A 72,089-nucleotide genomic window follows, 5' to 3' on the forward strand; every position below is an offset into this window, starting at 1 on the left:
TATCAATTATTGTTCTTAGGAACAACACACTAAGATCCAAGACTATCTAAATGTCGTCAGATTGTCCGAGGAAAAATATACTTATTAATGCTGAAACATGGAAGAATTGAAATCTTAGATCAAAACACTATGTATGGATAATATGAACTAGCCAAACAAGAATTTGGAACAGGAATAACTAGAGCTAGTACTCACTACATCAAAAAATTTCCATTAATGAAATATGTAAATCCGTTAGAAAATAAAAAATATGCATGTCGAATGAAATAGTTGTTGCTATTTGTTACAATAACGAATCATTGGTTTAATTAAATAACTAAAAAATAGATAGACCTTTCTCTCTCTTTTTTAGAGAGTTTTAATCTATATAGACCTCTCTTAATGATAACTCCTTATCGTTAAATCAAGACATCAATAAGTTTTTTATGTAGGTGGAGATTGAACCCCAAATCTCCTATTCAATTATCAAATACACATTTCTCTTAGTTTCTTAGGTTGACAGATCTTCTCAACTGAAAAATAGCTTATGTGGATAATACATTCTAGTTGACCATGAGCCTAATTCTAATTTGAGACACGAGTGTTTTAATCAAATCAACACACGAGTGTCACGTGAGCTTTGCATCAATATGTAACTTATCGTACGCATGTCTGTAAATGATTAGTAAAGTAGTTTGTAGACGTTAGAATCTGTTTTGAGTTTGTTAGAGATTGATTAAGCAATTATGCTATGTTTTAGATATAAATAGCAAAGCTGATCTTAATTATAACTATACTTTCATTTTCTTTTGATCAATAAAATCATGCAGTTCTTTTTATAGAGAGAGAGTTCCTTCTTGAGTGAGAAAGTGAGAAATTTAATATGTTTAATTTAAATCTTTCCATCACATTTTTTCTGTTAACCCCATTAAACATCATTTGATAATAAATAAATAAAAATGAAATTTATTTTAAACTTTGCGGTTTAAAGAAGTTTAAAGAAAACTTATCCAAAACTCTAAGGTTTATATAAAACTATAGGTCTTCTCAAAAAAAAAAAATATATATATATATATATATATGAAATTATAANATCAAAACACTATGTATGGATAATATGAACTAGCCAAACAAGAATTCTGGAACAGGAATAACTAGAGCTAGTACTCACTACATCAAAAAATTTCCATTAATGAAATATGTAAATCCGTTAGAAAATAAAAAATATGCATGTCGAATGAAATAGTTGTTGCTATTTGTTACAATAACGAATCATTGGTTTAATTAAATAACTAAAAAATAGATAGACCTTTCTCTCTCTTTTTAGAGAGTTTTAATCTATATAGACCTCTCTTAATGATAACTCCTTATCGTTAAATCAAGACATCAATAAGTTTTTTATGTAGGTGGAGATTGAACCCCAAATCTCCTATTCAATTATCAAATACACATTTCTCTTAGTTTCTTAGGTTGACAGATCTTCTCAACTGAAAAATAGCTTATGTGGATAATACATTCTAGTTGACCATGAGCCTAATTCTAATTTGAGACACGAGTGTTTTAATCAAATCAACACACGAGTGTCACGTGAGCTTTGCATCAATATGTAACTTATCGTACGCATGTCTGTAAATGATTAGTAAAGTAGTTTGTAGACGTTAGAATCTGTTTTGAGTTTGTTAGAGATTGATTAAGCAATTATGCTATGTTTTAGATATAAATAGCAAAGCTGATCTTAATTATAACTATACTTTCATTTTCTTTTGATCAATAAAATCATGCAGTTCTTTTTATAGAGAGAGAGTTCCTTCTTGAGTGAGAAAGTGAGAAATTTAATATGTTTAATTTAAATCTTTCCATCACATTTTTTCTGTTAACCCCATTAAACATCATTTGATAAATAAATATATATATATATGAAATTATAAAGTTTAAATGAAATGTTTTTAGAAATTGTAAGATTTAAGTAAAATATTTTGAAATTTAAAGTTTAGATAATACACACCCAAAATTATGAGGTTTAAAAAATAATTTACCTTTTTTTTGAAAAAATATGTTTTTGCCGGGAGCTGTTATTTACTTGGGGGAAAATTTATGTGTTATAAAATTAAAGTTTTGTTTCGTAGGCATGACGGGAAATAAAAAATAGCGAAGATGTAAAAAAATATTTAAAAAATAAAATATTAAATATATTTTATTATAAATTTTTGGTAGGAGAGATGTAAAATAGAAAACTAGAAATACACTATATATTAAATTATTATATTTTACTAGAGAGAACATTTTTTTTTTAATTACGTAGTGTCAGATATTAATATTTCTCTTATGTTTTTCTCCGTATTAGAATGATTAAAAAATTTGGACCTTGATAAAAAATAATCATCCCTCCATTTCATCTCAAGCCTATTTTCGTTGTCTAATGACAATTTATCCATCCTATTCATGGTGTCACTAGAAAGAAAGTTAAGTGATTCTAAGTTTAGGTAATTATGGTCACCACAACCATTTTAGGAAAATTTGATACTATTTTTATGGGAAATAGAAAAGATATCAAAAAAAATTAATTGCTTATTTTTCTTTTCTATAAAATTTTTCTTAAAATAATTTATTGACAAATACTTTTATCGCATCCTTTAACAAAATCCTTATTTTGTGGTTTCTTCACATTTTGCTTATTGAGCACTCGATCATGGCCCAAGTTGTTATGAAGACATGTAATAACTAGGAAGGATTTAAGTTTTTAAGTTACTCTGCTATTGAATTCCTATTTTGTTCTTTTATTTTAAAATAGGTTAGATTAGATTTTATCATATTATTTCATAATCGATACTAAATTTATTTTAATTAATCCTTGTTTAAATGTCGATAACCTACTAAAATTAAATCCACCAATTTCACAATGGAGAAATAAAATTTTAAGAATATCTAAACGGAGTTAAATTCCATTTCGCATCTTCCTTGGAGACTCAAAATATTTTCAGTCTTATTCCTCTAGAGAGGACTAACGAACGTTTTTTTGTCATTCTTTTTCCAAAAAGGTAGTATAAAATTAAAGGATAATATTTTCGTCCGAAATTTTTTAAGAGATCCATTAGTCTAATGATGAAACTAAAAATGGTATTTTATATATAATCTTTATTCTTTACTCCTCTGGAGAATCAAATAAAATATACGTAATAACCTACTAATGAAACTGTATATTAAATTACGATAGAACTTAATTTGTACCTACTAATGAAACTGTTAGTACATTTTAAATTAATTTATGTTAGAACTTAATTTGTAATTAGCTGAAGCTTAAAAAAGAGATAAGTTATTTAATAAGGTGAGGTTAATTAAACAAAGAGTAACTTTATGTAAGTTAAATTAAATTAATAAAGAGGAGTTATCTAAACTAATAAATATTATGTAGGTTAAAGAGGTTCTTCAAGACTATATATATAGCTATGCTACAGGCATTTTCAAATAAAGAATGAAGCAAGAGAAATAGTTAAAGCAAAGAGCTCTCTCTTCTTTTTCTAAAGTATTTGTGAGTAATGTGTGAGAGTGAGTGAATTCAACAATATTGCTAAACACTTGAGAGATTATAGGCCAAAGAAAGGTGTTTCTTTTGGTGAAGCTTTGAGCTCAACCACTTATGCAGAGTTGGTCTGAGCTATACAACGAATTGTTGAGTTATTGTATCCTCGACGGGATAAGTCAAAAAGAGAAATTTTGTTACATTGGTTTTTGGGCCTTGCCAACCTCAAAGGGCTTGAATCTCCTTAAAAAGAGAAAGATTTATGTGCCTCAATCAGACATTGTTTATTTAAATTTCTAATTTTATTGTAATCAAAATATCATTTTATTGGTAATTTTATTGTAACCAAAATATTATTGTTGGAGAAATTACCAATAATATGATATTTTGGTTACAATAAAATTAGGAATTTAAACGAACAATGTCGAGACATGGAAATCTTGCTCTCTTTAAGGAAATTCAAGCCCTCTGCAGTTGGCCAAGCCCAGAAATCGATGCAGCAAAATTTCTCTTTTTGATTTGTCCCCTCCAGGATACAATAACCCAATAATTCAGTGTATAGCTCGGACCAACTTTGCATAAGTGGTTGAGCTCAAAGCTGCACCAAAAGAAACATATTTCTTTGGCCCGAAATCTCTTAAATGTTTAGGAGTATAATTGAATGCACTCACTTTTACACACTACTCACAATTACTATAGAAAAACAAGAGAGGGCTCTTTGCTTTAACAATTTCTCTTCTTTCACTCTTGATCTGAAAATGGTCGTAGCATTATATATATATATATATATATTCTTCAAGAACCTCTTATAACCTACCTAATGTTCATTACTTTAGATAACTCCTCTTTTTCAATTTAATTTAACTTACATAAATTTACTCTTTATTTAATTAACTTCACCTTATTAAACAACTCATCTCTTTTATAAGCTTTAGTTAATTACAAATTAAGATTTAACTTAATTTAATTTAAAATGCATTGACATTATTTAAATTAAATTAGGTTAAAACTAAATTTGTAATTAATTGAAGCTTATAAAAGAGATTAGTTGTTTAATAAGGTGAAGTAAATTAAACAAAGAGTAACTCTATGTAAGTTAAATTAAATTAATGAAGAAGAGTTATCTAAACTAATAAATATTATGTAGGTTATTAGAGGTTCTTGAAGACTATATATACAGCTATGCTATAGGCATTTTCAAATAAAGAGTGAAGGAAGAGAAATAGTTAAAGCAAAGAGTCGTCTTTTCTTTTTCTAAAGTATTTGTGAGTAATGTGTAAGAGTGAGTAAATTTAACAATATTCCTAAACACTTGAAAGATTTCGGGCCAAAGAAAAGTGTTTCTTTTGATGAAGCTTTGAGCTCAATCACTTATGCAGAGTTGGTCCGAGCTATTGAATGAATTGTTGGGTGGTTATATCCTAGAGGGGACAAGTCAAAAAGAAAAACTTTGCTGCATTGATTTCTTGGCTTTGCTAACCTCAGAGGGCTTGAATTTCCTTAAAAAGAGCGAAATTTTCGTGCCTCAGTCCGACATTATTTGTTTAAATTTCAAATTTTATTGTAACCAAAATATCATTTTATTGGTAATTGTATTGTAACCAAAATATGATTGTTGGAGAAATTACCAATAATATAATATTTTGGTTACAATAAAATTAGGAATTTAAACTAACAATGTCAGACTGAGATACGGAAATCTCACTCTCTTTAAGGAGATTCAAGCCTTCTACAGTTGGCAAAGCCTAGAAACCGATGCAGCAAAATTTCTCTTTTTGACTTGTCCCCTCTAAGATACAACAACCCAACAATTTGTTGTATAGCTCGGACTAACTCTGCATAAGTGGTTGAGCTCAAATCTCCACCAAAAGAAACGCCTTTCTTTGGCCCGAAATCTCTTAAGTGTTTAAGAGTAATAATTGAATTCACTCACTCTCACACACTACTCACAATTACTATAGAAAAAGAAGAGAAAGCTCTTTGCTTTAACAATTTCTCTTCCTTCACTCTTGATCTGAAAATGGCCCTAGCATTATATACATACATATATATATATATATATATTCTTCAAGAACCTCTTATAACCTACCTAATATTCATTAGTTTAGATAACTGCTCCTTTTCAATTTAATTTAACTTACATAGAGTTACTCTTTGTTCAATTAACTTCACCTTATTAAACAACTCATCTCTTTTATCAGATTCAGTTAATTACAAGTTAAGTTTTAACGTAGTTTAATATAAAATGTACTAACATTATTTAAATTAAATTACGTTAAAACCTAATTCGTAATTAACTAGAGCTTATGAAAGAGATTAGTTGTTTAATAAGGTGAAGTAAATTGAACAAAGAGTAACTCTATGTAAGTTAAATTAAATTAATAAAGAGGAGTTATCTAAACTAATAAATATTATGTAGGTTATAAGAGGTTCTTGAAGACTATATATACAACTACGCTACAGGAATTTTCTAATAAAGAGTGAAGGAAGAGAAATAGTTAAAGCAAATAGCCCTCTCTTCTTTTAATGAAGTATTTGTGAGTAACATGTGAGAGTGAGTTAATTCAACAATATTTCTAAACACTTGAGAGATTCCGGAAGAAAGGTGTTTCTTTTGGTGGAGTTTTGGGCTTCACCAACTGCAGAGGGTTTGAATCTCCTAAAAGAGAGCAAAATTTCCGTGCCTTAGTCCGACATTGTTTGTTTAAATTCCTAATTTTATTGTAACCAAAATATCATATTATTGGTAACTTAACTGAAATTTTCTTCTCCTATAATACTTGGTCAGAGGATGAGTATAGTTATATTAGTATATTAGTCAACCTATAAACACTCCTTCTCACACCCAAACTCACACACTACTTATGTGTTAACTTGTGATTAAATTTTAACACTTTCAAGTAAGTTCAGCACATGTACTTAAGCATATTGTGGCTATTTATGCATTAGAATATTTGCTCAGTAATAAGCTTTGTTTATTGACATTATCTGATTTTTTTTTTATATAGGGAAAGAACACAGGGCTCTCTCCACTTATTGTTTCCCCTTTATATATTATAAAAAATTCTCAAGATCTGAAAAATATTAGATGAGCATGATACTCATACAATTTGGAGCATGTTTCACATGCGTAAAAACAAAAACAGAATAGCTTCTCGTACTTTTTTAACTTATTTTGACAGGACTCACACGAAAAAATAATTTTTAAAAATAAATAAACTCCCCTCCTTTTCTGTATCACTTACAACAAATAAGAAATTAGTAAAGCATATCTAAACGCACTCTTAAAATCTCAAATTATAATGACTCAACAACATAATTAGGAAAAAAAATGTGATTTTAAATTACATAACCTCGTTTAACTTTTAGCCCTTTTTTTCATTTTTTTAGCCCTTGCATGTAAGAACCCTTCATTGGAAAATCATCTTTTGACAAAATCGTTGAGCAGAATATACTTATGTATCATTGAAATGTGAGAAGACAATTTCAAGTCTAGTTTCCCAATTATTAGTCCCATAGAGGAACGTGTGCCAATGGTTATGGGATAGATTTGAGTTCAAACCTTTTAGAGACAATAGCATAACAATAATTTCTTGTTGTCCATCACTTGAAGTTATTGCCACTTGAGTAAAGTTGAGGTCAGATTATGGCTCAACCCACTTAAAGGATCCCTTACAAATCTTGATGGAATGTTGGAGCGTAATATAAAATAGATCCTAAGTTCGAACCTCTAAGGACAATGGCATGGCAAATTTGGTTCAAGATTATTATTGTTCATCACTTAACAGCTATTGTTTACCTTAGTGGAGTTGGAAGTTCAACTATGAATCAACCCACCTAAAGGAACACCTAATTATCCCATCCCCCACTTAGCTCATTTGCTCGTCAATAGCTAGGGTTAGGGACTACGATTAGAGTATGTATGTGGCACGATGAATCAAAGAATATGAGACAAATCGTTGTCAATCAAGAATAAATTAACACTAAGTGAGTGCTTGGATCACTTGAACGTTTTGCGCTTCCTACGTTTTTTTTTTTTTTTGTTTTTAATAACCGGCGCCTATTGCACTATTCATGTCCCATGAACAGTACAAATAGGCAAATGAACAATTTTTTTGGTGTGAACAGTAATTCAAAAATTATTTTTTTTATTGTTTTCAACAAAATAAGCAATATTCAAATGCACTTTAAGTTTATTTTAGCTTTTGCTCATCTTTAGCATTTCAGCTTTGTCTATTCTTTTCCATTCACAAGAACCGTAACTAGAGATTTTCAATTCAATAAATGTAGTCTCACAGAATTTTCACAGAAAAATTCACACCCCCTATATCTTCGTGTGTTGTGGCAGGCCCAAGTGAGATTCCGTGTGAGTGAAGGTATGAATTTTTTGGTCCTAGAATGAGACATTAAAAATACATTTAAAAAATAAAAAAACCATCGAAGTTGAAGATCCAACCCCAAATCAATGAAAATTTGTTCCTAATACATGTGCATACAGTGATGAGGATGACAGATGGCATACAATTGAATATCCCATCTCAATTAGAAAAATAGGAAGAGAAATATTAGGATATAAATCTTTTGATTGATCAAGACCTTTGAATAAAATTGGAACGATCAATATCTTTGCTTTCTTCTCCCACTCCCCTTTTTTTTTAATTTTTCCCCTTTGTTTCAAGGATATGTTCTCTCTTCAGCGCAATTGAAGTGGATATTCATATGAGATAAACAACAATAAGTTCCATTTTCCCTTCTTTCTTTTACTGCTTAGGGTTCAAGGACGAGAGGAAAGAAATGTCTCATGAAAATTTGATGTAATACGAAATCGACCACGTGTGCATGTAGGCTCGAAGACATTGATAACATCCTTAAAAAACCAGAGCGATTCTGTATAATATATTCATAAATAGGTCATTATATAAATCAATTTACAAACACATACTAGTTTCTACAATAGAAGAGGTCTCTCTCTTGTTTATTTATTTCAGATTATATATTAATCGCCCAGTGCTCTTTTCACATGTAAAAGGATAAGCAGTGTCTTCTCAAAAAACAAAAAAGGATAAGCAGTGGCCTGAAGAGGATGTCTAAGCATCATATCCACAGCATGCCATATCTAGGAAAGGGAAGATCCACCTGATATCAAAGAAGCATCTCTCATTAAACTTACAATTCTCACCAGAAATTGGCTATCATAAGTCTACAGGAGTAAAAATAGGATTTAAGCAGTGAAAGTAGGATTATAACAATTAATAAACCTATTAAATAAAAGTAGGCTTTGAATCACTGGGTCTAGGCAATCAGGACATCCACATGCACACTAGTTATTAAGAAGATTTACAAGATTGCTTTCCTTGAGGAAAGGGAAAATGTGTGTTTGTCATCAAGCATTAGCTCAAATGGCACTTCCTCTTCTTTCAAGGACAAGATGGAAGATCACTAGGTTTAGACTCCCTGAATGCACATGTAATTTATCAATCAAAAGGACAGAAAAGTAAAGATGCACATAACTATCACAAGGGTAACCAAATTTCAACAACAATATGGCTATAACATCACACCAACAAGTTAAGGACAAATTATCAAGCCAACCACAACTTGAACCTAACCTAGGTATCAACCCTTTCTAAAGGCTAGATTCCAACCTCAATAAAACCTCTACATGGAAACAGCAAATAAATAGAGAAACGTAAAAACATTTCAAATATTTTAAATGTTGCTTAAAAGTGAGAACCAACACATTCCATAAGCCCTAGAATACCAAGCTTACACTAGATTATGAATCAAGCCATCACCTTATTCCTGTTTTAGTCGGAGCTGGAAGGGCAGGCTACTTGATGACATATACCTAAACCTAATACCAAATAGGAGTGACCTGAAGCAACTCACATATTAATCATATTTTTAATGATAACACTATTCTTATGTATAGAGATATTATACCTTTTTTTAATGATGTGTAACCAAGGCAGGGCCCTTTAAACCCACCCCTGGGAAGTAAACCACAGACGCATGATATAGCTATATTATACCATAAAACCAAACGCCTGAAGAACTATAGCTGAGAATTGTACCTAGTGCACAGAGCTCCCACTTTCTGTGGGGTCTAGGAGAGGTGATTGATAAGCAGCCTTACCCCCATCTTTTTGGAAAGGTTGATTCCCAGACTCTACCCCCAACTTGCGTATTGGCATAAGGCACTTGCCATCACACTAAGAACTGTAGCTCAAGGAAACATATAAATTTTCAGGGCCACATTATGGTGTTTTAACACATTTTGAATTCCTAACTACCATTTTATGTTAGGTCCCACTTGCTTCCTCTCCTACCTCTCTCCTAACTTCTCTATGATGAGCTTTTGTTCCTCTGTACATTGGCACCTATTTGGTTCTTAATATCATGGAGAAGCTCTATCTCTAGGTCACACACTCAAAGCTTTCCTATTCAACTTAATGGTATCTTCTAGTCTTGCAAACTTCTTCTAAAGAGGATAACTAGGGAAGCAAGCATCTGAACAAGCTGCTACATCTTTGGCTTGGCTACCATGTGCTTGAAGTACTCAATATATATAATATAAAAAAATTTCATCTCAATGGCAGACTTCATGTCCTACATATTCACAAGCCACAACCAGTACCTTTTAGTTCAATGCAAGCCAGGCACTTGATTAGGTCACAGGTGAGGCAACAAATATAATTTTTAGACCCTTAAGGCAATGTGACTTTAATGAGGTGCTCACCTTTTGAGTATACTTATGTGACTCAAAGGTGAAAATGAGAACCCCATAAAAAAGGTCATACTCAGTACACAAAACTCCAATTTTTTTTTTTTTTTTGGAGAGGCTGATTCCTAGACTCAATCAAACCCACTACATGCCGCTTTGGGCAAAATGCACTTGCACCGAGGCCTGACCTCATTAAACTAATAGCTAAATTATATAACATACTTCCATAACAATCTATTCTCATATACTTTTAAAAGTAAGGATCCTAGGTCTAAAGGCTGATGAGATTTAGCTCAAATGGAACCTCCTCCCCTTATAAAAGAAATATGGGGTAAAATTGTGGATTCAAAAACCATCAAGTGCATATCTAACTTACCAATCAAAAAAAAAAAAATCCTAGGCCTCATGAAAAATAGACCCTAAATTGAAACTTAAGTTAAACATCTTCAAAGAGATTTTCTTTAGGGTGGAATGAGTGAGGAGTTTAAATTTCACTTTGACAATTGGAACGTGGTTTGCACATCGATTTGGGATGGTGGTTTGGGGATTAAGAATAGATAATCTCCCCTGGGAGTTACACAGGCAACACCAATCAGCAATTATAATACCCTATTTCCTCAAATTCTCTGTAAAAATTTTGCCCATTGTGGCTGTCCAAGCAAAAATTGCAACTTCTAGTTGAACTCTAACCTACCATATACCACTCCATGGGAATTTGCTGTCCTGCCCTTCCTCCAAAACCAAAAGCCACGACTCTTTCAAGAGAGCAGACCAGCTTCCCACCAAAATACCATCCCCCCCCCCCCCCATCAAATACCCCCCACCAAATCCCCCCTCTCCTTCTTTATGATTTACCATAGCAGCATATCAATCATCCGAGAATAACTTCATAGAATCTAATTCCCAATCCTATACTGCAAGTAAAAGTGAAGGGCTCCACTGAATGCTATCCCTTGAACAACCCAAGTGTAATATGCTCTAGTAATGAAGGGTTCCACTGAATGCTACCCTTCAAACAATCCATGTAATATGCCACTAAGGCATCTTTGTTACTGACTATCCAAAGTAACTTCAAGTATCTATTCTTCAAGGTATAATCCCCACACCAACGGTTGTGCCTAATCAGACCTTTTGCTATCCCCTACCTCATAACAAAAAAATCTAGCAAAGCTAGGCCATCTATTTCTGATATTCTTCCACAGGCTTATTGATGTAGGAGAATTTAAGCCCAAAGGGAAGAAAATAAAAATTAAAAAAGGGCACATGAGTCCATTGTCTTTTATTTCTCCATGCCATGCTTAATTTATTATTATGTCTCGAGTATTTTAAAAGGTCATGTGACTTTATTGAAGTATCCAGTTAGGATTTGATTGTTAAATGTAAGATGAAAGATTAGGAATCTAGGGTTGCTAAAGGCTATTATAAATTGTTTCTTTTGAGTCATTGTACACAGCCTCCTTTTCATATTTAACCTACGGAATTTCAAATTTGAATGTTTTTTTAATCTCTTTAAGCCTAGAGATTGATGTTTGGGTATTCCACTTCAATCCTATTTTCTTCTCCTAGCTGTAATCTTGTTTTATTGCTAAAATTTTCTTCTTAACCATTCTTATACTCCAATTCTAAGTTCTCCTCACTGCATCACTTACTAAATAGGGACACCTGCTAACATCCAAGCAACACTCTCTCCAAGAGTTCCCTTTTTTCTTTTTTTTTTCTTTTTTTGTTACTAGCCTCCAAATGAAATCCATCTCAACAACATAAAGCCATAACCATTAACCAAGTAAAGCTCGATTAAATACTAAAAAATTTCTAATCCCTAAACCTCCAAGTTGGATAGGATTGCAAACAATATTCCAATTGACTCAACAGAATTTAAATTACTCCCAATGCCAAGAGCCTTATAACTAAACTGATTGGCACCTCCTGATGATTCCAATGAGACATCCAGGGTTCAAGTCCCTCAATCCCCAAACAACGAATCATCAAAAAATTTAAATTCCTCCCATTTTCCATTCAAAAAAAAAAATTTATTTTAATTTTATTCATTCTATTGCTGCTCACCTGTAGGTCTAAATGAGAACATCATTTTAAAAAACCTAGGGTTTTATCTATTATCTCTATGATTCTTATTGTTGGCATTTTTTTTATATATAACTTATCAAATAAACTGATGCTTATAGTGTGACGGTAGTGATACGGTTGGCCTTGTTTCAGTCATAACAAGTACCCAGGACCCCATCTTTATAATATGCTTATTATTTTAAATTCCATTACATAATAAAATACTATCATTTACTATATAATTTTCGTTGTTGATCACTTACTTCTACATTGTGATATTGCTAGAGAATTATGATCTCCAATGTTATGTTTATTTGGGATGCAGCAGGTTATGCCAAATAGGGTAGTTGATTTGTTGGCCTGTTGGATAGAGAGGTTTACTAGACAATGTAGCAGCAATATTTGGAGTCCAAACCCATTTGTGCATAATGTGGACTATTTGAAAAGAATATTACACCAAACATTTGAAGGAATTGAACAAGCTACAATGGATCTAAAGATGAATAGATGATCTTTTCACCTTCCTGGATGATTGGATCACGCTTTTAAGTGGTCATTCACTCTCAGATTTGCTAGAGTTTCTTGAATGTTGTAAATAGTTTGGGTAAAAACTAGATGCATTGATTTTTATTATTTTTTTTTTTTTGATAAGAAATGAAATTGTATTAATAAAAAATAAAAAATAAAAAAGGAGAGAAAACCCAGGTACAAGATGCACTGAATTTAATCATCCCTGGAGAAGAAAATACTGTTTCATTGGTCAATGAAACATGTGTTTGAATTTAATTGGGAAACCTAATGTACTGAACCTAAGAAACTGTAACTAAGTTTTGCCCTTTTAGTTTATTTTTTTCTCAAACAAAATCAAGAACTATATTGCCAAAGATTGAATGAGAATAAAGCTGAAAATTAATCATTCACCAAATATGATTACAAGATGCCATTAAAATGAAAGACTAAAGATAGAGAACCATGTCATAAGCATGGAAAACTGGTACAAAATAATTAAATACCAATCAACAGACAGAATGAGAAACATGCAACAAAATAACACAAGCATATAGATGATTCAAATGGTTGAAGGAAGTTGGGATAATAACTATAAGCACCCACAAATGCAATTTTTAATTTATTGGTAAGTTACATAGACACCCAATGGGTCTTGAACCCACAAACTCACGCTCCTCCTAAAACCTATGTGGGGAGGAGCCAAGAAGGTGCCAATTGAGCTAGAGCTCATTGGCTTGACACATGCAATTACTCGGTGCAGCAAAATTCAATTTTGAAGCTTACCTTTTCTAAAGGAAATGATTTGAGTGATGCAATTGCAGAAATAATGCTTATGTCGAACTGGAACCAGCAGCACATGCAGCTGGCTTATTTGTGTCTCCCAACGAAATGTCACCACTTGTCTCTGATGTGCGCTGGTTGTCTGATTCTGTAACTGAACTATTCTCTATACTAGTTGATTCAGATGCAGAACTTGTTCTCCCAGTTTCTTTGGTCTCCAGACGCTCCATCATGCGTGATACAGTTGCAATCCCTGCATTTACCTCTCTTCTAACTTCAGAACCAATGTCTGACATCGAAGTGTTACGAGAGAATAATCTCTCCCTCCATCCTTTTGTGCTTTTCGAAATGGATTCTTTGTATCTAAAAAGAAAATTAATCATAAATATAGACCAAGTTGTAGAAGGCGAAGAAGTCATCAAGTTTATCACCCCCATACAAAACATGAAATGGTCGCATAAAGTAATACCTCATAGACACTGCATTTAATCGAGACTTTATTGATTCTGAAAGTGATTGGATTTCTGAAGGTCCTGCTCTATCTGGACCACTGGGTAACAATTGACTAGGAGACCTCCTGGATGGAAAATTTATGTAAATATAGTAGTACATGGCAAAAAAAATTCATGATTTTATATAATATAAACAAACTTAGAATAATGTAGAAGAATTGTAATGATGTAGCCTCAAAGGGATACCTATCCAATCCATGTTGATTGGCAGCAAGAACAGTTGAGCCTGATGTTGAGGCTGAAACCTGGTCAGCTTGGGGAGAATTTACTGAAGAAGTCAGTTGTGAAGGTTCTTCTCCCACAGTTGTATGAGGTGAAGATAGAGCAGCTACTGCAATTGCAGGAGCTGGTTCGCCTTCCCCCCTATGGACTGGAGCAGAAGTAGCAGGAGGTGAATTAGGATGAGTTGAGAATACCAAGAACTGAGGACGACCTTGAGCTGATGACCTATTCCTTTGGCCTTCCCTTCTAGCAATGTGGCGAGCTCGTCCCATTGCAGCAGCAGCAGCTAAGTGCTGGATTATACGCTCTTCAAGTTCAGCATCATTTGCACCCACCGGTAACTGCATTAAAACACAAAAGCAATGATTAGTACATGACCCTTCCCAGGTAAATTTAGCTTATATGTGACTTATTAACAAGAGAAAAGAAGCACAATAGCATAGGCAGAGTACAAACATGTTGTAACTCAAAATCCCCCAGGGTTGGATGATGAAATATTGTGGCATTTCTAGAAGGATTAAACCTAAAACTCCTCTCTCGTTCTACTGCCTCGAGCAATTCCTGGCTGAAAGAAAAATAAAAAAACAAACATATAAATTGACATATATACCTTTCATGTGACAACCAGTAAGAAAATCAAAACAAAAGTAGAGAGCAGCAAAAACCCGGTTGGATCCTTCAGGCTGATGGGTTGCCAGCACATGGGGCACTGGGAACTTCTTTGGCACCTACAAGATTAAAATAAAGTTATTTTAATGAATTCTTCTAATCAATATAACATCTGTGCCCAGATATGGAAATTTGATCAGACACTGCCAAATATCAGGACGTTCAGGGAAGTTAGGATTCAACGGACAGTATGAAATTAAAAGAGCTAGTACAAAAAGCAACACATTGAAATATTAACTGTACAGATTGAGAGAAGGAAGAATCACTGTTTCCTCGTTCCTCCAGCACATGATACACCAATTTACTTGGAAGAACTTCCATATTTACAAGATAATTGACAGTCAGGATCCGTTCTAACTTCTAAGGCAACATCCAAGCAAAGAAAGAAAATTTGAAGACAGATTTTTCTTTTATAAGCAAATTTGAGTACAGACCACAGATGAAAAAAGTTACTACGATTTAGAAGGCCTAAGCCCAAGGCACCAAGCTATTTACACCTAAATCTTTACACAATAAACATTTCAATGTTAGAACTTCTTTTCATTAAAGATTTTTTAGGATACAATATAAAAATAAAATCCCTAAGCCCATGTCTAATTCTCTATGTTAATACAATTTTTTTATTATATAAAAGAAATGATTTTCTACAATAGAAGCCATACTCTTGAAAAGCATCTGACAAACCATTCTCAATAAAATAAGCATAAGAGATTGTTACCATTAAGTATTTTGAAATATGTATATATATATATATATATATATGAAGGAAAAAAAAATGTAACATTAAATTAACCAATCAATCAATCCTACAAATGACCAACAAAGGAAGTAAATGGCCAACAAACAAAATGGTTCAAATTTGCAATGCCAAAGCTTGGAGCAAATAAAACAACCTATGATGCTCATCAATATCCTCAAGCCGCTTTTCAAAAAAAAGCCACTACTCTCCTCTCCAAAAAAAACCCAACAAACAATATTTTTTTTATGGGTTTTGACATTCCCATCCGACCCCTGATTATCACCAGCAATCATTATAGTGGAAAGGGTAAATAACTTCATGCTCTCAAATTTGAACTCACATGCACTACCAATCTTTTTTTTTTTTTTTAAATGACAGAGCTATAACCGATGAACTTTGAGGCAAAGCCTGCTCTTAACACCTTAACAGAACATGGGCTCCTAAATCCAATCTTCATTCACATCACTTGACTCATATATGCAATGATGAAGCACAAATATTATTGCACAGTGACATGTCGACACCCCCATTTCAGCCCTATACCACCTGGCCCATGGTTATTATCGACAATCACAGAAGTGCAAAAGGCAAATAAATTGATGCTCTTAAAATTGAATACATTTGCACTACCATTCAAGAATACATTGCAGATGAAACTCATGCTTGCAACCGGTCACCTGTATAAAATATAGAGAATTGGATTAGTTAAAATAATTCATCAAATACCAACTCGAGAGTAGAAAAGATACAGAATTTTGCAATAAGTATATGATACCGTCGAAGGATCACTATCACAGAATGCTTCAAGGCAAATGCTGCAAGCATCATCGCAGGCATCCAGGATTCCACCCTCCACGAAGGCCGCAGCTGATGTCAAATGAGCCTCAGACGTCTTGCCCTCCTCCTCCTCCTCCTCCATCCCCGGAACCTAGAAAAATCCAATTTCTGAAATTACTAATTTTGACAATTTGTACATATTCCAAATCATCGTCTAACATTAAAATCTTTTCAAAACAACAAACAAAGCAAAAACCCAATGTTCCATGTAGCAGAGTTTCAAACCCACAACTGAGAAAGAAAATCAGACCTATTGGAAATTTGCTAATTTGTATCAGTGCAGATAATTAACACACTAAAAGCCCCAAAGCAACAACAAAAAAACAAATAACCTTCAACGAAATCGAATCAAATTCACAACAATCACAACAATGAAAATCAAAATTGAGCTCTTGAGATAACAAGACAAAGCTCATAAGAATAGAAATGTAACAATTCAACTCTACCAATTGCCAATTGTCTAATCGTAAATAGACATATCTTATACTGATTGACTGAACCAAACACCAATACAAAAACAAAACAAAAAGAAAACCAGTGAGAACTCGAAATTTACACCGTCCATTTGTTTAACAGAGAAAACTCGGAACCTTATCAATAGGCCAAAAAAAACCAGCAGAATTTAAATTTTCCTCCTAAAATTTTCTCAGAAACCAAACAACACAATTTATAAACAAAACATGAAAAAACGCACCGAATTTGCCTCCATAGAAGAATCGAGACGAATCAATATCCGTGTGGCAGTGACGATCGAGGCCCGAAACCCTAGAAAACGTGAATTTCAAAGAGAATTGGGGGAGATTAGATGAGGACAGACGAAGAGTAGAGGAGTTGACGGAAGACTTCGACTTCGACTTCGACTTTCGACTTTCGACTTTTTTTTTGTGGTGTTGTGAAGAGAAGGGAAGCCAAAACCGAAGACAAAGACAAAGACAGACAAAGACAAAGCCAAAGCGCAAAGGGTAACGAAAATCGATCGAGAAAATTTAGCGTTTCCCACTGACTAAAGTCGCGCCACGTGGATTTTCTCAATGAAAAAGAATATCTTTTCTTTTTCTTTTTCTTTTTCGGCTCAGTTGTTTTTTTTTTTCCTTTCCCATCCCACTTTTCCATTTTTTACCTACTATTCTATCCTCAACTTTTCTTTTCCTTTTTGTCTTTCCTTCTAAACCAATCAAATTAATTTACTTGTAATCGGAAAGAGAAAATAAATATAGTAAAGAAAGATAAAATACCTATGTGTTAAAAGTAGGGAGAGAAAGAGAAAAGAAAATATAAAAATATATATTTTACTTTTCTTTGGTTTGTAGAAGGAAGAAGATAAGTTTTTTTTTTTTTTTTTTTTTTACTTGAATACTTGATTAAGTTTTTTATTTTTCTTTTTAACGAGAAGTCAAATAAAATTTTATACAAGATTAAGTAAAGAAAGCAAGAAAAATGCATATTTTTTTTTTTTTTTTTGTATACTTGAATACTTGATTAAGTTTTTTATTTTTCTTTTTAACGAGAAGTCAAATAAAATTTTATACAAGATTAAGTAAAGAAAGCAAGAAAAATGCATGCCCAAAAAAGTAAATTTTTTAACCACTAAAAGTCAATAATTGCGATTGAAATTTTTAAGTGAAGATTTCTTGTCATTTCCGCTCATTTTTTTAGCTCAAATTGATATGTTTTCTTTCCAATTTTTTTTTTTTTTTCCTCCTATGACCGAATAATAGAAAAGTCTTACTTTTCTTTCCTTTCTCATATCTTTCACTCGCTCTAAAAATAGTGTAATTTATTTCTTTTAAGTTAAATTACAGTTTTAACCCATAAAATTTGGGGTTATTTATTTAGTCCCTTATTTTTTCAGATTTGGTACCAAGTTTTTTTTTTTTTTTTTCAAAGTCTAAGCCTTTCATTCATTTACATTATTGATCTAACTTTTAAGTGCCAACAAAGCAAAATAATCTCTCTCTCTCTCTCTCTCTCTCTTCAAATTAGTCAGGCATTATGGAAGAATTAAATAGACCAAAATAAGAAATTGAAGTTTTAAGGGACCGAAATGAAAACAACACAATGGGTTAAAAGTATAATTTGGTTTAAACAATAAAGGTGTAAAGTTTCAAAATAAAATAAAAAGAATAAAAGATAGGAGTGCTAAAGCTTAAAAAAAATAAAAAATAAAAACATTTTTAGTTGTCTTTTTAAGCGTCCAAACAAATTGATTGGAAATGCGTAGATGACATGTGAAGTGTGAATAATTGACCTTTGTATATTTCTTGTCGCCTTATGGCAAGAGTTTAATGTTATTATAATGCGGATTGAAATAGCATTGGCCAATTTTGATAGATAAGATAAAATAGCCTGAAAGGAAAGAACACTCTTTCTAAATAACTAAAATTTGCTAAGAATTTTGTTAGTTGCCCGGTTACGAAAGAATATATAATACTAACATCTCGAGTTTTCAAAACTCGAGATCCAAAGTTTTTAAAACTCCTTCTTACCGTTTTTCATTTAGTGACTCGGACAAATTTGTCGACTCGGATCTCGAGTTTTGAAAACTCGCTAAATGGAACTCGATTTTATAAAACTCGAGTTCTAGTTAACGTTTTTCATTTTACCCAGTTTTAGAAACACTCTTTGCACAATCATAAAACCTAAAAACACTCACGCTCAGTCACACTCACGCCCAAATTTTCAAACTTCCAAAATTTCAAAATCACTCCCTCTCACTCCCAAATCAGCGACCCCTGTGCTCTCAGTCTCCACGAGCTGTCTTCGGCTTTGTTTATCTTCGCCGTTCTTCAGTCTTCGCTTTGTGTCTTCGTCGTTCTTCATCTCGCTTGCTAGGTAACAGTTCTCCGTTCCTCTTTTGCTGAATTTATGTTATAGAATTAGGCTTTTTGCATGGTGGGTTACGCATTGTTAGAAATGTAAATGTTAGAACTCATTCTTTGATGTTTTTTGGTAATGGGTTGTTGATAATGAGTGTAGATGCTGTTTTTATTTTTTTTTTTGAATTGTTTGCTGGTGGAGATTCTGGGTAAGTGATATAAATATGTTACATGGGGATTTGATTAAGAAAATTTGTTAAATTTCGTACTATAGACCTTAAGGAAAAGACAAGTTGATAAGTAAAAATCTGGTTTTGTTTAGAATGATCAATGAGGAAGAAGGTTAATAAAATAAAAAAAAAAAAAAAAAAAAAGCTCCTCCACGCATGTGCAATTGAAGCACAGACCCAGTATGGATTGGCTGACATTTAAAACGTCAATTGAGGCCAAACTTTTGTAGGATTCGCACTGCAAAGAGCCCAATAGTAATTATATATTTTATTTTGAATCCATAGTGTTTGATAAAATGCTTGAAAGAAAATTTATAAATTTTATTTCCGACTTGACAATTTTATTAATCATATTTGTTTGTTTTGTATTTTGTTGGGGATTAGAAACAGTGAAATTGGGAAAATGTTATTAAAGCACTTGCATATACTTAGCTTGTGTTCATTTTTTCCCCATGTTATATGCTAAGTAATCAGTGTTGTTTGCTTCTCAAGGATTGGTTGGTCTCATTTTGTTTTCTTTATTGTTGCTCATGCCAATCTTGGTTCTATGGTGTATCAACCTCTAACTAACATGAGTGAAAAAAATTAACATAGGCTACGGGTAAGAAAGTTTTTATTATTTTTAAGTGAATAATTTGAGAGCAAATTTTGGATTAAGGATTATTTGACAATAAATTTTTAAAATAATCACCACAAAGGTACAAATTAAGAACTAAGTGGGTAGAATACATGATGTGGTGTCTTCATTATTTGATAGGGCTTGTATCTATGTGATGTGTGTGTGTTGTGTCTATTTGAGTTGTTGTATTTGTATTTGTGTGATTTATACATGAGATGATCAATTTTGCTCTATTTTTAAATATCTATTGTGATTGTGCTAATAAGGATTGTAGCACAGTATTAATGATCTCACAGTAGCACTCTTTGCAGTATGGAGCCTCGGATTGATGAGGAGCCACAGATGTTGGAGCCTGGTCCGCGTATAAGATCATTGTTGACGCGACAATCACATCATCGATCAGAGGACATTTGGAATGGCGAGGTGAAATATCTAGTTCTAACAACCGCTTCAATGTTTATGTTATCTTTGACTTTTAGTTAGCAAGTTCTTTCAAAGTGTATTTCTAGTTCTAACAACTATAATTTTTATTGATTTTGCAGGACTCGGGCGCACTTACGTGCCGTGGTCGCACTAAGGAGATGGCAAACATTCAAATGCGAGATGATCGGGTGATTGACATTATCAAGTTGCTAAGGCTTGAAGGATTGTTTAGGGCCCCTTCCAGAGAGATAGATAATTGCCTTATAACGGCCCTAGTTGAGCGATGGCGCCCGGAGACTCATACGTTCCATCTTCCACATGGTGAGATGTCAATCACCCTACAAGATGTGGAGGTCATTTTCGGACTTCCTATAGACGGTGAGGTCTTGGTTGGGCCGACTGCTGTGTTTGATGGAAGTTGGAGCACTTTTTGCATGGAGTTGCTTGGTTTTATGCCGGCAAATGACAACAAAACTTTGGTGGGTCAAAGAAATCTCATCAGCCGCCTTCTTGAGGCCATTGCAGCGCCACTGCCTCATGACGCAACGGAGAATGAGATACACAAGTATGCCCGGTGCTATATTTTAGCGCTACTAGGAGATAAGCTTTTTATGGACAAGTCGGGAGATAGGGTGCATTTGATGTTTTTGGAGCAACTGCGGAACGTTCGTGATCCGCCACAGTATAGTTGGGACAGTGGTTGCTTGGCCTGGTTGTACAGAGAGTTGTGCCGGGCAAGCGAGAAAGGGGCATCGCAGATTGGTGGGGCGTGCACCTTGGTCCAGTATTGGGCATGGGCAAGGTTGCCATTCTTGTGCCCGAGGATAGAGCCTCCACCTGGATCTGATTATGGCCCGTGGCCGTATGCTCCACTTGCCGTTAAGTAAGTATTTTTTGTTTTTTTTTTTTATATTTAGTGTGTTATGCAATGTACTTTTCTTAGTAACTAAGTAGCTACTTATCTTATGTTATTCGCGCTTAACTGTAGGTGGGTGCGGGTGCCAGGCTCGAAGAGTAGGCCATCCGGGATGGCCTTGGTCTACTATCGTGAGCAATTAGTTACAATGCAGCCGAACCAGGTAATAACATTCAAAAGTTCTGATTCGATTATGTTAATTTTCCTTAAGAATATGATTGCTTCATACTTTAACATATTTGCCGTTTTAATTTTTGTTTTTCCTTGTATCTATGTATTCTCTCTCGTTTCACATTTTAAGATGCTATGATAATTGTTTTTTGTTTCTATTGTAGATTGTGTGGCAGCCATACGAGGCACACTTTGCCCACCTGCCTGACTTCTGCGTTGCAGGGAGGGGTACGTGGACAGCAAGGGTGCCGCTTGTGTGCTTTTGCATAGTGGAGGCACATCACCCAGACCGTGTCCTTCGACAGTTTGGGTTGGCGCAAGAGCGGCCTGACCATGTTGTGTATGATGAAAGGCTACATAGAATAGACTTGCGTGGGAAGGTGGAAAAGAATTGGAGGCAGGAGCATGAACCATATATCATTTCATGGAATAGCAGAGAACAACGAGTTTGTCGTGCACCTCCTCAGACTGGTGAGATGGCCTGCGATCATGACTATTACCAGTGGTACCGTCCGGTCACTCGAAAGTATATCGACCGCAATAGCGCTAGATTACATCAGATGGTAATGTGTTCTAATTATATTTTATTGCTTGCTTTGTTTTTTCTTTAGTACATGTACGAACGTAGAATCAATTGATTTCTTCTTTCAAAAAATTTGGTTTGATCTTACTGACATCCAATTAAAAAGAGTTTTTGTTGCATATAGTATCATAATAAAACTTTCAATTTTTAGTTTAGATGAGTATTTAAGTATATTAATAAGTACTATATCATGCATTCTATAATTGTTACATATATGTGGAAAATTCTGATTGTACTGGTTCTTTCTCTGTTTCAGATTGAAAGTCATTTAGCGTTGTTGAATTGGCTTCCTGTAGGCAGCCGAGAACACAACCATGTCCGGCGCATCCTATATAATGTGGCTGGACTTGGTGGTGATCCTACAGCCACTGGGCAGGCAACCAACCGTACTGCGACTGAATCAGCAACTACTGCAGCCCCAAGCACAAGTGCAGCACCCGTAACTACACCGACCCGTGGTCGGCATGATACTGCAAGCCCAAGCACAAGCACAGCTAGGGGTCGTGGTCGGCTTCGTACAGCAAGCCCAAGCACAAGCACAGCTAGGGGCCGTGGTCGGCCTGTTACAGCAAGCATAAGCCCAATTGCAGCTAGGGGCAGTGGTCGGCCTGCTACAGCAAGCCCAAGCACAAGTGCAGCTAGGGGCCGTGGTCGGTGTGCAACAACCCCTCGGGTTGTAAGTAGTCCTGAGATACCTGCTCCCATCCNCTCAGTCCGAGGTCACTCCACCCATGGTAGATGCATCTCCTCAGCCCGAGGTCCCTTCACCCACCCCACCTTCACAGCCCAGTTTCGATCTTGATATCCATTCTCAGTTGACCCCTCCATTGCACCCCGAGACACCCTTACACCCACCCACCAGCTCTAGTACACCTACTTTGCCCATAGACCCACCCCATACTGAACCTATGACAATGATCCCCACTCCTGGCCTGTACACAGAGCATCATTACCCACCTACCTCATCCTCATCCGACCCTGTAGGACCTTTCGTTGGGACTGACACTCCACAGCCAGATACTGATGTACCGGACGAGAATCCCCCTCTCTCAGCCTTCACCCCCACGAGGTAGACCGCAACGTGCTAGAAGAGCTCCCACTTGTGGGACAGGTGGACATAAAATAGGACACAAACATAGCTCTATGGTATGATAACATTAATTATCTTGTATATGCCTATTTTGCAATTCACTTTATTATTTACAATTACACTGAATATTGATTGTACAATCCATCTAATGTCTTTGCAGCATGACGATGAGCCTAAGGATGATGCCCCGCAGCCTCCTCCCCCGCCCAAACATTACACGAGGGTTAAAAAACGCAAAATTGGTGAACCTTGAAAAAGAGGTTTGTTACTTTGCCCATTCCCCCACTCACATGAGGTAATTCAGAATGAAGCCAAATTACAAGAAATCGTTGTTCCAGAACTAAATCAGTGCTGTCCTTTTCATATTTTACTGTCGTTTTATAGTTACATTTTAACTTATTACATAAGTCTCTTCTTGCCCGTTATTCACCTTTAATGTTCTACTTCCACATTTACTTTGTTTTCCATATTTGTTTCTCATATTTGTGTAGATGCTAGATTTCAGTGGACATGTTTCTTGTTTTTCTTTAAGTGATTTTGTTCCTTGATGTTTAATGTGTTTTTTGGTGGGTTAGAACTTTAGGTATATTGTTGTCAGTTTTTTTTTTATATTTAAAATTGCTGGATGTTGAAACTTTGTTGGTATGAATGTATGCAGGGATGGATGGTACTGGTTTGGGACTTGTTCTGCACCATAAAGCTCTTGGGAAGTAAGTCATATTACCCTTGTGTCTGTGTTCTCAGGCTAGTCATACTTGGTTGGCTGTGTTCTGTGCCTTTAGGAATGTTCATACAAATTGTTAGAGATATTAAGGCCCAACACAATCTTGGTCAATAGGGTCAAGTCTGTTATAGAACTTTAGTCCATGTTCATTGTATTTTATCCTACTTGAAATGCAAGCAAAGTAATCAAAAGAACCAATGTCACATCTTAAAGTGGTTTACTTCCTTCGTCCCACGTCAGAGAATATCCAGCATTTGCGACAACAGCTAGCTAGTCCTAGATTTGGAGAGTACCACCTATGTAAGTTTTGTTAATAATTTGAGAGGAGCAACGATGTTATCTTGCCACTGAAATTATACTAAAATGTTTCAAAATTTTCATTGGTGATTATTGGCTATTGATTTGAAGCTTCTTTGTGTGTTTCTGAATTTCGTACAGTTTTCTCCAACATATTGAAGGATACTCAGATTCATAATTTAGCTGACGCAGATGAACAGGAAGTTGTCCAGCAGATTCAGGTAACTCTTTCACCGCTAAAAACTGTTTTGCATTACTAAAAAAATTTGTGGTTGATATGTTATTTTACTGTTTTTCATTTTAGCTACTCTGAAAAATCATATTTAACTCAACTTAGGGAATCTATCATAATTGAAAACAGGAAGAAAAATTGGGGAAAAGAGGGTAAGCTTATGGTATCTTTAGCATGTCATTGTCACAGGCTTGCATTTATGGGGTTGTTTAAACATGGTCTGAAACTCCGAATTCTTGTTCTGATGCATGAGTAGATGTGATCTTATTAGACCTTGTTGTTATGCCACCTCATATTAGGCCGAGAGGCCTCCCCTGTTTTGCCCAGTGAAACTCGAGTTTCATAAACTCGAGTTCCACTGGGAAATTTTTTTTTGCAAATCCCCTGTTTAGGCCGAGAGGCCTCCCCTATTTTGCCCTGTTTTTCCCAGTAAAACTCGAGTTTCATAAACTCGAGTTTTATGAATTTTTTTTTTTTTAACCACTTTGGCAAATCCCCTGTTCAAGCAAACTACTCTGTTTTTCCCAGTGGAGCCCTTGAGTTTCATAAACTGAAATGCATTTGCCTGAAAAACAACAAAAGGCATTCTCAATGTATCAACGTTCTAAACATGTGCAACCATGCTTAATTTGCAATTCTAACCGTACTACTCAAATCACAATCTTCATAGAGGTACATTGGATAGAGAATTACAAGTACATTCAACAAAAACTGCAAAAAGTTCACATAGAGCCAATAAAACATTACAAAAGGAAGCAAAATCTCCTTTTTATGGATGTAGCATATTGGGAAATTAAGGCAAACCTGAATTAAATAGTAACTAGTAAAAACTAAAATTATCATGGAATAGTGATGTGATGTGCAATTTTTGCAATTATCACCAACTCGTTGTCAGAGTCCGTGTCATTAAAGAGAAAAGAAGAACCAGCAATGGAGAGAAAACAAAGAATAAATGAAAAATGAACTTGGGTTGAGGTGAATGCAAAGTTGAGAGTAAATGTTCTCATTTATAGTGAAAAAAATATGACCACCAAAAAAATGTAAGTTAGAAAATGGCTGTTTCAGTCTTTCAGGCACATGACTGTTTGCAAAATATGACCATTAGAAAGAAAGAACATTTCTATGTACTAATGGAGGGATAGAGTGTGGGATGTGGGCTGTATCTTAAAAGTAGGTAGTTAATATAGAAAAGGTTGTTTTTTCTTTCAAAATGGGGTTGAACTATACAGATCCAGATGTGAATGCCTTTAATAGAAAATTAAAAGCTTAAACAATTAAATCTCATGTGAACTCCTAAATGCTGTGCTTATGTTTATCTAAGTCCCTCACACCCTTCCCCAAAGTCCCAGACTCCTTCTGTTGCAGTGTCTGTGTATTCAATTTGATACATTACCACTTTTGTTGCTTGAAGAAATGGCTGTGTTGTTATCTACAACTCTTCCTTCAACAACCACAAAGCTGAGCCTGAAATGTTTTGGCACTAGCATTATACAAGAAAAACCAATCATAGAAAATTGTCTTTTCACAGGTAAACTTCAATCTCCCTCTCTATTTGCCTTCACTTTCTTGCATTTCTCTTTAACTAAACTCAATTGCCAAATATCTGGTTTTTTTTTTTTTCCTCTCAGGCTTTAGTATAGGGAATGACAAAGAAAAACAGAGGAAGAAAGTTTCATTTATTAATTTAGCAGTAAAGAACAAGCAAACAATTGTTGAAACAACCCAGAATGTCAATGGGAGAATAACACCAAGAAAAGGTGGTAGAAACCCTGTTTTGAGTGAGGGAAGAGATGAGGATGAGAACTATGGACCTATATGTCCTGGATGTGGGGTATTTATGCAAGATAAGGACCCAGACCTTCCTGGGTATTATCAGAAAAGGAAGGTCATACCAACAGATTTGTCAGATGGTGAGGAGGGTATAGTGGGCGAGTTTGATGGGGTTATGATGATGAAGAAGAAGAAGAAGAAGAAGAAGATGAAGATGAAGATGAAGAAGAAGAAGAGGGGTTTGTGGATGACATTGAGAGTGAATTTCAGGAGCTTGATGCGATAGAAGGTGATTTGGGAGTGGAGGATGAGTTTGATTGGGATTCTGATGAATGGGAAGCTAAGTTAATGGAGGAAAAGGAGGAGGTAAAGTTGGATTTGGATGGATTTCTCCTGCTAGTGTCGGTTATGGTAACATTACAGAGGACACAATTGAGAAGGCTAAGAAGAAGAAGCTGTCGAAAGCAGAAAAGAAGAGAATTGCTAGGGAGGCTGAGAAAGAAAAAGAAGAGGTTACGGTGTGTGCTAGGTGTCATTCATTGAGGAATTATGGGCAGGTGAAGAACCAAAAGGCTGAAAACTTGATACCCGATTTTGATTTTGATAGGCTGATCGCTACCCGGTTAATGAAACCCTCTGGGAATGCCACTGCTACTGTTGTGGTTATGGTTGTTGATTGTGTTGATTTTGATGGGTCGTTCCCGAAACGGGCAGCAAAATCATTGTTTAAGGCATTGGAAGGAACTAAAGATGACTCCAAGCTTAGCAAAAAGTTACCAAGGCTTGTTCTTGTGGCTACGAAGGTTGATCTTCTCCCTTCACAAATTCCACCTGCTAGGTTAGATAGATGGGTTCGGCATCGTGCTAGGGCTGGAGGGGCACCCAAGCTAGCTGGAGTGTATATGGTCAGTTCCCATAAGGATTTGGGTGTGAGGAATCTGTTGTCCTTCATCAAGGAATTGGCTGGTCCTCGAGGGAATGTGTGGGTAATTGGGTCTCAGAATGCCGGCAAGTCTACTCTAATCAATGCTTTTGCAAAAAAGGAAGGGGCAAAAGTTACCAAGCTTACAGAAGCTCCAGTTCCTGGAACAACTCTTGGCATTTTGAGAGTCGGAGGGATTTTGTCAGCCAAGGCTAAGTTATTTGACACTCCAGGGCTTCTACATCCATATCTAATGTCCATGAGATTGAATAGGGATGAACAGAAAATGGTTGAAATACGGAAGGAGCTACAACCTCGGACTTACAGGATGAAGGCAAGTTGTTGTTACTATCACACTTAATATTTGTGACCTATATATCGTATATAGTATATAATTGTAGTTATGTATCATGTGTTGTGTATATGTAAGTGTCGCATATATTTTAATGAAGAGCTTATGGAAGACTAGGGGATGAAACTTCTCAGTAATGAAATGACTCATTGACTGTCTACAACTGGTTAAAATTTGACATTTGATTATACATTGCGGCATGTGCACTGTTCAATATACCAATTGAGTCAAGATTATTCTATTTCTTCAACATGATTTTTGAAGAAAAATAAACGTTACCTTTTAAGATTGTCTTTCTTCTGATCCATTTTGTAAACTTGTCATTCTTGATGGATATACTGATCCCTGTTCTCATTATTAGTGGACAAATATACTTGTTCCCTAGTCTTAGTTTGACCTTTAAAGGCAAACTAAGGGCTTTTCAGAATTTTTCTTGTCAGATTGCAATATACAGTTGTCCAAGTCATATGAACATAAATCCTAGTTCAAATTGGAGGGATACCCGGGGAAAACATTTGTCAACGAATCAAGGAAAAACTCCACATTTCCTAGAAATTATAAGATTCTAAAAAACTAATAATGTGTCTATTGCTTCAAAAAGCTGTATAGAGAAGTGCCAGTTGTATGTAAGATGAATAGGTTCCTTTTTATCTTTTTTGAACACTGTCAACCTCATCATTGATCACAGTGTAGATGTTTCCAATATTTTCTAAAAGTAATAGCTATATCAGAATCTATGATGCTATTGGATCTAATATTTTTAGCATGTTTAATGTTTGCAGGCTGGGCAGGCCTTACATGTTGGTGGTCTGGTGAGACTAGACCTTAGTAAAGCTTCTGTGCAAACAATTTATGTTACAATTTGGGCATCCCCGAATGTATCTCTACACTTGGGAAAGGTAGAAAATGCTGAAGATATTTGGGGAAACCATGTTGGTGTTAGGTTGCAGGTAAATTTCATCCTCTGGCTCTTAATTTAACTGGTTCTATGCAGTGGATTTAGTATTTAGCATTGGTTATTGGGGCCCACTGGCACTATTGTGCCTGTGCTTGATGATATCATACATATTCAACGTATAAAAACCAAGTTAGTTAAAATTTTATGCAATTTGTTGAGTAATTTGCTTTTGGCTTTTTGTCTCTGTAGGTACCACAGATTTTTTTGGGGAGGGGGGGGGGGGGGGAAGGTGGGGTTGGGGGGAGAACTCTTAGATGAAATTCTTTCATAGCTCCCAAAACCGTTCTGCGCTTTTCGAAAAGAAATAACATGATTAGATTCTAAAAGAACACATTGCAAAGGGAAAATATGAGCGCTAGCTTGTATGAAGTTAATGATTTTAAAGAGAATCTCATTTTAAGGAAAAGATTAAGAAACAGAGAAAAATCATTTGGAGGAATGAAAAAGTAAGGAGTTAAATCATATTAATGCAATTTTCAGAGGCAGAGTGCTGCATATAACATATATGAGATTATGTCTGGAAATGGAGATCCATACCATTTAGGAAGAATTGGTGGCAAGGATAGGAAGGCCCATGGAAGATATTAAGGATTTATGATTATGTAACTAATGATAGCTGGTAGGACACAATATAGATTTATAAGATCCATAGTTTATGAAATTCCTCATTAAATGTATAAATGTAAAAATTGATTTCCCTGCATATCAGAATGGCCAGAGTTTCCCAAACTGGAGACAGTAACAGACTTTCTGAATTTGTGGTAATAAGATAATAAGTACCCATTTTAACATTTCCAATACACTCAGTCTTCCAGCCAACGAAAATAGAAGATGATTAGACAGAAATAAGATTTAGATTTAATGTAGGGTATACACATTACCAACTTGTAGAGGAGCTCATCAATTTTAAATTGGTAAGCAATGGATAGAGACTCTGAAGTGAAATACATCCTCTTTGAGGGAATCTACCTTTCCCCCCCCCCACCCCCCCCCCCCCCCTTCCTTAATTCCTCCTCCTCCTTTACAATCAATGATGAAAGGCTGTTTCCTAAGGGATATGAAATAAGATCATGTCACTTTCAGGATTTTGATTTATGTATTTGGTTATAAATATTTTCCTTAGGAAAAGTGGGAAGAGTGCATTTGCATTTTAGGTAAAGATTTTAGTTTTACTCTTTCTTTTTTTTTTTGCCAGGGATTCTCGTTTTGGAATTTTGAAAGCCTTGGAACATAAAAGGGGATTTTTTGTTGTTGCTGTTGCTCATTTGATAAAATTTTTAGCTTGTATAACTCTTTTTGGCTTCTCCTTGTCTCAGCCTCCCGTTGGTGCAGATTGTACTTCTCAATTAGGCAAATGGGAAGAGAAGGAAGTCAAAGTGTCCGGAATGAGTTGGGATGTGAATAGCATTGATATTGCAGTGGCTGGTTTAGGTTGGTTTTCTTTAGGTCTCAAAGGCGAAGCAACCTTGGCATTGTGGACATATGATGGCATTGAAATAACTTTAAGAGAACCTTTGGTTCTTGACCGAGCACCATTCCTTGAGAGACCTGGGTTTTGGCAACCAAAGACCATATCTGATGCCAGTGGCACCCAAACTAAACTTAAAAAAAGGAAAAAGCTTCAACAGGTGAGTAGAGATTTCCTTTCAGATGTGTCTGTTTGAAAAGAAAAAAGAAGCCCAACTGATAGATTAATTGCATTCAACAATGTGATTGAGCTTGAGAGGCTGTAAGAAGCCAGCTTAAGTATAGAATAGAAAATAGGTCTCATAGGCTTTTAATCTTCAGGTTATAGAACATCCAAATTTTTTCAGAGTATTTCAATTATGGATGTGTGTAATAAGATTAGCAATTCAAATGCCGAGAGCCTTGTAGCTTGGTAACATTGCTTGGTCTTCTTTACCAAGAGAATCAAGGTTCAAACCCCTTCTCCTCCATTTGTTGTAAAATTGAATTATCGAGAGAGAGAGAGAGAGAGAGAGAGAGAGAGAGAGTAGTTCAAGGGAAGGGAGTGCATAACTGGTGCTGGATGCAGTGTGTATCTTTGTAAATGTATTAGGTACAAGATTTTGCTAGCTGCTTTTTAATGAGACATGATCAACGTATGTCGATTTTGGAGGACTGTGTAATTTGTTGTTGAATAGTCTACAGCACAATAACAATAATAGTAGTAATTTGCTGTTTACCCAGTATCATTTGTAGCACCAAAATACTAAAAATCTCACACTACAAATCTGCTTAAATTTTTAGTAAGTCTTTTGCCTGATCAAATCAGCTAACTTAAAAAAAAAAAAAAAAAACTATAAAAATGTAAGCATTACAACAAATAACTAGATAAATAAGTATGAGTAGTCACTTGGGCCCCATTTGGGAAAATTGTAATCCACGGCAATACTCACACCATAAAGAAAGAAATAATATATTTTCTAAATTTTAAAGCACTGAAAGCGATTATAAAAACTAAAAACATATAAAAATAACTGAAAGTTAGCATTTCCGTTGTGTTTTATAAGCAAGGTCTTTTGTTTATGCAACAGATTTTTTTTTTAATAAATTTTTTTTAAGTGGGCCACTCAAATTGGGATTACTAAAGAGAGCGGGCCCAATAGAAACAAAACAAAATAAAACAACATTTTTTTTTTTTTTTTTTTTTTTTTCCACTGAAAGTAGCATTTTCGGTGTGTTTTATTATCAGATTCTTTTAATTATGCGGGTTATTATTTATTTAATTATTTTTAATTTAAGCAGCCCAATAAACCCACTAAAAAAAAGGGGAAAAAAGAGAGAAAAGATTCCGCTGCCAGGATTTGAACCTGGATTCTATAATCATCAAGAATTGCCAATGTGCTACAGCGGATTTCATGTCTTACTCATCGTTATTTGTTTTATTGAATAGTCTCCAACAAGCTAATAAGAACAATTGGAAGATTTTACCTTAAAAAACTATGCTTTAAATGGATCACAAATAAAATTCTTTATATATTCATATTATAATTTTTTTAATAATAAGCATGTATTTATAAGTGTAGATGTACAACATTTTTGGATTTCCCAAAAATACACAACAAAAAATCATGGACAAGTCCAAACTCCAACATAATTGAAAAGATCAGCACATTTATTTGTTTCACGATAAATGTGTTGAATTGAAACATGTTAGGGTTGGATATTGACACATACACATATATTTCTAGTAGTCTAGTGTGATCATTGCCCATGACTTTTTTATACCTAACTCAAGCATGACGTGTGACTACTCGTACAATAGTGGAGTTTGTCACTAAAACCCAAAATTTCTAGACTCGCAATTGTGATGAGTCACTATAACTTTCTATTAATAAGCCAACTTCAACTTGAAAATCAAAGTTCTAAAAATTTATTTTTATTCAATCATCTTATCAAATTATTCATGTGATTTAAGGAGATCATAATATGTTCTTTATAAAATTGAACTAACTATAACTAAACAATTTTTTTTTTTAAATCACTGAAAGTTAGCATTTTGGGTGTGTTATTGAGCATCCACAGCAGTGGATCTATAATTTTATCTATTTTAGCTACACACATACTACAGCAGTGAATCTATTTTAGCTTTTAACACAATAAAATAATATAAACATCATAATAAAATAATATATTCTCTACACTAAAATAATATAACCTCTACAATAAAATAATATATCCTACTCCAAAAAATAAAATTCACAGCACCACCCACAACTTCCTCTGCCATCGGCCATAGCCACAACCACCACCACCATTACCGGCCACAACCACCAGGCAACCACAACACAACATAGAAAAAAAAAAAAAACAAAACAAAAAACAAAACCACAACCACGGCAGTTGGGAAGGCGTGGGGTGAGGCGATCGGTGTTGGGAAGGCATAGGGTGAGACAATCGGTGGCTGGGACGGCATGGCTGAGGCGATCGGCGGCTGGGAAGGCGTGGGCTGAGGCGATCGGCGGCTGGGACGGCGAGGCTGAGGCAATCGGAGGCGTGAGATGAGATGAGGCAATCGACGGCGTGAGGCAATCGGCGGCGTGAGGCAATCGGAGAGACTGACTGAGAGAGAGAGATGAGAGTGTTTTGAGAGAGAGATGAGAGAGTGACTGAGAGAGATGAGATATGAGAGAGAATTTTTATTATTATTATTATTTTTTTTTTTGCTTCAGCTACAGTGCACATCTATTTATAGATGTGCACTGTAGCTGAACATCTAAAATTTTTAGATTTGCCACCACTGCTGCAGCGTGAGTTTTGTGTCTGTGGAGTTATATTTTAGCAATATAGCAATATAGCTCCACTGCTGCAAATGCTCTTACCAGGTTCTCTTAATTATGCAGATTATTATTTATTTAATTATTTCAATTTAAGCAGGCCCAAAAAAGCCCACAAAAAAAGAAAAAAAGGCCACTATAAAAAAAGAAAAGAGTCTCCGCTGCTAGGATTTGAATCCGGATTCTATAATCATCATCAAGAATTGCCAATGTGCTACAGGCGTATCCATTGTCATATTCATCATCGTTTTTTTTTATTTTATTGAATGCTCTCCAACTAGCAGAAAAGAACAACTGGAAAATTTTACTTTTAAACACTATGCTTTAAATGGATCACAAATAAAATCCTTATATATAAATTTTTTAATAATAAGCATATATTTATAAAATAATATAATCCAAAATATGCATATTATACAAATCAAGATGCACAACTTTTTTTGATTTCCCAAAATTACACACAAAGTAAAGAAATCATGGACGAGTAAGTCCAAACTCCAATATAATTGAAAAGACCAGCACATTTATATGTTTCATAGTAAATGTTTTGAAATGAAACTTGTTAGCGTTGGATGTTCACACACACACATTTATTTCTAGTAGTCTAGCAAATGTGTCTTCCTTTGCAAGCTTAAATTTTAATAACTTGATATTTGACCTTATCTTTTTTTAATTCCAAAGAAAAATGGGCTTGTAGGTGTAATCATTGCCCATGGCACTTTTATATCCGACTCAAGAATGACACGGGACCACTAGTGCAATATTGGAGTTTGCCACTATTTAAATTCAAAACTCCTAGACTCGCAAGTATGATGAATCACAATAACTTCCTATTAATAAGCCAATTTTGACTTGAAAATCGAATTTCTAGAAATTTATGTTATGTAATCATCTTATCAAATTATTCATGTGATTTAAGGAGATCATCTATGACGACCATTGTGTTCTTATAAAATTGAGCTAAATATAATTAAAAAAGAAAATTTATTGCATTACAATAAAAAGAAAATTGTAATCCATATTTGTACTCACACCATAAAGAAATTAATAATATTTTTTTTAAATCCAAAAGCAATGAAAGCCAATAAAAAATTAAATAAATAAATAAATAAACTCTGAAGGTGAGCATTTTGGGTGTGTTTGGTTAGCAAGGTTCTTTTCTTTATGCAATTTTTTTTTATTATGTTTTTTTTTTTTAAATTAAGTGGGCCAATATTGAGTTTCTAAGAGAAGTGGGCCCAATGACAAGATCTAATCTCCTCATGCCCACGCATTACAATAAAAAGAAAATTGTAATCCATAGTTGTACTCACACCATAAAGAAATTAATAATATCTTTTTTAAGTCCAAAAGGAATGAAAGCCAATAAAAAATTAAATTAAATTAAAAAAATAAAAAATAAAAACTCTGAAGGTGAGCATTTTGGGTGTGTTTGATTAGCCAGGTTCTTTTCTTTATGCAATTTTGTTTTATTATGTTTTTTTTAAATTAAATGAGCCAATATTGAGTTTCTAAGAGGAGTGGGCCCAATGACAAGATCTAACCTCCTCAGGCCCACTAAAAAAGCTTTCCACTGCCAGGATTTGAACTTGGATTCTATAATCATCATCAAGAATTGTCAATGTGCTACATCGGATTTCATGTCACATTTGTCCTTTGCTTTTTATTTTATTTAATGCTTTCCAACAAGCTGAATAAATTTTCACTTTGTACACTACACTTAACAGATCACAAATTAAACCCTGATTTTTATTTTATTTTTGGATCCTTCAAAGACAAGGCAATTTCGTTGCTTCCAAACTAGATAAGTAGAAACAGGAACATCTTCTAATTCTCTTGCAATTAACATCATTCTTTAAGTGTTACCAAAATAAAATCTATTACTTATCAAATAAATAAAGCATGGCATTGGCACGGTAGCTCATAGGAAAGATAACTCACGTAAAAAGAAAAAAAAAAATTAAAGGATGGTATCATAGTTTCTTGTCAATGTGACTGAATCTCAGGTTGAAACACTCAACAAGGAAATATGTTAAATTTTTTTTTTTTTTTTAGAGAGTTCCAACCTATAGTGTTACTATTGATAATAGTTCTTTATCATCAGACCAAGACAGTAATCAGTTTTTATGTAGGCAGGGATTAAACCCCAAATTTTTATACAACCATCAGAGACTTTACTAGTTGAACTAACTGAAACCCACTATGTTAAATTTGATATTGAAATAATTGAAGCAGTGCAGGATCGTTGTTTTGGTCTAGTGCAGTTAATGGTTACTATGTGCATTATAAAGTACTAGATGTTAATGTGAGCTTCAGTATTTTAACTTAACTACAGTGTAGCCCCATGTATATGTACAGGTACAATTAAAAATAATCACAATTATACAGTTCAAATTATACCTATTTTTTATAGAAGATGTTCAAATTATACATAATATTAGCTTACACTTTTTTAAAAGCATACATTTTTAAAATATGTAATGATTTCTCATTTTATGTGTGTGTGTGTGTGTGTGTGTGTGTGTGTGTGAGAGAGATTTAGAATTTAATTGGTTTTAGAGTCTTTAATTTTTGCACCTAATAATTAATTTGCCACAAAAATTAAAATTTTAGATGGACACGTAGCGAAAAATTAGACTTCAAATTAGAATCTAACTGGATTTAAACTCTTTGATTTTTACACTTAATAATTTACTTGACACAAAATTAAAAATTAAATAGAACACATGGTGCAAAATTGATAATCCAATTGAAATCTAATTAAATTTTCTCTAAGCTTTAGCTATATATATATATATATGATTTTAATTTGGACTTGTTAGGCTTAGGCTTGTCAAGAACCCTTTTAAAATTGAATTGCAGCAAGACTGACTTGCTAGGTATTCAAGGGGTGTAAAAACTGATCGAAAATTTATCATATACAACATCATAGTAATCATAGAACTACAACTACTACAAGCCAGTACAGCCTCAAGAGAAAATAAAAAACAGCAAAAAGTTTCCGCTACTTGGATTTGAACCTAGATTCTATAATTATCAAGAATTGCCAATGTATGCAGCAGATTTCATATATATATATATATATTTATTTATTTATGTTAGGGACATATGTTATGTAATTGGACTAATCTTTTGACAAAATACATTTTACTTGTAATTGGGTAGGTTTAGAATGGGTTTAAAACTCCAAGAAACGTGTTGTTCAAATCAAGTGTTAAAGCCATGAAGATCTGACCAAGAAACAAGTGAAGAAAAGTTGTTCATTAAAACTCGACAGAAGTCTTGACAGAATCCTTTCTATCGAGATTTAATGTTGAAACTTGACACAAGTTGTTTCTGTCGAGACTTACGAAAATAGAATTTCCAGATCTAATTTTCAGCTCATGTTTGTATATTTTTATAGGGTTTCTTTTCTTACAACCCTAAACATATCTAAGGCTTATTTTTAAAGGCCGTCATACATGGAGAACACATGCAGAAAGTGACCTAATGCCTTATTCTCACTGCAAGAAGTTAATGTGTCTTTTGCGCCTTAGGGTTTTATAACCAAGTACTTCTTGATCTTCATTGTTGATAAAGTGAAGAACTTTGCACCCAACAACATCTTCAAGTTACTAGAGTTAGTCACGTACTGGGATTCGTGCAAAAGGGTGGCGTTCATATATTGAAGAGTTCAGAGGTTCTGAAGCAGTAGAAGGTTACTGCTGTAAGTTCATCTACAGGGATTGTAGAGTCTAGGAACAAAAATTTTGTATTAAATCTGAAACTTCTCTTTACTATAGTGAATTGATTTTTGAGAAGGTTTTCCCCTAGGTTTTTTACTATGAAACTAGTTTGTTTCATTGGTTTTCCTGCGTCATCATATCTTGTCTTATTTACCATTCCGCAATACATGATATTGATATTTGTTTGTTTTAACAAGATTTATTTATAATAAATCTAATTAACAACTTGGGTTTAAAACCTGTAAATTCTATCATCCGGGGTCTAAATTTCCTAACAATTTATTTATCATTGATTTTTCATTTATTTAATGCTTTTCAACAAGCTGAAAAACAATCAGAAAATTTTCACTTCAAACACTATACTTTAAATGAATTACAAATTAAATCCTGATTTTTGTTCCCAATAATAAAAGAATATAATTCAAAATATGCATATTATACAAGTCTAGAAGTAAAAAAAAANAACTTAACTACAGTGTAGCCCCATGTTTATGTACAGGTACAATTAAAAATAATCACAATTATACAGTTCAAATTATACCTATTTTTTATAGAAGATGTTCAAATTATACATAATATTAGCTTACACTTTTTTAAAAGCATACATTTTTAAAATATGTAATGATTTCTCATTTTATGTGTGTGTGTGTGTGTGTGTGTGTGTGTGTGTGTGAGAGAGATTTAGAATTTAATTGGTTTTAGAGTCTTTAATTTTTGCACCTAATAATTAATTTGCCACAAAAATTAAAATTTTAGATGGACACGTAGCGAAAAATTAGACTTCAAATTAGAATCTAACTGGATTTAAACTCTTTGATTTTTACACTTAATAATTTACTTGACACAAAATTAAAAATTAAATAGAACACATGGTGCAAAATTGATAATCCAATTGAAATCTAATTAAATTTTCTCTAAGCTTTAGCTATATATATATATATATGATTTTAATTTGGACTTGTTAGGCTTAGGCTTGTCAAGAACCCTTTTAAAATTGAATTGCAGCAAGACTGACTTGCTAGGTATTCAAGGGGTGTAAAAACTGATCGAAAATTTATCATATACAACATCATAGTAATCATAGAACTACAACTACTACAAGCCAGTACAGCCTCAAGAGAAAATAAAAAAACAGCAAAAAGTTTCCGCTACTTGGATTTGAACCTAGATTCTATAATTATCAAGAATTGCCAATGTATGCAGCAGATTTCATATATATATATATATATTTATTTATTTATGTTAGGGACATATGTTATGTAATTGACTAATCTTTTGACAAAATACATTTTACTTGTAATTGGGTAGGTTTAGAATGGGTTTAAAACTCCAAGAAACGTGTTGTTCAAATCAAGTGTTAAAGCCATGAAGATCTGACCAAGAAACAAGTGAAGAAAAGTTGTTCATTAAAACTCGACAGAAGTCTTGACAGAATCCTTTCTATCGAGATTTAATGTTGAAACTTGACACAAGTTGTTTCTGTCGAGACTTACGAAAATAGAATTTCCAGATCTAATTTTCAGCTCATGTTTGTATATTTTTATAGGGTTTCTTTTCTTACAACCCTAAACATATCTAAGGCTTATTTTTAAAGGCCGTCATACATGGAGAACACATGCAGAAAGTGACCTAATGCCTTATTCTCACTGCAAGAAGTTAATGTGTCTTTTGCGCCTTAGGGTTTTATAACCAAGTACTTCTTGATCTTCATTGTTGATAAAGTGAAGAACTTTGCACCCAACAACATCTTCAAGTTACTAGAGTTAGTCACGTACTGGGATTCGTGCAAAAGGGTGGCGTTCATATATTGAAGAGTTCAGAGGTTCTGAAGCAGTAGAAGGTTACTGCTGTAAGTTCATCTACAGGGATTGTAGAGTCTAGGAACAAAAATTTTGTATTAAATCTGAAACTTCTCTTTACTATAGTGAATTGATTTTTGAGAAGGTTTTCCCCTAGGTTTTTTACTATGAAACTAGTTTGTTTCATTGGTTTTCCTGCGTCATCATATCTTGTCTTATTTACCATTCCGCAATACATGATATTGATATTTGTTTGTTTTAACAAGATTTATTTATAATAAATCTAATTAACAACTTGGGTTTAAAACCTGTAAATTCTATCATCCGGGGTCTAAATTTCCTAACAATTTATTTATCATTGATTTTTCATTTATTTAATGCTTTTCAACAAGCTGAAAAACAATCAGAAAATTTTCACTTCAAACACTATACTTTAAATGAATTACAAATTAAATCCTGATTTTTGTTCCCAATAATAAAAGAATATAATTCAAAATATGCATATTATACAAGTCTAGAAGTAAAAAAAAAAATTGGACTTCCCAAAAATACACAAATTGCAAAGATGATGGACAAGTCTAATATAAATGTAAGGGTTGAGTAATAGTTGTTCCCAAAATAGATAGAGCATCAACACATTAATTTGTTTTATGGTAAATATGTTAAATTAAAACTTGTCAAGCTCTAAAGAGGATATTCTTACAAACGCACATGTTATGTGGTTTGAATAGTGATGTAATATACATAAAAGTAGATAGTGATGAAATTTAATCACTTGCTTTAAACAATAGTTTTTAGGTTTTTTTTTTTTTTTTTTTTAATAGAAGATACTCGAGTGAGTACTCAAATAGGTATAATATTAGCTGAGATTGGAATTGGAAGATTTAAAATTTGAGTGCAAGTGGTGTGGTGGGAAGGATTGCAGCTTTGTTGGGGTTGAATTTGAAATTCATTGTGAAATGGGCGGCTTTAAGAGGGTTGAGAGGGTTGATGTCTTGAAGGTCATGAAGGTCATGAAGAACTTGACTAAAGTTGAAATAAAAAAGGTTATGCTTATACAATTTCTTTTCTAACTAGAAACAACAGCAAAACAAACAAAATTTTCTCATATTTGATAGCTATAAGCAACTCGACCAAAATGGAGGAACATAATACATATAACCGACCTTAACTAATCTGTTGAGGATTCATAGCTGATCTCAAATTTTGGGTTTAAGGCTTTGTTGTTGTTGTTATTGGTAGCTACAAGCAACTTGACAAAACTGGCTAATAAAATAGCCCAAGTCAATACCATTTTACACATATCCTTGAAGTAAATCAATAAAACAAATTAGACATGCAAAATTGTTGAGTTCCATCATGTCAATTAGCTATCTTCCTTTTCTTTGACCTCTTTGCATGAGATTTTACTTTCTTCTTTGATAAATTAGTGGGCTATTTCGGCTTCTAGCTTTGATGCCTTTGATGCACTCGCTTCTCATTGTCGTCATCCTTAGCAGAGAGGGTATCACTAACAGAATCTTCTTCATTAGAACTGAGTAACAACTCTTCTACAACATCTTCTTCCACAGCTTTCATGATGTGCTCCACCAGACATTTTGGCCTTTTGCCCCCTTTGGGCAAAATAATTGGCGTTATGCCCCTGTTTCGAAACTATATAGGGGCGTGCCCCTATTTCGATACTCGATGACCTAAAAGCCGAGTTACTTAAAATACTTGATCATCCAATAGTCGAGTTCAAGCCAGGTTCCTGCCACGTTGGTCATCCAGTGTGGATTTTGGGCAATAAAATATTCCCGCGTAACTGTTTAGAACTCGCTGATGAAGAAACCGAGTTATACGCAGAATTTCAAATCATGTGAAACTAAACCCAATGAGCGTAAGATCGAGTTATTATTATTACTCGGCTCTGGTATAATTGAGTTGCTCTGCTACGTTCTGACCCAATTTCAAATCAGTTAACTGCATGTGAAGCTGAACCCGATTATTGGGAAATCAAGTTTTAATGTCACTCGCCCTTCCTGTAATCGAGTTGTTTGAGTTGTTCTGCTATTTACTCCTCCCTTCCACAAATCAGCTTCTCATGCAATTCTCCTCATCATTTTTAGATCAGCTTCTCCTCATTATCATAATTTTCTATCATCTTAGGTAAGAAACTCATTTTCTTCTTTGAAATACATAGAGAATTTTATTGAGTAGGTAAAAATAGTTGTAGATATTATATAAATGGGATAACCATAATGTATGTTTTTGTTAGAAGAAGAATTTTCATTTAAGAGGTTGTATTACTTGTGCTTTGGTATTTTCTTGAATAAGTGTTATGTGAGTAGATTAGGGTTATATTAGTTGTTTGGTGCTACAAGAAATGTACAATAATCTATAGAAACGGTGATGAGTGTTATTTGTGTTATATTAGGTCTTTGCTGGTGCAAATTTCATTGACAAAAAATAAAATTCTTTAGATTTGCTAAAACTAATGAATAGTTAATCTTTAGATTTGCAAAAGTTGAATGTACATACGCATCATTGGTCGAGACATTAACAACAACATTTTGTATTGCATACAACGTGTAAACATTAACAACGTCTAATGTTTATGGTCAAATTTGAGTGTTAGTATTCATTTTTAGCATGTAATAGTACACAAATTTATGAATGTCTTTGTCGTATACTACCTTATGCAGCATTACATTATTTACCAACAGTTGATACACACTGTCAACTTGATCATTTGATGTTATTGTATTAAGCGTCAATGTCTGGTTTTGGCAACCCACAACTCTATAGGCCTCACGATGTGTTCACTGCTATGAGTTGGTGCTGGGTATTGGAAGATGAGTTCAACTATCCAATCAATCCGAATCTACGAAATAGTGCTTATGTTCACAATACCTTGAGACAGGAGTGGGTTTGGTTATTTCATGAATAACAAATGTTTTATGATGAGTTAGTTGGTTTTAAGTTGCCAGTGCCTTGGTGACTCGCATCATAGATGCCTAGAGAAACGATCGACGAACTTCGTAAAGCATTGAACCGTATAAAAGAAGAAAATAATTGAATGAAGATACGTCTTAATCGATATCGGACCCAAGTCGAGATTTGAGAGTCAGTAGAGGGATGGTGGTTCGAGCACGCACAATTCATGCAATCACTTCTTGCTGATCCCATTTATCAGTCAGACGTGGAGATGTCAGATGAAGAGTAATCATGTCGTGGTATAATTAGACTTTGTTGGAGAACTATTGTGCTTAACTATGTCTTAAATGTATGTGTGTTACTGTTGTTGCATTTGTACTATAAAAACCTTATTATTGATTGTGAGGATCATGCACGTTATTCGTAATCTAAATTATTCCCACATAATGCATGAAAGATTAATANAGTCCGCATGTATCAAAACCCTCCTCCCCGTTCGAGGGAACGTGCAGCAGAGTTTTGAGGGGCTATTGTGGGGCTCGTGGGCCTGATAACCTCGGCCCATCATATAGCAAGCTCAAGGCCCATGCCGAGGAGTGCAAGCTATTTCTGAGGAGAAGGGGGAGAAGGCCTACTTTCCTAGGGTCAGGCCAAGGATACCTTGTCCTCGGCCTGACAAGGGTGGTTTTGGGGAGAGTTTAACCCCAAAGTAAGTTGTCACTATCGCATTGAATGCACTCAACTAACCCCCCTGGCCGCATTAATGGGGAGGTAACCCTTTGACAGGATAACGTTGGTTAGAGCGAGCCACTTGAGTACCGATAAGGCCTCTGATGGGACGGACAACCAGAAGAAAAGCGAATAGATGATCAACAGATGGAAGCAGGAGATAGGAAGATGAAAACTATAAAAGAAGAGTTAGTAACCCCAGGAGGGGAGGGGGAGAAAAACAAGAAGGCCTCCTCGGCCACAGGCCGAGGAGCATTCTCCCGTTTGTAAGAAAACACTTAGCCATTTTTTGGGATAAGTTTGGCCATGGTGATCAACGGCCAGCGCCTAAGCCTTTCAGCCCACTCTCTATAAATTTATTGTTTGGGCTTATTGGGCTGAAACCCAACACTCAGTTTAAATTGAATTGAGTCCTTACAGTAACGCAATAGATTTTTTTTTTTTTTTTAGAAGATACTTGAGTGACTACTCAAATAGGTATAATATTAGCTGAGACGGAATTGGAAGATTTTAATTTTGAGGGCAAGTGGTGTGGTTGGAAGGATTGCAGCTTGGTTGGGGTTGAATTTGAGATTCATTGTGAAATGGGTGGCTTTAAAGAGGGTTGAAGTCTTGAAGATCATGAAGAACTTGACTAAAGTTGAAATAAAATAAGGTTATGCTTATACAATTTCTTTTCTAATAAGGCAATAACAACTTACCACCAAAAGTGTTGTTATTGCCTTATTGGTTTTAATTCAAATTCAAGTAATTTATTGCAAAAGTGTTACAAAAATGTTATAAATGTAGCAATATTCATACTTTAAATGGATTAAAAATTAAACAATGATTTTTTCCTAATAAAAATTGATTTGTAAAATAATATAATCCAAAATATGAATATTTTCTAAAAAGAATGGGCCCAACAGGCTCACTAAAGATACAACAAAAATGGTTTTTTTTTTTTTTTTTCAATATTCATACTTTAAATGGATTAAAAATTAAACAATGATTTTTTCCTAATAAAAATTGATTTGTAAAATAATATAATCCAAAATATGAATATTTTCTAAAAAGAATGGGCCCAACAGGCTCACTAAAGATACAACAAAAATGGTTTTTTTTTTTTTTTTGAGAAACTACAAAAATGGTTTCTTTGTAAAATAATATAATCCAAAATATGCATATTAGAGTGAGCCTAAAACAAAATAAAATTATTTCCACTGCTAGGATTTGAACCCGGATTCTATAATCATCATATCAAGAATTGCCAATGTGCTACAGCTGATTTCATGTAATATTTATCATCATTATTTGTTTTATTAGTAGTTTTCAACTATACTTTAAATGGGACACAAATTAAACCCTGCTTTTATTTGATTTATTTTTGGATATATCCTTCAAAGACAAGACAATTTCGTTGCTTCCAAACCAGATAAGCAGTAACAGCAAAATCTTCTAATTCTCTTGCAGTTACCAACATTCTTTAACTGTTACTAAAATAAAATCTATTACTTATCAAATAAATAAACAAATAAAGCATGGCCTTGGCTCGGTAGCTCATGGGAAAAATTACTCAGGTAAAAAAAAAAAAATTTAAGGATGGTATCATAGTTTCTTATCAATGTGACTGAATCTCGGGTTGAGAAACTAGACAAGTGAATGTGTTACATTTGACATTGAAATAATTGAAGCAGTTCAGGGTCATTGTTTTGGTTTAGTGCAGTTAATGGTTAGTAACTTAGTATGTGTAGATAAAGCACCAGATGTTAATGTGAGCTAGAATTTTAACTTAATGTGATTATGATATTAATTTGGACTTGTTAGGCTTAGGCTTGTCTATTAATTTTCCCAAACTAATCAAAATCCTTTTTTAAAACTGGATTGCAGCTAGAACAGACTTGCTAAGTATTCAAGGGGTGTAAAAACTGATCGACAATTTATCATATACAACATATCATAGTAATCATAGAAGTACTACAAGTCAGTACAGCCTCAAGAAAATAAAATCGTAGCACTACTCCAAGCTAGTACATGCACATGAAAATAAACTAATAAAATACAAGTTTCTAGTACTTCTTGAAGCTTGCAAATCAATTGTCAACCGCTTGTTCTCCAATCCTCTACTATGTCTTCGTAGTTTGTAAGATAAAATTATTATGTTACCTGTTTCTTGCCCACTATTGTTGTGCTTTGCCCTCCTATATATCATTTCATTCATTTGTTTAAAGATAATTTGCAATTTCTTGATCTGAGCATAAATTTTGACTAATTCAAATTTCTATGCATTTCAGCTCAGAGGATGCTTTCGGCATTTTTGTTTCCTTACTTTTTGGTCTTGGCCCATTTCTCGTTGGAATTGTTCTCGTTGCATTTGCCCTTGCTTTCCATCTTCAGCATGCTTTTCTAATGGGGGTAGCTTTTGGCATTGCCTTTGTCCTTAGTACTTGGCGATCATCACAGCTACTTTTCTCTTCAAAATGGGATTTATGCCTCTTGCATTACTGCTTGCAATGGGAGCTGCATTCGTCCAAGCTACAGGTTCTAGTGTCTTGAAGCTTGCAGGTTGCAAAGAGCTTCAGTGAATAACTTGCCTACAGTAACTACTTTCCCGGTGAATGTTCACACATTTCAGTCACTCATGTCATGTGCGGCAGTTGCCTTTCATGCTTTGGCTGAGGGGCTTCCAAGTGGCTACATCAAAAGCTCACACGGTCCTTCTTGTCTCTCTACATGGGTTCCCTTCTGTTGCAGCTGTGGCCAGCTGCATATTTGGGGCTACTGACCGCTGGGCGCTGACATGGGCCCCTTGCAGCTGCTGCCCTAATTGGGTTTACAGGTCCTTTATCCGCAATTGGATCCATACTCGTGGGAATTGACTACACAGGTCTAGATCATGTGATGGTGTTTGCTAATGGGGGATTACTCCCAAGCTTTGGAAGAATTATCAAGAGAGCAGTAAGGTTGGAGACACAAAAAGGCAGTTACGGAGTTGCAGTGGGAGTGGTGTTTGCTGCTATGTGTTTAACATTCACTAAGTTGGTTTGCTTGCACACACCTTAATGCAACTCTTCACCAGAGGCTGACAGATGAGTTGATATTGTTGCAGTTCATGCTTATGTGTAATTATTAGGTGCCCATGTTTGTGGTTAGCATTTTGCAGAAGAGATTCAGTGCAAAGGGGCTGTTATAATGGAAATGTTCCTCAAAAGTATGCCAGGAGATGAGAGGTTTCCTATAGCGCTCATAGATAATGTCATTATTTTCCCCCTCTTTTATAGAAAGAACAAATAAAATAAGATTTGAAGTTTTCCTTTGATTGTCCGTTTACTTGGCATCGTTATGATTCAAACATATTTCACATTTAGAGAGGAATCATCATATGGTAACATCAATGGGGTACTTAATTTTCCAGGAGAAACATTTCAATTTCATACCTGCTCAATAAGGCTATGGACATTGCTGATTTGTTATACTTTAATTTCTCATAATGACTTTTTATGATTGTCAAACAACTTTCTGTGGTGGTGATTGTGTCTGGTTCCATGCTAATCCTCAGCACAGTTTTTTTTTTTTTTTATATATATATATATATAATTTTTTTATTTTTATTATTATTATTATTATTATTATTATTATTTTTAAATTAAGATGAATTTCATTGAAACACAATAGAACCACTATAAACCGAGTCTATGTTTGCCTGAGGCAGGGGGTAACACTATATAGCATATGAGCTATGATAAATTGATACAACCCCAAATCCACCTAGCTTTTGACTATAGGAGAATTTCAATTGGTAGTTAACACAAAAGACTTTGTTGAGGAGGGATCCTTAAAGTACCTCCATTTTGCCTCTAACATCTCTGCGTATGTTTTTGTTTACTTCCTCCTCTGTTTTGACAACACACCACCATAAATTCTATTCTCTATGATATATTTTTTACGGGAAGCATTGTGCATATTTCTGCAGTAGAATTGTTAACCCAATGACAGCCCTTCTATATATTTCTTACAGGAAGTATCCTAATTCTATTGATAACGAGTGGGATTAAATAATTAAATTAGGGAAATTGCTGAATTATACCACAGTTCTAGTAACAACTAAAGCGTCAACAGAAAAATAAAAAATAATAACAAAAGCAATACTTCTGGAAATGATGGCCCTGTCAAATTGCATTATGAAACTAGTTGTCCCTGCCAGATTCCATTTACCATTGGATTCTCAAATTCGTCGGCATCCTATTGAGATCACAATGTATAGATTGTTGGAGAATGACCAAGCCCCCAAGTCGGTTTTTCTTTTGTAACAAACATATGGTTGGTTGAACGTCTAGAAACACAGAGCAATCCAGATTGTAGGAAATTATATATATTAATAATTTACAAGTTCATGCACTATACTGTTTTCTAATCATTGTCAACATCGACAAATATTTGGCCTGAAAATTTTGGGTTGACTTCTACGCGTCAAAAGAAAAGAAATATATACACCTTCAAAAAAATAACTCACCATTTTTAAGATATCATACAGAAATCCCAAAATTAACAAGAAGTCTCAAGCAGAAAACATTTTGATTCGATCAGAGCCAGGCAAAACACATTGAGTTGGGGATACCAAGTATCATCTCCATGAAAACACTTAGAAGTAAGTAGTATTATGACTTTCATATGAGGTAAACTTTGAACGTGATCATGATCCAAACATATAAGAAAATTGCAAAAACATCACTAACAAAAAGAGCTAAAAACATGAAAGATGGAAACTCCAAACTAAACTAACTCTTTCTCTTGTAAGTCGACTGATTGCTCTGCAAATCCTCACCCCCATCAATCAACTTCTCCTTCTCTGCAACCAAATCCACCTCCACTGCAACCGGTTTAGCTTCCTCAACGCTCTGAGACCCTGTCAACCTAGCCAATATCACAAAGGACATCCCACCAAGAACATTGTTCAAGCATCTCAGAACCACCACTGAGGACTTAAACGCCAATGGAGGTAACCCTTTAGCCAATAAGAACTCGATCCCATTCAAAGTCTGGTACCTGAAATTACTACTAATCCCCATGTGAAGAGCCCAAGTGAGTGAATTCAACAGAGTTGGAGGGGCCTTATTGGGGGTCTCAAAATTGGGATCCATTTTCTTCCTCATACTGATCAACCCATTTGAAAGTACAGTCCCCACAAGCCCAGCAGCAAACCCAACAGCTGCAAAGACAGCTCCTTTGTACACAAAAGTCCCACATCGATTGAGAAGTGAATAAGCACCAGGCTCAAACATATGGCTGGGGGGACAGCTAGCAAAAATGGCAGGCAAAGAAGGCGATGAAGAAGACAAAGTTGGTGCCAATAGATACATAAGAGTGAAGTTAAGTATGGATCCAACGACTAGAGTTGAGAACACGAAATCGAGTTCGTTGAGACCAAAGTTGGGTCGAGAAGCCATGTCTCCGAGAACGCAAGCAGTGACACCCACCAACTCCTCCATTAGAACCTTGAAAGGAAATTGTGGATCTGCTGCAACTCTCGATCTCCACCCATTCAAAAACAAACCCAATATCCCAAATCCCCCAGAAGACTTAGACGATGAAGAATCACCGCCAGAACCGCTCCCATCTCCTCCTCCTCCTCCTCCATTACCGCCGCCACGTCCGATTCCAGCGCCGCCGTCGCTGCCTCCGCCGGCAAAAGGCAATAACTTGTTGGGTATTAGATTTAGAGAACACTTTTGATTATTAAAACTGAGAGATGTGAATGATGATGAAGAATGTGGAAACGAAATTGAAGCAGGTGGGGCAGCATTGAATCGATTATCGCTAAAGTTGTTGTTGTTGTTGCAGCGATATTGTCTGGGATTATTAGAGTAGCGAATCTGAAGCTGAGCCGCCATGCTTGCCATCTTTTGTTTATTTCTATAAAACTAAAACAAAAAAAGCAAAGGGTTTTTAAGGAATCGAGGGGTTTGTATAAGAATAGTCAGCAACATGATATAATTATTTCTAAAAAAAAAAAATTAAGGGTCCGATATACGATATTAATAACATAGTACCACTTTTACAAGTGATGCTAATGAATGTTCTTAGGTTATTAGTTCACTTTCAAAAAAATGTTATTAGTTAATAATTCATCTTAGAAAAATTTTAACATTACTTTTATGAAAAATGAAAAAAATTATCAAAATATTAATTGATTTTTTTTTCTTTTTTCATAAAAACTTTTTTAAAATAAATTATTAACAAATGTCCTAAGGACATTCATTAGTATTTTCCTTCTTTTATTTACTATATTATTAAGACGAAATTAATAATTAGTTAGCTAAAATAGGGTAAAGGTTAAATATAAAGACGAGTGTTATCTCCATAACATATTCACAATATTTTCACAACAAATTATAGGTGGTAAATTGTTATTGATTCTAATTTGAATCTAAAAATTAAATTACTTTTTTGCCCACTTATAACAATCAATAACAACCTACTACTTAAGATTTGTTGTGAAAATATTGTAGATATAATATTTTTCAAATAAAATAGTAGCCTCTGAGCACGCGCTCTTCTATTTTTTGGATAAAGTTTAATAATTTGCATCATTTATAATTTTGAATTATTACATTTTTTAATCACAAAAAATCTAGGAGTGTGAAGAAAAAATTATTTCACTAATGAGAAATTATAAGGTTCTCGTGGTGGACAAGTGACGTGGTCCACAATTCCACTAAAAAATTCCCACTTGTTTAAAATTGCCGAGTCAGAAATTTTTTTTAAAATAGAAGTTGATTACTGACTTAGCAATTTTAAACAACTGAAAATTTTAGTGGAATGATAGACAAGTGATGTGATCCACCATGAGGACTATATGATTTCTCCACAAACACATAATACTCATCACATCCTTAGTTTTTTTTGTGATCAGAAAATTTAATAATCTTAAATTATAATGGATGCAAATTATTAAACTTTACCCAAAAAATAGTTTTTTTTTTTTTTTTTTTTTTTTAAAAATATATATATATATATATATATATATATTTTGTGATTAGAAAATTTAATAATCCTAAATTAAAATGGATGCAAATTATTAAACTTTACCAAAAAAAATAGAAGAGCATCTGAGCATGCGTGATCAGAGGCTAGTCTCTTTTAATTTAGAGATTATTTCTAACTTTTTAAAAATTCTTTAACAAAATTAATGAAATGAAAACTTAGGATACAGTTCTAACTTTTTTTAAAGTTTTTTAACAAAATTAATGAATCAAAAACTTAGAATATAAATAAGCACCATTTTACGCCAGTGGTGAATTTATTGTTTAATATTATAAGAGCATTTAGAAATAAGAAAACAAAAAGACCTTCACCACTTCGGTATTTCACTTTTACTATCCACATCCCATATTTCCTTATTTTTAAAAGGTTCAATTAAATCACATTAGGATATTCTTTAAAAAAAAAAAAAAAAAAACAATCGCATTAGGATATAGATTTAGCCAAATACACCAACTCATTTGAATTCAGATTCAAACTTCTGATAATCATTTTATCTTAAAGAGACTATAAATTGAAGCACATTAAAATGTTGGAAATGCAATATTACATCTTTTTTTTTTTTTAATTTGAAGTGCAATGAAATGTTACAAATGCATTACTATGAATTTATTTTTAAGAAATATTGCACATTTTTAATTCAACAAATAAAATAATGATATATAAATATGAATTGTGGGGCCCATGGGCCTGATAGCCTCGGCCCATCATATAGCAGGCCCAAGGCCCATGCCGAGGAGCGCAAGCTATTTTTGAGGGAAAGGGGAGGAGAGCCTATTTTCCTAAACTCACGCCGAGGATACCTTGTCCTCGGCCTGACAAAGGTGATTTTGGGGAGAGGCTAACCCCAAAGTAAGCTGTCACTATCGCATTTAATGCACTCAACTAACCCCCCTGGCCGCATTAATGGGGAGGTAACCCCTTGGCAGGATAACGTTGGTTAGAGTGAGCCACTTGAGTGCCGATAAGGCCTCTGATGGGACGGACAACCAGAAGAAAAGCGAATAGACGATCAACAGATGGAAGCAGGAGATAGGAAGATGAAAACTATAAAAGAAAAGCTAGTAAAGCCAAAAGGGGGGGGTGGAGAAAAAAGAGAGAACATTGAGGCCTCCTCGGCCACAGGCCGAGGAGCATTCCCCCATTTGTAAGGAAACACTTAGCACTTTTTATAAGAAAAAGTTTGTGCATGGTGATCGACGGCCAGCACCTAAGCCTGTCAACCCACTCTCTATAAATTTATTGTTTGGGCTTATTGGGCTGAAAACCCAACACTCAATTCAAATTGAGTCCCTACAATTGGCGCCGTCTGTGGGAAGGATTAGGGTGCTGGCCGGTGCACCAGGTAGGTGTTCTAAGTTCTAAGTATTTGTTTTACAGTAGATTGAAAAAGATAATGTTCTAAGTTCTAAGTCTTTGTTTTACAGTAGATTGAAAAAGATAATGTTCTAAGTTCTAAATCTTTGTTTTACAGTAGATTGAATAAGATAAGAGTTCTAAGTTCTAAGTATTCATTTTACAAAAAAAAAATATATATATATACAGATAATATAGAAGATTTGGCAGCAAAAAAAAAAAAAGAGAGAGAGAAAAACGAAAGATCTTGATATTATTAATTCATACATAGAAAAATTACATATTACAATCAGAGGCTCAGGTAGGCCTGTTTTACAAGTAAATTTACAAGCTAATAGCCACCTGCTATTCCTAGCTACTCCTACAATCAGAGGCCCAGGTGGGGCCGCCCCAAGAGAAAACTAGCCGGAGGGAAGTGTCAACCCGTGCTTTTATTTGGCACCAAGAGAATGGGAGAGCTTGACACACGGTGGAGGAGGTGAAGGATAATCATGCCCTCAGGCCCCCAACCACTCCCTCCTCGGCTGGGCAGAGCTGGAACAAAGAGAGGAGCAGACGCAGGGGCTCGGGGGTACCCTCCCCCATGATGTTCCCTCGATTCTCTCCATTCCTCTCGAGTGTTGGCCTAAAGTTACATTTACAAACAAAGTTCGCACTATCAAATTATCAATGCGCCACAATCCAAAACTTGTTTCTCATTTACATGTTGCTACTACATTTCTCAATCCTCATTTTTAGATATTGCTGAGTATCTTTCCACTTTCTTTTTCATTCTTGTTGATGGTGCAAGCTAAGAGAGCCATCTTTAATTTCAACAAAATCATCCACTAACAATAAAACTAAAATCATCAAATTTGGTGACATGAAACTAATAAAACAGCTAAAGAAGTGAAAATAAAAAGGTTATAATTTATAAAATAAAAAAAATAAAAAACTCTTACCAATACTCATTAGGATTTAGGAGTCAACCATAGGAAAATCATCTTTTTATGCATAGTAGCACCTTTTGTTTTTTTGCTGCGTGCTTTTTTTTTTTTTTTTAATCAATAGTACTGAAGAAAATGAGTAGGGAGTCACGTTGGTGTAATTCTTTTTATATATATTGTTGTAACTGTTGCTTTAATAGATAAGTTTGAGTTTGATAGTGGGTTTCAAAGTTGATTTGGATAAGAATAATCAATAATTTTATTGAGATTTTAAAACTGTATGTGATGAGATAAGGATGAGTAAATAGAACACAGGCTTCCATAAAAAATAAAAAATAAAATAAAAAATAAATAAAAAAGAACACAGGCTTAACAAAAGTAACTGTGAGGTGTTTTGTTCCTATAAATTTTGCCAAAAGAAAAATTTTGAATTTTGAACAAAATCAAAACTAACGTGTGGGGAGTTTTTTTTTTTAAAGTAACGTGTAGGATTTTTTTTTTGATAGTAACTTTGTATTTATCTACTGTTTAGTGGGAGTTTTTATTCTGTAGGTTTATTGTTTTTAATTTTTGTCAATTTAAAATTAAAACCCTAAGAATTTACTAGAAGGCTGTATAAATGCTAGGTAGTGGGGCTGTACGAGGGATTAAAAAAAAATTATTTTTGAATTTAGTAATTGAATTTCCTTATATGCCCCTTATTTTATTTGATTTTTTAAGTGTAATGATTATGATGTATTAGGGGTATTTTAGTCAATAGATGTAGAAGTAACTAACTTTCTAATCTTGTTAATATACAGAGATGAATAACCCAAAAAAAAAAAAAAAATTCACCTAAAAATGGGGAATTTGCTATAGTTGCTCCTTAAGGGTATTAACCCTTAGAAAATATTTTTTTTATAAAAAAAAAATTGTGACGAAATAAATAATAAAAAAAAACTGAATTTTAAATAAAATTTGGTATTTTAAAATGGAAAATCACGATATATACCGCGTGTAACTTGAAAACGTAATTTTAAATCATGTTATACACCACCCGTTTTAAAAATGGAAAGATAATAAAAAAGGATGAGTAAAAAAATGATGTTAATTATTGACCTAAATTAGTATTATTCTTCCTTACCTTTCTCTCAAAAAAAAAATTAGTATTATCTAAGTTGATTGCTTCTCTTCAAATTATCAATCAATTAATCAAATTTGGTGGGCCTAGGTAGTCAAATTTGCATCCATTTTAATCTAACCTGATGCAGCATTGTCTTCTGTTTGAGGATCTGACCAAAGTATGCCATTCCATACTGTTTTTACGAGGGTCAATGTAATCGTGTAATATGTCTCTTATTTCAGTTGAAGATATTTTATTAGTAAAGAAGTTGCATTATCAAATACTAGGGACCAGGATCTGAATGGTGGCTATGGCAGTTATTTATCAAAGCCTAACCCAATTGTGCATATTTATAACCAAAAAAAGAAGACCAAGAACCAAGTCCTAGGTTTGGCAAGTTGCAATATTTTATACTGTTCATAAATAGTGTAACAACCAGTGGGTTTTGGAAGTAATTTTAATTTGATGCTTAAAACTAGAAATATGTGCATAAAGGACTCTGTCACAATTCGGTGGGATTGAGTTGTTTTTTTCAAACTTATTACTTGTTTTTCCAAGCTTGATTTGAATTGATTGAGAAGATTATGGGGTTGTGATAATATTTCATATTTCACATGGCTGATTTTTAGGGAGGGAACCTAACTCACAGTACATAAGGTATTGTATCTAAGTTTTGCCATTTAGGCTATTATATCTAGAAACAAGGCCATCATGTCTAGAGTCGGGTAAAATTATATTTAGGTTATTTAGGTTTATATTTTAATTTTTCTTTGATTTGGTTATTCTAGAGTGGGGTAAAATTCTGCAATTTCTTTAAGTACGAATTTTATTCACTCAATGAAGGACATCAAGATTCATGAATTCAACAATGAGTCCTAAAACAGAACATTATGTGTCATGCCCAGTGTAAGCCTTAACACATCATGACTATCTTTTACTTTTTATATCTTATTTGACCCAATTGTGTGTATCAAGTGGTCCACATTAATTTAGACCTACATAACAAGACCATATCTTCTAGGTAAGACAACAACCTACATATCCAATTCAACCTAACACACAACATTATTACACAATCCATATTTTCTTTTTTCTTTTTCTTTAGTAGGAGATTTCAAAAAACAAAAAGAACCAACCAACAAGCTGTTAGTTGGTGTACAAGCTAATTTGGTTCACAGGTCATATTTCCTAAGCATGCATTTATAAACTAGCTAGTCATAAAGGACAGAATTACAACAAGAGAAAGACTAGTAAAATGGGGTTGCAAGGGAGACCATTTAGGTTTTTACATGATAACTATTGTGTGACTCTTTAGGTTTTTTAAATTTTAACTGTTTTCATATTTCTGGTATGATTGCGGCATGTATGTTATTAAGCACATGCATACAAAAATAATCAAATAGAATCTAACCTTTATGGTAATATATTTATTGGAAGTATATTTTACAGTTTTTGCATAATTTGCTTAAGCTTCTTATTCATCAACAATGCTACTTTTTTCAGGAGAGCTGGTCAGAACGTATTTGATACAAGTTGGCATCAAATCTAGTGCTTTCAAAGGAAAATGAACACGTTCAAAAATAATAAAAATGCTAGAAATACTCCACTACAAGATATTTTTCGGTCACTGGAAGACAGTATTTGTATAATTTGATAACTGAATTTTTTGGAAAATGCTGCAATTTAGTGAATTTTATTTTTAATTGAAAGGGAGATTGAATTTCATGAGTTGCACTACCCTTGTTTATGTGAGTTGCATGTTTTAGATATCAATTTATGTTGTTTGAAGATGATCCGCTGCAAGAAGAAGAAAAGAATGATGTCAGCTTACGAGTAAAAGTTTAGTTTTAGTTTCAGAAAACTTTGATGATTTCAAGGCTGATAAAGAAGCCAAACTGGAGGAATGGTTGGGGGGATTGACAACCCGCATAATCATAGAGATGCAAGTGATGCCGAAAGGGCTTTTATATGACAATACTCAGCTTCTGAAAAAGCTTTACCTGTAAATACTATTGTTTATTATATAATTTTCTCTAGATAATGATTATATACAAGATATTTGTGGTGCTGTGAGATTCATTTTTGGGGTAAGAATAAAAATTGTTCTCATATTTTTGTACTGGTTCTATTACACCTTACCATGGAATGGTGATCTCCACTAGTGTACCATTGAAAGACAATGTGTATTGTCAATACCAGGAATCTGCAATCACTGCTTGGAAAATAGAATCAGGAATCTTCTTGTCATGAACACAAAATTGTGCATTTTAACATGTATTTGATGCTTCTGCCCCTACCAACTAGTTTCCAGTACTTGTGCTGCTTCACCAAAAAAAAAAAAAGTTTCCAGCACTGTATTTGTTATGTGAAGTAATGTTGAATGATGAGAATAGCTAGTACATGCATTCGGCACTATCAGTTGTTTGGAGATGTTGAGTTTGGACAATCTGCTTGGCAGACTATATGACATTTTGGCCATGGATCTTATTTTTAAGTAAATAGATGTTTGGTTGGCTTCACCAACCCAAAGGAGAAGAAAAAAGAAGCAGATCGATGTTTGGCTTATCCGTTTGATTCCTAGTGTCCAAAATTTTGAAACTTCTTAGTAGTCAGTCATAAGATTTTTCAACCTTCTAACTTATTATCTATCCATCTNTTTTGTATGCATGTGCTTAATAACATACATGCCGCAATCATACCAGAAATATGAAAACAGTTAAAATTTAAAAAACCTAAAGAGTCACACAATAGTTATCATGTAAAAACCTAAATGGTCTCCCTTGCAACCCCATTTTACTAGTCTTTCTCTTGTTGTAATTCTGTCCTTTATGACTAGCTAGTTTATAAATGCATGCTTAGGAATATGACCTGTGAACCAAATTAGCTTGTACACCAACTAACAGCTTGTTGGTTGGTTCTTTTTGTTTTTTGAAATCTCCTACTAAAGAAAAAGAAAAAAGAAATATGGATTGTGTAATAATGTTGTGTGTTAGGTTGAATTGGATATGTAGGTTGTTGTCTTACCTAGAAGATATGGTCTTGTTATGTAGGTCTAAATTAATGTGGACCACTTGATACACACAATTGGGTCAAATAAGATATAAAAAGTAAAAGATAGTCGTGATGTGTTAAGGCTTACACTGGGCATGACACATAATGTTCTGTTTTAGGACTCATTGTTGAATTCATGAATCTTGATGTCCTTCATTGAGTGAATAAAATTCGTACTTAAAGAAATTGCAGAACTTTACCCCACTCTAGAATAACCAAATCAAAGAAAAATTAAAATATAAACCTAAATAACCTAAATATAATTTTACCCGACTCTAGACATGATGGCCTTGTTTCTAGATATAATAGCCTAAATGGCAAAACTTAGATACAATACCTTATGTACTGTGAGTTAGGTTCCCTCCCTAAAAATCAGCCATGTGAAATATGAAATATTATCACAACCCCATAATCTTCTCAATCAATTCAAATCAAGCTTGGAAAAACAAGTAATAAGTTTGAAAAAAACAACTCAATCCCACCGAATTGTGACAGAGTCCTTTATGCACATATTTCTAGTTTTAAGCATCAAATTAAAATTACTTCCAAAACCCACTGGTTGTTACACTATTTATGAACAGTATAAAATATTGCAACTTGCCAAACCTAGGACTTGGTTCTTGGTCTTCTTTTTTTGGTTATAAATATGCACAATTGGGTTAGGCTTTGATAGTATCTAACTATTTTGTCAACTAGTTCTCCACTCTGCCTAAGTAAAAGGGTATTCAATGTTCAAAGCCATAACATAAGGCAACAAGTCCTTTCATTTCCTTGGTGTTCTACTAGTTTTTTTGTCAAAAATTAAAATTTTTTTCCCCTGAGATGGAGAGCCTTTTGGGTCTGCTTAGGATTCATGTCCTTAGAGGGGTAAACCTTGCAGTCAGGGATGTTAGATGCAGTGATCCTTATGTTGTTATCAAAATGGGCAAGTAGGTAAAAACAGATTCAAGCTATTTTGAACTTACACATAACTGTACTCCTAAGTTAAATACTTCTTGTAGAATTTTCCACATTCAAACTCGAGATTATTTTATAAAAAAATATAAACAAAAAATGAAGAAGAAGAAGAAACCAGGGGAAAAAATAAACCAATAATTGATGAAAAAAAGTTCCAATACGAGAAATTTTATTTAGCCTCAATCTCTCTGTACATTAACTTATTCACTGACCAATATTGGAACAAACCAAAAATTAAAAAGTGAAGACCATATTTTTTTCTGACACAAAAGATAGACAAACACTTGTTATATGCATATGCAGGGGCGGCCCAACATAATTTGGGGCCTAAGGCGAAAAATTTATGCGGAGCCTTTAATATATAAATATTAATTAAACAAAATTATTTAATACTAATCAAATTACAATTGAAGTAATACCAAACCTTACATATATGTATAGGCGCTCGTCAAACTAAGTTGCAAGTTAATACCTGTTCATAAAATATTTAAAAAGGTATCATTTGATAGAAGTCTGGCATTGCTTTTAAGATCAAAGCTAGCAGCGGCGTCACGGCGAGATGGGTGTCGCTTGGGTCTGCGAGATGGATCTCGCTGCTCTCGCGTGGGCAGAGGCAAAGTCTCTCTCACTCTGAGTCTTTCGCCTCTCATTGTATTTTTTTTTTCAGCCTTAGGTTTTCTTTTCATTTTTTCTTTTGTTTTTCCGTTTGGAGAGGAGACTGGAGTCTTCGCTCGGATTGCTGGGTTTACATTTTTGGACTAAACTTTTTTTTTTTTTTAATTTTTTACATGTGAGCTGGCCGGGTGGGTTAATGGTTTACAATTTCAGAGGGGCCCAAGCTTTTTGTAAGGGGGCTCTAAGTAAATATGTTCAAATTACACATTCCAATATTTTATAGAAATAAATACCAAATGGCTTTAGAATGACGATTGACGAGTTTGTATAAATTTTGCGAAACCCTCAGAGAGAGAGAGAGAGAGAGAGAGAGAGAGAGAGAGAGAGAGAGAGATAAGTGCTTTGTGGCACCGATAAGTTTTCAACAACGAAAACATTTCATTGTTATTAGGGCTCTCTCAGACTTAGCTAGTGGAGGTTCTACTGACTCAAATGAGACTCACACTTATCATTGTGGTCAATATGCTAAACTCTCAATGACAAAATTATTTTGATAATTTTTTTAAAAAGGACTAGGTTGTTCATTTTTGGTAAAATCGATCAATTGTGCTTAATTGTTTTTAGTTTTCTATTGGTAATTTTTGTTATTGTGGAAATTTTTTGGGATGTTTATTTCTTTTTTTTTAGATGGGTCTAAATATAATAATAATTTTATGAAACAAAACTGCATAGACACTTTAGTTGGGGTAGTTATACTCATGTTGGACACAATCATTTGACACTTCTGCACATGTGGATCTAATGAAAATGCCTAAAAAATATATAACCTAGGGTAGTAGCCTTGATTGATGACTATTTCATACTAGATCTGTAGTTTCAATTCAAATGTTTATTGAAAATTTTAAAACTGTCAAAAAATTTTGTATTGGATTTTTTGCATAACTTGCTAATTATATAATCACCCTATTTCCAACCTTAGACACCACAATAAACACACAACTATGATTAAGTTGCAGATGTCGCATAAGAACAATTAGAGAGCACATAAGGTTATACATCTTCGGTTTTATAGTATATATTGATGATGCATAGAAAATCAATAAACTGAATGCTTCGGGCTTCAATGGGCTTGAGATTTCTTGGAAGGCCTGAAAAGAAAGAAGTACAATATCAAAGGTGACCATGGTGAATTGGCCAAAAACCCTCCGATGCTTAAGTTAGTTTTCTCTCTTGACCCCAAAAAAAAAAAAACCAAAAAAAAAAAAAAAGGAATATAGATCTTACTGTGAGTTGATTATTTTTTGGAAATACCCCTGGAATATTTGGTTATTATCAGATAGTTTATGATGAATGTATTCTTTGACATTTCTTTTGCTATATAGAGTTTGGTATTTTTAAATTGGTAAAATTTCTAGGACCACAACCAACCTTACACCCATTTTAACAACTATTCAATGTGGCTAACTGGGAAAGGCAAAAAAAAAAAAAAAATATGGTGAGTTCATGTGAAAGTAATAGACAATCGATCACTATCTGCCACATAGAATAGTTATGAAAATATAGGCAGAATTGGTTTGTCCTAGAATAACTCAATACAAAAACAAACAAAAAGAATATAGATCTTACTTTGAATTGATTTTTTTGGGGAAATACCCCTGGAATATTTGTTATTATCAAATAATTTATGATGAATGTATTCTTTGACATTTCTTTTGCTATATAGAGTTTGGTATTTTTAAATTGGTAAAATTTCTAGGACCACAACCAACTTTACACCCATTTTAACAACTATTCAATGTGGCTAACTGGGAAAGACGGAAAAAAAAATGGTGAGTTCATGTGAAAGTAATAGACAATCGGTCACTATCTGCCACATAGAATAGTTATGAAAATATAGCGAAATTGGTTTGTCTTAGAATAACTCAATACAAAAACAAAAATTTCAAGACTTTCCTGCAAATGATGAAAACATTCAAATCAGCTTCACCAATTTTAAATTTCCGNGTGGTTCCCTTATTTTTTCTCACATTTGACGTTCTACATCAGATTGTGTATTCCATATTCATATGTTGGACAGTTTTTTTTTTTTCCCATGGTGGTTCCACTTACTTTTTTTTCTCACATTTAACAGTTTCATACTCACATTGTGCGGTTCTAATATCATATATGACTGTTCTTTTATCACATTGAGTGGTTCCCTTACTTTTTTCTCACACTTGACGGTTTCATCCTCACATTTGCAGTTCTAACATCCACATGTGATAGTTCTTTTCTCACATTTGGTAATTTGCTTACTTTTTTCTCATATTTAATGGTTCCATTTTCACACTGTGCAATTCTAACATCACATGTGACAGTTTTTTTTCACATTTGTGGTTCCCTTACTTTTTTTTCTCACATTTGACGGTTTCATCCTCACATTGTGCGGGTTCCAATATCACATATGACAATTCTTTGTCATGTTGAGTGGTTTCCTTACTTTTTTTTTTCATACTTGACGTTCCATCCTCACATTGTGCAATTTTAATATTACATATGACAGTTCTTTTATTACATTGGGTAGTTCCCTTACTTTTTTCTCACACCTGACAGTTTCATCCTCACATTGTGCAGTTCTAACATCACATGTGACAATTCTTTTCTTACATTGGTGGTTCTCTTACTTTTTTCTCACATTTGATGATTCCATCATCAAATTGTGCAGTTCCAACATCGCATGTGACATTTTTTGTCACATTTGGTGGTTCCTTTATTTTTTTCACATTTGACGGTTTCATCTTCACATTATGCAGTTCTCATATTACATGTGACAATTCTTTTTTCACATTGGGTGGTTCCTTTATTGTTTTCTCACACTTAATGGTTCCATCTTCACATTTTACAGTTCCAACATCACATGTGACAATTCTTTTCTCGCATTTGACCATAATTTTACAATTAATCTTATCATTAAGGTCACTTTTTTACTTACTAATAACCGCTCATCACAATAGTAATTTTTTAAAGTTATTAAAAAATTTAAATCTAAAATCGAAAGCCAAAAAAGAAAAAAAGCATCCCATGAAATTAGCTCAACCACAATAATTACTCTTGCTCACAAAAAAAAAAAAAAAAAAAAAAAAAAATCAGCTGGAATTATCTTGGTTTCTTCCACAAATATTTAAATATCCTAATTAACTTCCTACGTATCTCCCTTGGTAGTTTCCATCACATTCTGGGGCATACCTCCTTATAAAATAACATAGTTGAGGTCATTTTCTTGATGATTATATATGATGGTGAACCAAAAATTAGACTATCTCCAATTCGTCCATAGTGTTGTTCAAGACCATAAAGGTCATCCAAGTGCAAGAAGGTCATCCAACATGGAGTCACCTGGATGACCGCCAAACACTTAGAAATTTTTTGAGTAAATCTATATCCAAAAGTTTATGATTCGAACCACGTTCTGCTATTTTGAAGTAAGAGCAAAATTCTTATTCATCGCTCTAACTTCTCACTAAGTTCTTAACTTCTGATGGCAGTTGTAGAAGTTAAGTTTGAACCTTCTAACTTCCATCTACGTTAAGGAAGTTATTAAACAAGTAACCATTCCAAAACTCACTATAAAAGCACTCAACCATATGAAATCAAAGTAAGTTTTTCACCACTTATAGAGTTTGAATTCTTGAGTGGGGGGGGGGGGTGTTTTGTTTGGTTGGGGGAGCGATTAATTAGTTAAATAGGTAGAAAACAAGAAGGCGGAGCTTTGGAATTATTTGGAGCGCAAACCAGAGATATTTCTTAGGCCCATCTTGCCAAGGACAAGCTTGGGAATTGCAGGAGGGTTGTCAAGCCCCATGCTTCGGCTGAATTCATTAGCAAGCTCCACAAGCCTATGCTTGTCTCTGCCCACTTTCTTATTGGAATTGTAATAACCAAGCCAGGCCTGGTATGCTGTTTCCTTGTTCTTCATCTCCACTTGGGATAGTGCTCGTTCAACCTGTTTCATCAAATGCATTAGAAAAATGTTTGTGGGAATCTATACTACAAAATAGTTTAAAAAGTGTTTTGAAGAAAAATAATCAAGACATATTAGTAAATTGAGCCATTTAAATTTATCTAGTACTCCAACTACCAAATAGAAATTAAATTTACTAAGTCACCATCACTCAATTTCCAACTCATGTTCTCTACCTCACCACTTTCTGCTTTAGTTTTTCTTTCCTCTCTTTCCTCTCTCTCTCTCTCTCCAACAACTAAGCCTTCTTTTTTTGTCTTTTTTTTTTTTAATTTTTATTTTTTAATAAGTAATAAGCTTTATTGATATAAAAAAAAAAGGACACCCTAGCACACAGGGAGTGTATAGGGGGTCAACAATCAAGAATAAAAATTACAAGAATCAAGAAAAACAAGAAGAGAAGAGAATGATTGGTTTCACAAAACAGACAACCAATCGAATAAAGTTCTAAAGAAAAAAAACTTGTCACATCATCAATTGACATGTTCTTTTTTACTACTTATACTGGAATTAATTTAACATTTTCATTTCAGCTACACTAATTTTATAAACATATTGCTTCTTAGCAGTCTAATAAAATTCTCTCTTCAACATAATAGGTACCTATAATGACACTATTTTTTATGTGCTTCACTTCATCCAGCCTACTATTATCATATCATCTTCAATCTCTTCATCCTTATGAATTATTAATCCAAGATACTCAATATTTATTCACACAACTTCATCTCTACGTTTTTGCTCCTTAGGATTACAACTTATTTTTTATTACAACTTATTTTTGATGTCATGGAACCTCACCAAGGCAGGCTCTTTAGGATTATAACTACACTACATATGTTTTTAAATATTAAAAAAAAAAAAAAAAAAGATTAAAAGAGTCTGTCGTGTGTGCTGACATATAGTAGAAAGAAAAACTCGAAGATAGAGAGAGACCAAGAGAGAAGAAAATCTTTGCAAGCTTACCTTTTTCTTTGTGTCTGGATCAATCAAATGTACTGAAGCCTTCGATATTGGCAAATCCTTGATAGTAGATAAAAAAAATTCCTCCCAAGGTGCTAGTAACAATATTCCTTGCCCTTCTTTACCTTTACGCCCAGTTCTACCAAGTCTATGTATATACTGTTCTCTGTCAGAAGGCAAACCCACCTATAATTGCATCCAATAAAACAAAAAAGATGGTGAAATTGATAACTGAACAAAGTGTACTGAATATTCAAAACGTTTGAATATTGGAAAAAAAAAAAAAGAAAGAGGCTAAATTCAATTTGAGTAAATAAACTAGTCTTGCCTAAAAATCAAAGCAGGGACTCAGAAATGCAAGGTAAAAAGGGTTTATAAGAAGTGACAAATTGACATTAAACTTTGCTGTCTATGATTTGTGCATAGAATTCATCTCAATAGCAAAAGGCAAGTGAATACTCCAAAAATTGCCACAGCTATAAATGATTTGCACTAAGTTCAAGTCCACATGACCAGAAACTAACAATCCATTACCTGTATGACGAGGGTAACATCTGGATAATCTACTCCACGTGCAGATACATCAGATGTCACAAGGATAAGACCCTTTGACTTCCTGAATTCATCAGATATCCTGGTTCTGTAACTCTGTGGCTTTCTAGAATGGATCTCTCTGACATTCAAGTTCAGCTCCCCAAGAAGGTCAGCAACCAACCGTGTGACCATGGCAGTTGTGCAGAATACAAGAACCTGCACAAACCAAATGCTAAATAACATATTTTGGACAACCATGAAATTGGTTTCAAACAAAAACTATTGGCATCAGAGACAGTTCAAGAAAACAATGCAGATACTGACACCGAAAACCTGAGGTCCGAATTGAATAAAATACTCGTGACAACCTTGACAGATGTTCAACAATGTTTGTGAGCCTCCTCAGAAACATCTTGACAATAACTACTCAAATAAAGAGTCTATGGTGTAGGCTTGTAGATTACAATGCATACCTTATAGTCGACATCATCTGCAATATGGTCTTTTAGAAGAACATACAGTAGGGAAAAATGCTTGTCTAAAGGAGCCACTAAATGCATCTGTCTGACCTGAAATGATCCAGCATTTAAAGAATTGAGAAATAAACAAATTCATTAAATTTACAGAATCAACTAAGAAACAGAGTTGGATAAAGGATTACCTGTGAATGCGTCTCCTCAGTGCCTTCTTGAACTGTATTGATAAATTCATGATCTCTTTTCAAAGCAATGTGACTGATTTGACGGACCTTCATACCAAAAAGCAAGTTAGCAATTTGTATTGTTATTTTACATGAAATATCAGCACAGACTAATAATTGTAATAGAAACCTCTTCAGGAACTGTGGCAGAAAACAAAAGCGTCTGTCGATGTTTAGGAACAGCAGCAATGATCTTCTCAATGTCTTTACGAAATCCCATGTCTAGTAAATGATCAGCTTCATCAAGTACAAGGACTCTCACACCCATCAGCCTAGTTGCAAAACCTGCGGTATTCTCAATATGATCTCTGAGCCTTCCAGGTGTAGCAACAAGAATCTGTAAGTTATGAATGTGGGAACTATAAAAACAAGTCCAATTAACTATTTTGAGACAATGATATTAACCTGTATTAATAAGCTTTGCAATAGTATATATTTAACAGATACTCAGTGAGGACCTAGTATTAATTTTTCTGGTAGCTTGCGATCAAGTAAAAAACAAGAGGATAGAGTCAAAATAACCTAAAATCCAATCTACTAGCATACTTTACCACTCCCACTCTGTACCCATCCCATGACATACTAACATTCCATCAATGTTTGGCCTAGTGAATATCATAAGAGTCCATAAATGACAGTCCTTTGGCAAATAATAAAAACACTCACCTGGCAAGGGTTTGCTTGCATGCGTTTCTGTTCGAGAGCAAGTCTTGTTCCTCCTATTACAACTTGAACACCAATAGAAGGATGATACTTCAACAGGATATTGGCCTCTGCAGCAGCTTGGCTTGCAAGCTCTCGAGTTGGGCATATTACAAGCACAAGAATAGGGGGCCACTTTTGGTCACGACCAATGGGAGGTGACTTTACAACAACCTCGATTGATGGAAGCTGAAAGAAAGAACTTAGAATAGTGAGTGAAAACTCACTCAAACAACGCTAAGTGTGCATGTAAACTCCCTTGAACCTATAGTTCTGGATGCCATCAGACAAAATAAAGTCAAAATTCAGAGAATTTCTGTTCTTTGGAGATTTTAATACAGCTACATACAAACAAATTGATTGCAGACTCATTGGATGGCTAGAAAACCTTTTACCATGCTTAGACTTTCAAACTGAAAAGACAAATTTTAATTTTATCTTAAAAACCAATATTAAAAATTTCAACTCAAATGTAATTCCTTATAATTTCAAGTATACCATTTATTCTTTTCTTATTTTACATTATTCTTAAGAAAGAAGACTTTGATGGCTTATCACCAAGAAAAAAAAAAGGGAAAGGACAACTTTGATGATATTCACAATGCAAATACATGGATAAGTCATCCAGACTTTAGAAGTAGAATAATGTGTTCTGCTTTTAGATGGGAGTTCTGCCTTGATTAACAGGCCAACATGCATCCGTGCAGACACAAAATTAGGGAACTTACCAAAAATGCTACAGTTTTTCCAGTGCCTGTTCTAGCCTTGGCCAGAACGTCCTTGCCTAGAAAACAAAATCATCTAGAGTAAGCACCCTTGTATGGAAATGCAAGACAATAAAATCAACAGATTCACAAATGATGATACTATAAAAAATGCAAGGCACCATGTTTATGATCATTTGAGGAGTGCATAATAGAGCTGATGGTTGGTAGCACCCTAAGGGGCACAGTTGAAAACAAACCTTTCAGTATTACTGGAAGAGTTGCCTCTTGCACCACGGTCATTTTCTCATACCCAGCATCTTTGATTCCTTTTAATGACAATGGAGATACTGAAAATTGATCAAATCTGCAGGCATTCACAGAAGTAAGATGTTAACAAATGCTGTAGCAATAAAGAGGTAGTGAGCTTGGCCATGGAGCTGAAAGATTATTAGCCAGTGGTGATAATAGTTTGCATGGATGATGAAAACAGTAAAGAGTTCAGAGCAAAACAAGATTAAAGAATTGTGGACAGCAACCTGAAAAATTCATGTAGGAAACTTTTAATAGGAGAGAAATCTTGAATTGCATGAGGGAAATTTTGAGCAAGAGCAAGAAAGCCAACAAAAATAAGTTGAATTTGCTTATTATAGGAAAAGAAATTGACAAAACAGCTACTATTTAGTATATTGCTGTGCCTATTACATCTCAGCCAATGTGTATTCTTCTACAAGAAGCAAAAATTGAAGAAAAGGAAGACAGCATGATGAAAGAACAGATAAAAGTGATGGAGAATAATGTTCCAATGCTTCAACATTTGCATCAAGCTAAGGGTGTGTCACTTACAATGATGATTCCCATTATTGATTTTGAAATTTCGGACAAGTTTAATGCTCCCACTAGAGAGAAGGAAATTCCACTGTCATCATGGTTTCAAATGTGATGAAACACTTCCATGCACTTTTGGCAGGAACACATTAGCAGAAATCTCACAGGGCTCGAGTTATTTCTTGTCTATATTTATAATATAGAGCCGTGAGGTGGTTGTGAGAACATGCTCATGTAGAAAATTTTAACCGTGTAGAACAACCAACGTGTTGATTGCAAAAAGGGAATATAGTACATAAATATGTTTAGACATATGCACTATATAATGCTACAGTTATTTATTTATTTTTTTTGATAAGCTGCGATAGTTGCTACAGTTACTACGTTATCCTCAATTATGCAGAAAAACACAACCTATGTAAACCGTATAACACAAAATGTTGTGTGGCCTCGAATGTGTGAGTTGTATTTCCTTACTTTGGTACACCTAGACATTACCAAAACATAGCCACAACAAATGCTAACAGAGAAAAAAACAAAAACTAAATAAAAAAGTGAAAACAAGTTCAATTAAAGCATAGACTAGAGGAAACCAATAATAGAAATTGCACTTTTAAATCATACCGAGTTTCGCTTAAATAAGATTGAGTGTCAGACTTTGAGGATGAAGGCCTTGGTAACACCCTTGCACTCACTTCATCATCTAATCCAAACATAGAGCTTGCGCTCTTCTTCAACAATTCATCATCATCTTGACTATCACTATCTTCCTCACTAAGCAAATCCCCTATAGTAGGCAATAACTTCTCTCCATTCTCATCATTCATCCAACTTGGTTCCTTTATCGAATCCTGCTTCGTCGAATTATTCACGCCTTTTCTTAACCCTTGGGCACCTCTATTTACATTTCTACTTCGCACATTCACATCATCACCATCATCCATCCATCGCAGTGGCTTTATCGAATCCTTCACGCCTTTCCTTAAACCATCACTACCTCTATTTCTCACATACCCCTTATCCACCTCTCTTCTCCCCATCACATTCCTATTTCTCTCATACCCTTTATCCATCTCTCTCCCACCTTTCCTTCCCATCTCATTCCCACTTCTCCACGACACACCTTCCCCCTCACCCTCATTGTCTTCCAATGCACTCCCAAACCGCCCACTCACCCTCGAATTCCAATTCGACTCATCAAACGACCTCCTCCTCTTGTTGTTGTTGTTCATCATTGAAATTGACTCCCTACCACCCTTACCATTCCGGTCTCTCGTTCTATTTCTAACTCCTTTTACATCGGAGGCTTCGTCTTCGCTAGTGAGTTGGCCTCGGAACGAGTCGGTCCTCAAATCACTAACCCAATCACTGAGTTCAGCCTCATCTTCAATCAAGCTCTTAGATGACGATGATGCCCTTCGAGCCTCCTTTCCCAAGTGCCGAGTGGAGAATCTTCGAACACCCAATTCTTCATTTTCATTGCGAAGTAGATGGAGAGCACGACCACCAGAGTATCTAAGCCTCAATGGGAATACGCGAGACAAAACGGGTATGACCCGATGAGAGGGTTGAACCCAAGCTCCGGGTTTCATAGTCAGAGGGAAACGGGTGACCGGAAGAGTGGGCTTGAGGAGACGGAGCTGTGGGAAGAGCTTAACGGGCATTATACTACCTCGATTCTCCGGTTTCCAGTTTGTGGCTGCCGGATAAGAAGTTGAAGAAGAGTCAGTGTTTTAGGGTTTTGAAAACGAAATAAGAGGCTGGGAAACGAACAGACAGACAGGGTTTAAGATTACATTTCTTTGCCAAAATATGAAAGCCACTTAGCCAGGATAGGGAAACGCCCACCAACACCAACACGTGGTCGTTTATTTGGGTCACTATTCTCTCTCTTATTTATTTATTTATTATTATTTTTTTAACAAAGTTAGGCTACAATTCTCCAAAAAAAGAAGAAGGTGAAAACACATTGGTTCTTACATTTTAAGATAATAGTCAATTTGGTTTTTACATTTTAGTAGCAATCAATTTGGTCTTGTTATTTTCAACTTGTAGTCAAATTGGTTCTTGTCGTCAACTAATTAATGGAAAATGCTTGCATAGCTAACAGATTGTATAGTTGGTGTAAACACCGCATTTTGTATCTTTTACGACTCGGGCCCCCGTTCCCTAATAATGTTGAAATTCTAAAGCCCAAGGTTGGTTTAGGCCCCGATTAGATTGAAATTGACTTAAGGAAAATGTTTTAGGAAAAATATAACTTTTTTATGAATGAAATAAGCTATTTTTGGGAAATAAATACCACAGAAACACTAGGGCATTCGTACGCATACACACGTATGCTCAAGCTTTGCATATGCATGCTTTATGCATATGTACGCATACGGGCATGCGTACGCATGTTAGGGTTCTAGAAATTGTGAAAGACAAGTTTTTTGCATTAAAGTTTGGGTTTCAAAATGAATTTCACATTGTCTGGAAGCTGTTCCAAACCCCCATTTTCGAACTATAAAAGGCCATACATAGTAGCTTTTCAAAACACAGAAAATCATAAGGGAAAATATAAGATTTGCTAGAAATAGTGAATCAAAAAGTGAGTTTTTTACGAAAAATTCTCAAGTCAATATTTTTTTGATTGGGGGCTCTTCTGGCCTTGATCTTGGAGTTTTAAGATTACTAATCACTTCCTTATTTGATTGTGAATAGATTGACTGAGGGGAACGGTCAAAATCAAGCCAAGAAGCCTTTGTTTTGGAGGTAAAGGTTCTAGCTCTTCTTGCCTCATTTTCATTGCTTAATTCTGTTTTTCTCTTGTTTGTTTGCTTAGTATGTGTTTTAATATGTCTGTTTAGTTTAGCTTTACATTGTTTCTCTATAATAATATGATAGGTTGCTAAATTTTGTTTCTGTTCTATTCTACATTCTTGTTTTTCTGGGTTAGGGTTTAGGGTGTGTATGCATACGCATGCTTACTGCATGCACACACAAACTCGAAGTATGCATACGCATACAACTGGGCTAAGTACGAGTGCCCTATGAATGTGCATGCATACTCATGCCTAGAAACCCTAATCTAAACCTTTTCGCCTCTGTTTCTTTATTTTATTTATACCTTATGCTTCTGCCTTATCTTGTTTCATGCTCTTGAGTTTCTGCCTCCATGTTTTGTTTGATGTTTGTTCTTCACATGCTAGATTAGAGTTTCTCTCTAATGTTTTCTTTGATTTGCTATGAACATGCATATAACATGATCATGCATTAATGCATAAGTGCTATGATGCAGAAAGGTAAGTGAGGTAAGTCATGCATTCACATGGACATGCATTTGGGTTTACCTTGATAATAAGTATGAACATGCTTATTTGATAGCATGCCTATGTTCCTATCTTTATGATATATGCTCGTTTGTTTACTGCCTTGGATATGGTTTGATATGAGTTATATGATAGATGCATACTAGGTTTGAGATGTGATATGTATGATAGATGTATGTTAGGGTTTGGGGATGAAAATGTCATGTTGATTGCAAGATGTATACTAGTGTGTGCGTGTGAGTCTAGAATGATAATATTGAATGTGCCTTTAATAGGATTAAGACGTAAGACACAATGAGTGGAAGCTGACCCATGCGTTGCGTGGGGTTGGGTGCCTAACACATTCCCATCCCCATACCTAAACTCTAGACATGTACTTTGGTAGTAGATCAGTCCTTCCATGAAGGGCACTATATATATTGTTCATAGACCTAATCTAGGTGGCGACTCTATCTTTTCTCTACCTTGGTCCACTCAGGTAAGGTGTACTCCCCTCCTTACAGTTGCACCTATAGTGGTGACTCCTTTGGGGATAGAGAGTTTGATTCCAATGTGTCTTATTTCTTAATCTTAATAAAGGCTTGTTCAATTTTTGTTTGCACACACTTCACTTGGTTCTTTTGTCCCTTTACTCCGGTTGGTGATAAGTGGGAAGATGAGTGCGCTCCATTTAGGCCAAAGTCTTCTGAAGTTCATCCCACCAACTCACAATTCTTTACTTGAAATCAGTAATACAATAGTAATAAAATTGTAAAATTGTAACAACCATAAATAATTTTCAGTCGTTAAAATACGCAAAATAAAATCAATTAAGATAAGGTTACTTACCTCCAAAAGCCATACCAAAAGGAACTTCTTCCTAACACTTCTTCTAAAATCCTTAGATATCACCTAAAATAATTTTACAGGTACCATTTACTCAATAATCAATAATTTAAGAACTTATAATGGTACCCGGCCAGAAAAGAAATTACTAAAAAAGAACTAATAATTTCTCATTATTAACTCACAAAAAATCCACATATTCATAATATATAATTTCCTTTACTTTCCTGCCACCTGCCACCTTTAGCTCACTTTTGAGATAAGGACAAAACTAAATACATGACTGTATCATCTCTATCAAAGCACCTAGGCTTTTACGGATACACAATTTTTTTTTTAAAACTTGTCAGATCTCAACTCCAATAATTCGGTACTATTCCTTAAATAAAGGGCTGTGCAGAAACTTGTCTCACGAAGTCTAAAAATCTGCAAATTCCATCTCCGTCCAATGCAGCAAAAGGCATAAATAAAGATTTAAGTTACTGAACATAGAAGCATTTGCGGTAATAGCATCTAGTTTACTGAAAATAAATCCAAACTTTTCTTCGTTTGCATCATTAAAACTCTTGAATAATTAAATAATTTCACTAATGGCCAAAATACCCACATAAAAAATACTCTAATTCTAAATAAAACTTAGATTTGACAAGAAATAAATTCTTAAGCTCTTATCTCAATCGTGCAGTCAAACATTCTCTAATGGAGTAATTTGGGTAGTCTCCACTCTCAAAATATCTCCCCATATACGTTGACATAATAAGCTTATATATAGCTAGGGTTTCAACCTTATTTTCTAAAAACCCCTTTGAAATATTAATTATAAAATTGACCCCATAAACAAATTTACTTAAATAACCTTCCTTTTAATCCTTTTTTTTTTTCCGGGTATTACAACCCTAGTTAGTCTATGCTTGTGGTCCTAATTGCTTTGCTTGAGAGCATGCAGTGGGACGTGACACAAACGTCATGGGCTACCCTTTTCTTGACGGTACATGAGCGGTTAGTCTTTTTTCATTCTTGTCTTGTCTTTTCTTTTCTTGCTTCTCCCTACACTTGCCCTCACACTATCTTCTTTTCATCATTTTGGCTAATCAAATCCATCTAAGTCAATGTTATCATCATGTTCAGCACCTTGCAAAATTATTTTTTCATAGACATTTTCTTCATTATTATCAACATTTACTTTTTTTTTTTTGGTTTTTTTATTCTAATAATTTATTCTTTATATTTTTTTCTTGACATTCTAGCTTTTTAGACTCATAATAATAATAACAAAATAATATATTTTCATTTAATACAATATTAATATCATAGAAAAATCCCATAAAATTAGAAAAAAAAGTCTCTTGAATCCGTGCCAATAATAAGGGAAGAGGTTGGCTGCCTTGGTGTGTGAGGCAAATGGGCAAGAAGTCACACCAAGTTCGAAAAAAGGAGAGCAGCAAGTCGAACTCAGCGACTCGGCCTTCTCGGATTGCTGGCTCGTCATTATCTTCATCCTCTTCTTCATCGTCTCTACCACTATTTCCATACTTGTATACCATATAAAATACGTTACGATTACGACTTTGCCTCGTTAAAGCCAACGTCGATTTCCATGAAATCCTCACTGTGAGTACTATTGTACTGCCATCCCACTCTTTGTACCTACGTTACTCTGTTTGGTTCCTTAAAAAATATGAGAAAGCAAACTTTTTTTTTTTAATTATCGATTTCTCCTGTAAACTCATTTTCTGTGTCTACGCTATGTTTAATTTGTGATAGATTTTAGGATTCATTTATTTATTTTGGTCTAGTTGAATAGCGTGATTTAGATTTTGAGCTCTTCATTTCCTGGCTTTTTCTAAGCAGCCAAACAGAGTCTGCTTCGATTTTGTTGTGAACGAGAGAAATTTTAGATTCTTTTTCATAAAAACGTATGTATCTATTTTTAATGTTATATATGAAATTTAGGAGAATTCAAAGGTCTTGGAGAAAATGTAACACCGGCATTATACACATCCTATACTGGCCTATATATATATATATATAACCGAAGCCTCAGACACCATAGTTTTTCACATTAGCATTATTTTTTTAATTTTTAAATCTAATTTATTTCTTTTTATTAAATGTATATACTCTCCTTTCTCAAACCAAATAATCTTCCCCTCTCTCTCACCCTTAGTTCTTCCGAGCAAACCCCATAAAATTCTGAAACTAAAACAAAATACTAAAGCAATAGTGCAAGGGTAGAACCTCTCCTTTCGACAAAACCAAACCCAACACCTCTCCTTTCGACATTACTCACCAAACGCAGAACCTCTACACTCTCTCAAATGCAGATCCAAGCTATTTCACAGAAAGCTTGCAAGGGCATGACCATGGGAGCCAATGTTTTCAAT

At 34.3% G+C, this 72,089-nt stretch overlaps 5 protein-coding genes across 5 annotated transcripts; 2 read left to right on the top strand and 3 right to left on the bottom strand.

Annotated features, from left to right (window-relative positions):
- Positions 1–8,367: 8,367 nt before the first annotated feature.
- Positions 8,368–17,494, bottom strand: LOC112039781 (E3 ubiquitin-protein ligase RHF2A). Its single transcript, XM_024072688.2, has 9 exons — positions 17,251–17,494; positions 16,495–16,647; positions 16,350–16,396; positions 14,977–15,039; positions 14,768–14,876; positions 14,276–14,652; positions 14,047–14,154; positions 13,581–13,940; positions 8,368–8,635 (listed from the first exon to the last, which is right to left on the bottom strand). The coding sequence occupies exons 1-8, from the start codon at positions 17,263–17,265 to the stop codon at positions 13,628–13,630; spliced, it is 1,185 nt and encodes a 394-aa protein (XP_023928456.1). The 5' UTR covers positions 17,266–17,494; the 3' UTR covers positions 8,368–8,635; positions 13,581–13,627.
- Positions 17,495–19,216: 1,722 nt separating this feature from the next.
- On the top strand, positions 19,217–23,116 carry LOC136071292 (serine/threonine-protein phosphatase 7 long form homolog). Its single transcript, XM_065782380.1, has 6 exons — positions 19,217–19,388; positions 20,533–20,644; positions 20,764–21,527; positions 21,633–21,723; positions 21,896–22,294; positions 22,571–23,116. Exons 2-6 carry the CDS (start codon positions 20,534–20,536, stop codon positions 23,114–23,116), a joined length of 1,911 nt encoding a protein of 636 aa, XP_065638452.1. The 5' UTR covers positions 19,217–19,388; position 20,533.
- Positions 23,117–25,732: 2,616 nt separating this feature from the next.
- On the top strand, positions 25,733–30,848 carry LOC112022934 (GTP-binding protein BRASSINAZOLE INSENSITIVE PALE GREEN 2, chloroplastic). Its single transcript, XM_065782370.1, is given in 6 exon segments — positions 25,733–26,185; positions 26,286–26,593; positions 26,596–26,815; positions 26,818–27,683; positions 28,484–28,651; positions 29,976–30,848. Coding segments are annotated over 6 exon segments (2,025 nt in total). The 5' UTR covers positions 25,733–26,070; the 3' UTR covers positions 30,324–30,848.
- Positions 30,849–46,645: 15,797 nt separating this feature from the next.
- Positions 46,646–48,052, bottom strand: LOC112003623 (protein RETICULATA-RELATED 3, chloroplastic-like). The gene has a single exon (XM_024035832.2). The coding sequence runs from the start codon at positions 47,985–47,987 to the stop codon at positions 46,866–46,868; it is 1,122 nt and encodes a 373-aa protein (XP_023891600.2). The 5' UTR covers positions 47,988–48,052; the 3' UTR covers positions 46,646–46,865.
- Positions 48,053–60,822: 12,770 nt separating this feature from the next.
- LOC112030142 (DEAD-box ATP-dependent RNA helicase 31) lies at positions 60,823–67,375 on the bottom strand. Its single transcript, XM_024062828.2, has 10 exons — positions 66,191–67,375; positions 64,999–65,105; positions 64,763–64,818; positions 63,999–64,223; positions 63,463–63,669; positions 63,294–63,380; positions 63,106–63,201; positions 62,633–62,848; positions 62,102–62,284; positions 60,823–61,117 (listed from the first exon to the last, which is right to left on the bottom strand). Exons 1-10 carry the CDS (start codon positions 67,228–67,230, stop codon positions 60,890–60,892), a joined length of 2,445 nt encoding a protein of 814 aa, XP_023918596.1. The 5' UTR covers positions 67,231–67,375; the 3' UTR covers positions 60,823–60,889.
- Positions 67,376–72,089: the final 4,714 nt, after the last annotated feature.

This window comes from Quercus suber, unplaced genomic scaffold, assembly GCF_002906115.3.
Source record: "Quercus suber isolate HL8 unplaced genomic scaffold, Cork oak 2.0 scaffold_299, whole genome shotgun sequence".
Taxonomy (NCBI): domain Eukaryota; kingdom Viridiplantae; phylum Streptophyta; class Magnoliopsida; order Fagales; family Fagaceae; genus Quercus; species Quercus suber.

Coding starts and splice junctions, on each gene's coding strand:
- LOC112039781 (XM_024072688.2), bottom strand. Junction 16,397..16,494: donor GTGATAGTGATCCTTCGACG/GTATCATATACT, acceptor TATTTTATACAG/GTGACCGGTTGCAAGCATGA. Junction 13,941..14,046: donor TTAAATGCAGTGTCTATGAG/GTATTACTTTAT, acceptor TTTTCTTTTTAG/ATACAAAGAATCCATTTCGA.
- LOC112030142 (XM_024062828.2), bottom strand. CDS start 67,230: ATGCCCGTTAAGCTCTTCCCACAGCTCCGTCTCCTCAAGCCCACTCTT. Junction 63,202..63,293: donor CTGAGGAGACGCATTCACAG/GTAATCCTTTAT, acceptor GGATCATTTCAG/GTCAGACAGATGCATTTAGT. Junction 62,285..62,632: donor ATGTTACCCTCGTCATACAG/GTAATGGATTGT, acceptor ATGCAATTATAG/GTGGGTTTGCCTTCTGACAG.
- LOC112003623 (XM_024035832.2), bottom strand. CDS start 47,987: ATGGCAAGCATGGCGGCTCAGCTTCAGATTCGCTACTCTAATAATCCC.